This window comes from Gorilla gorilla, chromosome 14, assembly GCF_029281585.2.
Source record: "Gorilla gorilla gorilla isolate KB3781 chromosome 14, NHGRI_mGorGor1-v2.1_pri, whole genome shotgun sequence".
Classification (NCBI taxonomy): domain Eukaryota; kingdom Metazoa; phylum Chordata; class Mammalia; order Primates; family Hominidae; genus Gorilla; species Gorilla gorilla.
Genome location: NC_073238.2, coordinates 129,235,998 through 129,308,086, shown reverse-complemented (window position 1 = coordinate 129,308,086; position 72,089 = coordinate 129,235,998). Strand labels below are relative to the sequence as shown.

The following is a 72,089-nucleotide window of genomic DNA, read 5'->3' as shown; positions in this document are numbered from 1 at the left end:
TGTCAACATGGAAATATCTACACCGCTATCTGTATGAAAATGGAAATATCTACACCGCTATCTGTATGAACTTGGAAATATCTACTCAGCTATCTGCATATACATGGAAATATCTACAGAGCTTTCTCTATAAACATGGAAGTAACTACACCTCTATCTACATAAACTTGGAAATATATACTCCGCCATCTCTATCAACATGGAAATATCTACCCCGCCATCTGTAGGACCATGGAAATATCTAAACCGCCATCTGTATTAAGATGGAAATATCTTCACTGCTATCTGTATAAAGATGGAAATATCTACACCGCTATCTGTATAAACTTGGAAATATCTACACCGCTATCTCTATAAACATGGAAATATCTACACTGCTATCTGTATAAACATGGAAATATCTGCAACGCTATCAGTATAAACGTGGAAATATCTGCAGCGCTCTCTGCATAATCATGGAAATACACACACTGCTATCTTTGTAAACATGGAAATATCATCAGCACTATCTATATAAACATGGAAATAACTACACCGTGATCTCTATAAACATGTAAATATCAACAATGCTGTGTAAACATGGAAAGGTCTACACCGCTATATGTGTAAACATGGAAATATCTACACCGCTTTCTGTATAAACATGGAAATATCTACACCGCCATCTCTATAAACATGGAAATATCTACACGGCCATCTGTATAAACATGCAAATAGCTACACCTCCATCTGTATGAACATAGAAATATCCACACTGCCATCTCTATAAAGCTGAAATTATCTACACCGCTATCTGTATGAACATGGAAATGTCTAGACTGCTATCTGTATGAATATGGAAATAACTACTCCGCTATCTGCATACACATGGAAATATCTACACCGCTATCTGTATGAACATGGAAATATCTACACCGCCATCTGTATGAACATGTAAATATCTACACCGCCATCTGTATGAACATGTAAATATCTTCAACGCCATCTGTATGAACACGGAAACATCAACACCGCTAACTGTATGAACATGGAAATATCTACACCGCTATCTGTATGAACATGGAAATATCTACACTGTTTTTTGTATGAACATGGAAATATCTACACCGCTATCTGTATGAACATGGAAATATCTACACCGCTATCTGTATGAACATGGAAATATATACACCGCCATGTGTATGAACATGTAAATATCTACACCGCCATCTGTATAAACTTGGAAATATCTACTCCACCATCTGTATCAACATGGAAATATCTACACCACCATCTGTAGGAACATGGAAATATCTACACCGCCATCTATATTAAGATGGAAATATCTAGACCGCTATCTGTATAAGCATGGAAATATCTACACCGCTATCTGTATAAACTTGGAAATATCTGCAACGCTATCTGTATAAACATGGAAATATCTACAACGCTATCTGTATAAACCTGGAAATATCTTCAACGCTATCTGTATAAACATGGAAATATCTGCACCGCCATCTGTATAATCATGGAAATATCCACTCCGCTATCTGTGTAAACATGGAAATATCTTCAGCGCTATCTGTATAAACATGGAAATAACTACACCGCGATCTTATAAACATGCAAATATCTACAATCGTGTAAATATGGAAAGGTCTACACTGCTATATGTGCTAACATGGAAATATCAACACCGCTAACTGCATGAACATGGAAATATCTACACCGCCATCTGTATGAACATGGGAATATCTACACCGCTATCTGTATGAAGATGGAAATATCTACACAGCTGTCTTTATATCAATATAAATATCTACACTGCTATCTCTATAAACATGGAAATAACTACACCGCTATCTGTATAAACATGGAAATATCGACACCGCCATCTCTTTGAACATGGAAATACCTACACCACCATCTGTATAAACATGGCAATATCTACACCGCCATCTCTATGAACATAGAAATATCTACACCGCCATTTGTATGGATATGGAAACATCTACACCACCATCTGTATGAACATGGAAATATCTACCCCACCATCTGTATGAACATGGAAATATCTTCACCGCCATCTGTATGAACATGGATATATCTACACCGCCATCTGCAAGAACATGGAAATATCTACACCGCTATCTGTATGAACATGGAAATATCTACACAGCTATCTGCATATACATGGAAATATCTACACAGATTTCTCTATAAACATGGAAATATCTACACCGCTATCTGTATAAACTTGGAAATATCTACACTGGTATCTGTATAAACATGGAAATATCTACAGTGCTATCTGTATAAACATGCAAATGTCTGCACCGCTATCTGTATAAACATGGAAATATCTGCCCCTCTATCTGTATAATCATGGAGATATGCACACCGCTATCTGTGTAATTATGGAAATATGTTCACCGCTATCTGTATAAACATGCAAATAACTACACCGCTATCTCTATAAAACTATAAATATATACAACGCTATCTGTGTAAACATGGAAAGGTCTACACCACTATCTGTGTAAACATGGTAATATCTACACCGCTATCTCTATAAACATGCTAATATCTACACCAATATCTGTATAAACATGGAAATATCTACACCGCTATCTGTATGAACATGGAAATATCTACACCGCTATCGGTAGGAACATGGAAACATCTACTCCGCTATCTGTATAAACATGGAAACATCTTCACCGCTATCTGTATAAACATGGAAACATCTACGCCGCTACCTGTATAAACGCGGAAACATCTTCACCTCTATCTGTATAAACGTGGAAATATCTACACCGCTATCTGTATAAGCATGGAATTATCTACACCGCTATCTCTATAAACATGGAAATATCTACACCACCGTCTGTATAAACATGGATATAACTACACCGCTACCTGTATAAACATCGATATATCTACACCGCTACCTGTATAAACATCGAAATATCTTCACCGCTATCTGTATAAATATGGAAATATCTACACCGCTACCTGTATAAAGATGGAAATATCTACACCGCTACCTGTATAAACATGGAAATATCTACACCGCTATCTCTATAAACATGGAAATATCTACACCGCTATCTCTATTAACATGGAAATATCTACACCGCTATCTATATAAGCATGGAAATATCTACACCGCTATCTGTATAAACATGGAAATATCTACACTGCTATCTGTATAAACATGGAAATATCTACACCACTATCTCCATAAATATGGAAATATCTACACCGCTATCTGTATAAACATGGAAATATCTACACCGCTATCTCTGTAAGCATTTAAACATTTACACCGCTATCTGTGTAAACATGGAATTACCTAACCCACTATCTGTATAAACATGAAAATATCTACAACGCTCTCTCTATAAACATGTAAACATTTACACCGCTATCTGTATAAACATGGAAATATCTACACCGCTATCTGTATAAACATGGAAATATCTACTCCGCTATCTCTATAAAATGGAAATATGTACACCGCTATCTGTAAACATGGAAATAACTACACCGCTACCTGTATAAACATCGAAATATCTACACCGCTGTCTGTATAAACCTGGAAATGTCTACACCGCTATCTCTATAAACATGGAAATATCTACACCGTTGTCTGTATAAACATGGAAATATCTACACCACTATCTCTATAAACATGGAAATATCTACACTGCTGTCTCTGTAAACATTAAAACATTTACACCGCTATCTATAAACATGGAAGTATCTACACCGCTATCTGTATAAACATGGAAATATCTACTCCGATATCTCTATAAAGTGGAAATATCTACACCACTATCTGTATAAACATCTAAATATCTACACCACTACCTGTGGAAACTTGGAAACTTCTACTACGCTGTCTGTATGGACATGGAAATATGTACACTGCTGTCTGTATAAACCTGGAAATATCTACACCGCTATCTCTATAAACATGCAAATATCCACACCGCTATCTCTATAAACATGGAAATATCCACACCGCTATCTGTATAGACATGGAAATATCCACACCGTTATCTGTGTAAACATGGAAATATCTACACCGCTATCGGTATAAACATGGAAATATCTACACCGCTATCAGTATAAACATGGAAATATCTACACCACTGTCTACACCTTCTTTCTACACCTTCTATCTACACCTTCTTTCTAGGACCCACTGACTCTCTTTTAATCTGATCTTCCATTCAGACTTCCCTCCCTGGCATTGTGGAGTTTCATCTGCAAGCTACTCTCTAGACAGTATTTCTGAAAATGATGGCTTCATTCTTACAAAGTGATGTCAGACTTCTAGAGTGAATTTATTTTGGAGGTGTTTGTCAAGACCGAATTCTGCCAGGGAGCCCCCTAGAGCTCAGACTCATGTCCTCATGCAGGCATTGGAATTGGTTTGTTTTCAATGGCGTTTTACAAAACTCTGATTTTTTTTTGTTTTTGTTTTTGTTTTTTTGAGACAGAGTCTTGCTCTGTCGCCCAGACTGGAGTGCAGTGGTGCGATCTTGGCTCACTGTAACCTCCAACTCCTGGGTTCAAGCGATTTTCCTGCCTCAGCTGGGACTACAGCACACGCCACCCTGCCTGGCTAATTTTTTGTGTTTTTAGTAGAGACGGGGTTTCACTTTGTTAGCAAGGATGGTCTCGATCTCCTTACCTCGTGATCCTCCCGGCTTGGCCTCCCAAAGTGCTGGGATTACAGGTGTGAGCCACTGCGCCTAGCCTGCAAAGCTCTTTCTTAATAAAAGCTGAGACTGGTCTCAGAGAATACAACAGCAAGAAGAGAAAAATTCATCCCTGGTTCAATGACCACACAGGCAGGGATCAAGGTGGTAAGAGATGGTTGTTGGAGAGAATGTCATAGAGACCCATGTTTAACTCATTCATGTCCTCAAGTTGAACAGTGCTTTGTTGTTGGGGGCCGAATGCCTCAGGTCTCCAGGATGTGCAGTTCAGATGCCCAACACTTTCCAGACGGTAGATTAAAAGTCTCTGCTTAAATATTGAGGCTGGTGGTTCTGTTACTGAGAGCTGTACACTTAAGAGCCTCCAACACATGATTGTGGGTGTCCCACAATAAAACACTTGCTGCAATATTCAACCCCAGACTTGGCTTGAAGAGGAAGATCCCTTCTGATGGTGAGGAGGAGGATGCCGAACCATCCAAGGTCAAGGTGGAGACCCTGCATAAGCTGTGCTAGTCAATACAGGCAGGACTCCTTGCACCTCAGATAATTATCTGATTGGGACTCCATAGACCATAAGTTTAAAGAAGGTACTGCTCAAACCCAAGTGGATCATTTCTTGGGCAAAACTTAAAGACCCAATGAAGTGAAAACACCTATTATTATGCTCTGGTTATGGGAAAGAGGATATCTCCTGTTAGCATACGGCAATGGTATACCTAGCAATTCATATGCTAGTTTGTCTGGGAGCAGTCAGGAATCATGAACAGGAAGCAGAAGAGTCACCCCATTCCCTTGAATAAATGGGCTCTGATGACCCTGGAGGATGGAGCTCTAAATGAAAAAAATGGAACAGTCAGACTGGGTGCCAGATGTCAGCAGTGAGACAGATGGTGAGGCCAGGTAAAGTCAAATGCAGCACCCAACAACCTCTCTCATTCCTAATAAAAAGATAGTAAGGGCTCCTTTGAATGTCAGCTTATAAAGATTAGCCTACATCTGGCAGGCTGTCCAGAGGGGAGATTCTGGGACTCTGAGTCTGGAAAAAACATTACTGGAAACTAGGATCAGGGAAGAAGCTGTCCCCTCTCGTCATCCTCAGCCTTCATTCATGCTGCCACTGTAGAGCAGTCATATAGACTCTGAGCATGACATCCTCAGTGTTAGACAGAGCTTGTCTGGGGTCACAGCATGGTGAGAAAAGGAGCCAGAACTGGATAGAGAGGCGCTGGAGAGGACAGAGGGAGAGATGTTGGTTAACACTCAGTAAGGAGGGCTGCCCAATCCATACTTGAGCATGCGAAGCCTGGTATCACCTCATATATAGAAATATGACCCTGGGGACAGAGTTCTGAGACACAGCAGAGCAAAAAACCATGTCGTCTTTACCTCCAAGAAGAAAAGTTTAAGTGAAGTTGGAAGAGACTTTTGCAGGTACTGTGAAGAACACACTAGGGAGAAAGAGAAATAAACATTCTCTGCACTCTCTTGGAGGCTTTATTCTTCCAGATGCTTAGATTGCAAGTAATAATAACCCAGACTACATTAACAGGAAAAAGAACAATGTATTAGCTCATAGAACTGAAAGCACAGGAATAAGTGCCTGTTTCAGGCAAAATTAGATCCAAGGCCTCCAACAATGTTTTCTGGAAATTGTTGCTCTGATTCTGCTTTCCTCTTGATGTGATTTGGATGTGTGTCACTGCCCAAATCTCATTTTGAATTATAATCTCCAATGTTAGCAGTAGGGCCTGGTGGGAAGTGATTTAAATCATGGGGGCAAATTTCTCATGAATTGTTCGGCACAGTCCCCTTGGTGCTGTCCTCAAAATAGTGAGCAAGTTCTCGAGAGATCTGGCCATTTAAAAGTGAATGAAACCGAGACAGCCAAGTGTAAAGGGGTCCCCAGAGAAACTCCAAATGGCCTGCGCACTGGGAGGGGTGCACACTGGGGTGGAGCCTCGGGAAGCTGGTGCTGTTTGCAGCCGGAAGGAGCCTGGCCTCTCCTCTTCCTGGGCGGAACGTGGGATTCAGTCTGCGAGGTGGGAAGCACACTAGCAGGGTTCTGGCTTTGTAGAAGGTCCCTGTTGGGGTTTTTTTCCCTTTTGCCCAATAATTTCCATTTATTCTCACCCTTCAAAGTGTCTGCAAGCCTGATCTCTCATGGCCATGTGACAAGAACCCAGCTCTTAGGTGAACTAAGGGAAAAGTCCTACAACAAAACCTCCCTCCCCACTCTCTATCTCTCTTCCTCCTGCTCCAACTATGAGAGAAGCCTGCTCTCCTTTCACCTTCCCCCATGATTGTGCAGCCTGAAGAACCATGAGCCAATTAAACCTCTTTTCTTATAAATTATCCAGTCTTAGGTATTTATTTATAGCAATGTGAGAATGAACTAATAGACTTCTCTATTAAGCTTCATTTTCAGGCAGGCTCCCTCACCCCTTCTGGAGAACATCAGCTACTCTAGGCTTACAGTCTACAGTTTAACAATCCCAGGGAAAAAACAAGACCCTTTTTCAATATTTCCAGCAAAAGTCCAGGCATTGATACCAATTGGTACAGCTTGGTCCTGTGCCCATCACTGGTTGGGCCAATTAGTGTGCCTAGAAGGACATGTGGTCTGATACATTAAGCTCACATCATGACCTTGCCTCTGACACCTGTAGGAGGGATGAGAGCTCCTCTTTATAGGACTGAATTGAGAGTGGGAGGGCTTAGCTCTCCAGAAGAAAACAGGTGCACTGTTCCTCAAAGAAGGAGTGTTGGGAAGGTGAAACAAGTGTTCACTCACCCAGTGGCCTAGGAAGCCACTTCTGCCATAAAATTGCAATACGGGTAAATGCTGGCGCTCTGAACACTGGCAGGGTTGGGCTTGAGTCCTTATGACTTATTAGTATGAGCTCAGTGAATGATTTCACTCCTCTAGGCCTCAGGTTTCTCACTGTAAAGTGAGAATACTGCCTTCTTTGTGGGTATACTGGGAGAGTGAAATGAAACAATATTAAATATTCATTCAAAGCTAAAACTAATAGTACCTTTTCCCAACCTCCCCTAGCAGCTTCAGCTTAGATTAAACTGAAAGTAGATTTTGTCTGCTTTCTTCATAACTATTTCCCTATTCTTTATAGAAAGTAGGCATCCTTGTATACAGTTGCCATAGTGTCAACATTTGTTGAATAAATGAATGAATGATGACAAAATTAATACATTTCTGGAGAATTCCTACCTTTCAAATATCAGCTCCCAAGCCCTAGCAAACAGAATGAATTATCCCCTCCTCTGTGTCTGCTGGTATTTTTAATTAACTCCTCTTCCAGCTCTTATCAGCCAGAATGTGAACCAGGACTGTGTGTGACTCAACTCAAGCTCCTACTGCCTAGCACCCAGCCCAGTTTATGTTGCTGAATAAAAAAGATCAGCTAGTCCAAACGCCTCACTTTGCAGACGTTCTAATAGAGCCCCAGAGAGGTTAATTTGCCAGAAGCCCCACAGCTTACCGAGTGATCCATGACTTCTAGTCTATTCTTTTTTCTACTTCATACTCAGGACTCAGTTTTTTTCATGCTGCCATGAGCAATGCACACTGCCAGGAATAAAGCGAAGTTCTTGGTCCTCTAGAAAGGAAGGGGCATCTTCAGTATGAAAAGTCATCATCCTTAAAGAGTGGCATCAAGTACCAAATGCAAGTGTAAGGGTCATTCACTTGCTTCATACCACATATAAACACATTTTTAGTTTCAACATTTTTGTTTTTATTTTTGTTTTTGCAACCTTTGCTTCTTTCCAATAACTCAGGCAAGGCTCAGCCATTCCTACCTATCCTCCCCACACATGCATACCCATTTCCCAACTATGGTTGGAGGAGGCCAACAGGCCTTATTTGGGCTGGAGACTGAATGCTAAGCCCACAGCAGTGGGTTGTTAACCTCCTCACACTATGCCATCCCTTTTTCTGTCTGAAGGAAGAGGTCCCAGCAGGTACTAAGCTAGCATCTCCCCTTCCCTGACTGCTCCTAAACCCAGTTTCCCAAAATCCACGTACCCTGCCCAGTTAAATTCTATTCAAACAGAATCCACCAGAAACACATTCAAGATTATTTATGCTATTTTCCTTCCTGGAGACTATGAAAAGACATTTCTCTTATTCATTTACTAATTCGACAAACATTTTAGCAGATACCTGTACTATGTGCCAGGCACTGAGCGTACGAGAACAAATAAATGAATCATGAAGAATGTATGCAGGGCTAAGGCAACTATGTAATCCCTTAATAGTTTTTGTATCAGAATCCCCAAAGCAGAACTTTCTCATTCACCAACCTCTCCCCGCACCCCTCCCCCTACAAACACCAATATTTAACTCAAAGAGCATGTCGTTAATAGCTTTTTAATTAAGAGGAAAGTTTCTTTCAAGGTAAGCTGAATCTTTTGGCTGCAAAAAGGTGTTCTTCTTATAAAAATAAAAAAACAGCAGGTAGGTCTCTCATATTGATAGAAAGAAGGTTGATGGTGATGTATTCACTGCTTCCTTAATACCAGGAGGAAGGGATGAATCTAAACTCAAAGTACGTGGAATGTTTTGATGTGAGAAGAAAGCAAAACATGTAAGACTCCATCAAAAATCCCGTTTGGAGGAGCTCAGAGGAGCAAGACATTTCTCCAAGACTCAGGTGCACAGCTAATATATCTGAATGAATTAACTCGGCTATGCATATTTTTCTTCCTCTCTTATTCCTAATGAATTCATTCATTTTGAAAATTTAATGACCCTAACTTAGTAGTGTTAAGCCAGGCTTCTAGAATGTTCCCTAGTATTCCAAAGCTCCTTCCTTGCTAATTGTAAAAAAGTTTCCTTTTCAATTTATAAAAAGAGACATCTTGGCTTCTCATTTGTGCAAATATGTCATTTTCGAGTGAGGAAACTGAGACCCAGAGTACACAGCTAAGTAGCTCTAGATCCAAGACCCAAGCCTCTTAACTACAAATTGAGAATTACACTTAAAGAAGTCCATTCGATAACTGTATTCCTTGAAATTTACATAATAGTCTACCAATTATTAAGGGTCTATTATGTACTAGGTACTTTACATATTTTTTTCTTTTAAGCCTCAAGTAAAACCTCCAAGATAGGGGTCACTAATGGATGCTGTTTAAGTGTTTAAATAATACCATTATATAGCACTTAGGGTGTACTGAATACTTCCTACATATTATCTCCAATTTTCACAAAAACCCTGCAAAGTATCATCAACCTTGTTTTATAGATACAAGACCTGGGTCTTGGAGGGATAAAGCAACTTGCGAAGCTCACGCAGCTAGGACATGAGTAGGGCTGCATCCAGATCTCAAAGCCTGTGTGCTACCCCTGAAATGCTGCCCATGTAGGCAGCCATAGACCTATCTCAGCCCAAATAAATAGCATCAAAGACTCTTTCTCTCAGCGGGCCTATTGTACACCATAGAAACACTCCCCAGCATGAGGTAGCTAACTAGAGTGATGGTGCAACTGATAAGGTAGGTGACACTTCCAGGCAGGGCCGAGCTCTCAGCATAGTAGTGCCATGTAAGGGGACCTTGCATTATGGTTCTATCTGGGCCTTGGCTTGTCAGAGCCTGGAATTTCGCCCTAACATTTCATTTAGGGGTGGCCGGTATCCTTAAATTTTGTTTAATTTTAGCTGTATCACAAAACAACTATCATATAATGATTATAACGATGATGATGCTGATAACTACCATTTATTGAGTCCTATGTCACATGATGTGCTTTATGTACTTTGTCTCTAATTACTATGGAGATTGACTTACCCACCTAAAATGAAGCCCATTTCTCTTTCAGGACACATCCACCTGTTGAATTGTGGTGTTTAAGAGATTTTTTTTCAGAACTGTTGCAGACAGAGGTGAGTTCCTATCTCCTTCTGCAATTACCTGCTGAATATCCTTGAGTGAGAGGTCATTGCCATAAAAATAACTTGCCAAAAGTTAATTTTCCTTATGCATAAGTCGTTGCTGTAGTCTGTTCAAGCTGCTATAACAAAATGCCATGGGCAGAAATTAATTACTCATGGCCCTAGAGGCTGGAAGTGCAAAGTCAAGACACTGGCAGATTTGGAGTCTGGTGAGGGTCTGCTTCCTGGATCATAGATGGCTGTCTTTTTCTGTGTTTTCACATGGTAAAAGGGGTGAGGAATCTATCTGGGGTCTCTTTTATAAGGCCACTTGCTCTTTTAAATAAGGGTCCCACGTTGTTGCCAAGTGTACAAAAATAGCAGAAAAGCTAAAATCAAAATGTTGGACTAAGATTAGATGCAGGAAAAGATGTAGACAGGATGTAAAAAAAACAAGTATGTAGAGTCATGAATGGCTCAAAGTCAGACACAACAGCATCACAAATAACAGTCTAAACACTGGTCATCTCTGAGATGTCTTCCACAGATTAATCTCACCCATTGCATACAGATGCTTCCATTTTATCTTAACATTTCGAGGTGATTCATTTTATTTTGAGGACCTACGTGCCATTCATTTTCTTCCACAGCTGCACCAACATACACACACATGCTCAAACATTAGTCTCAACCAAAAATTATATACACAAACAGACTGAAGCTGGGGATGCAGTCAGTCAGCCAGAAGTTGTTTGGTAAATTATCTATTCATTTGGAAGAAAAACAAAGTTAGATCCCTATCTCAAGCTACTGAATGAACAAAATTAAAACTCCAAAATGTAAACATTAAAAAAAACTATAAACATACCAGAGATGATACTTCAAGTTAGAGCAGCCTAAAAAGGTGGACAAATCCTCTCCCCGCCAAAACAAATATAAAAGTATAAAGTTGTTTTGCTCACTTCAGCAGCACGTGAACTAAAATTGGAATGATACAGAGAAGATTAACATGGCCCCTGCACAAGGATGACACGCAAATTCATGAAGCATTTCATTTTTAAAAAAGTATAAAATTGTTTAAACAAGCGTTTTAGGACTGGAAATCAACCAAAAGCAAATAATAAACTAAAAAGGGTCTATTCATGAAATCTACCCAAATGTCATATAAGAACAGCAAGAGTCTGAACTTACTGATTATTTCCTTCTATCATCTCACATCTATAGACATAGATAGATGAGTAGAAATTATCCTTTCTGCAGCCAGGCGAGGTGGTTCACACCTGTAATCCCTGCACTTTGGGAGGCCGAGGCAGGTGGATCACCTGAGGTCAGGAGTTCGAGACCAGCCTGGCCAACAATGATGAAACCCCACCTCTACTAAAAATACAAAAATTAGTCGGGCATGATGGCGGGTGCCTGTAATCCCAGCTACTTGGGAGGATGAGGCAGGAGAATCACTTGAACACAAGAGGCAGAGGTTGCAGTGAGCCAAGATAGTGCCACTGCATTGTGGGCGACAAGAGCAAAACTCTACCTCAAAAAAAAGAAAGAAAGAAAGAAAAATTATCCTTTCTGAAGAACACAGAAAAAAAAGGCTGGAGAAAAATGATCAGAGCCTCAGAGACCTCTGGGACAACATCAAGCACACAAACATACATATAATAAGAGTCCTGAAGGGGAGGAGAGCAGAAAAAAGGTTAAAAAAATTTTTTTGAAGAAATAATGCCCTGAAAACCTCCCAACTATGCTGAAAAACATTAATCAGCAGGTTCAAGAAGCGCCACAAACCTAGGTAAGAAAAACACAAAGAGATTTGCACATCATAGTTAAATTGCTAAAAGCCAAAGACAATTTAAAAATCTTGAATGCAGTAAGAGAAAAATAACTCCCATGTACAGAAGAACAACAACATATTTAACAGCTGAGTTTCCATCAGAATCAATAAAGGCCAAAAGGCAGTAGAACAACATATTCAAAAGACTCAAAGAAAACAGTGTCAACCAATATGTCCAGCAAAATCCAGCATATAAACAGAACCAAAGACAAAAACCACATGATTATCTCAATAAATGCAGAAAAGGCCTTTGACAAAATTCAACAGCACTTCATGCTAAAAACGCTCAATAAATTAGGTATTGATGGGACGTATCTCAAAATAATAAGAGCTATCTATGACAAACCCACAGCCAATATCATACTGAATGGGTAAAAACTGGAAGCATTCCCTTTGAAAACTGGCACAAGACAGGGATGCCCTCTCTCACCACTCCTAGTCAACATAGTTCTGGCCAGGGCAATCAGGCAGGAGAAAGAAATAAAAGGTATTCAATTAGGAAAAGAGGAAGTCAAATTGTCCCTGTTTGCAGATGACATGATTGTATATCTAGAAAACCCCATCGTCTCAACCCAAAATCTCCTTAAGCTGATAAGCAACTTCAGCAAAGTCTCAGGATACAAAATCAATGTGCAAAAATCACAAGCATTCTTATACACCAGTAACAGACAAACAGAGAGCCAAATCATGAGTGAACTCCCATTCACAATTGCTTCAAAGAAAATAAAATACCTAGGAATCCAACTTACAAGGGATGTGAAAGGCCTCTTCAAGAAGAACTACAAACCACTGCTCAATGAAATAAAAGAGGATACAAACAAATGGAAGAACATTCCATGTTCATGGATAGGAAGAATCAACATTATGAAAATGGCCATACTGCCCAAGGTAGTTTATAGATTCAATGCCATCCCCACCAAGCTACCAATGATTTTCTTCACAGACTTGGAAAAAACTACTTTAAATTTTATATGGAACCAAAAAAGAGACTGCATTGCCAAGTCAATCCTAAGCCAGAAGAACAAAGCTGGATGCATCCCACTACCTGACTTCAAACTACACTACAAGGCTACAGTAACCAAAACAGCATGGTACCGGTACCAAAACAGAGATATAAACCAATGGAACAGAACAGAGCCCTCAGAAATAATACCACACATCTACAACTATCTGATCTTTGACAAAACCTGACAAAAACAAGAAATGGGAAAAGGATTCCCTATTCAACAAATAGTGCTGGGAAAACTGGCTAGCCTTATGTAGAAAGCTGAAACTGGATCCCTTCCTTACACCTTATACAAAAATTAATTCAAGATGGATTAAAGACTTAAATGTTAGACCTAAAACCATAAAAACCCTAGTAGAAAACCTAGGCAGTACCATTCAGGACATAGGCATAGGCAAGGACTACATGCCTAAAACACCAAAAGCAATGGCAACAAAAGCCACAATTGACAAATAGGATCTAATTAAACTAAAGAGCTTCTGCACAGCAAAAGAAACTACCATCAGAGTGAACAGGCAACCTACAGAATGGGATAAAATTTTTACAATCTACCCATCTGACAAAGTGCTAATATCCAGAATCTACAAAGAACTCAAACAAATTTACAAGAAAAAAAAACCCCATCAACAAGTCAGCAAAGGATATGAACAGACACTTCTGAAAAGAAGACATTTATGCAGCCAACAGACACATGAAAAAATGCTCATCATCACTGGCCATCAGAGAAATGCAAATCAAAACCACAATGAGACACCATCTCACACCAGTTAGAATGGCGATCATTAAAAAGTCAGGAAACAACAGGTGCTGGAGAGGATGTGGAGAAATAGGAACACTTCTACACTGTTGGTGGGAATGTAAACTAGTTCAACCATTGTGGAAGTTGGTGTGGCAATTCCTCAGGGATCTAAAACTAGAAAAACCATTTGACCCAGCCATCCCATTACTGGGTATATACCCAAAGGACTATAAATCATGCTGCTATAAAGACACATGCACACATATGTTTATTATGGCACTATTCATAATAGCAAAGACTTAGAACCAACCCAAATGTCCAACAATGATAGACTGGATGAAGAAAATGTGGCACATGTACACCATGGAATACTATGCAGCCATAAAAAATGATGAGTTCATGTCCTTTGTAGGGATATGGATGAAGCTGGAAACCATCATTCTCAGCAAACTATTGCAAGGACAAAAAACCAAACACCGCATGTTCTCACTCATAGGTGGGAATTGAACAATGAGAACACATGGACACAGGAAGGGGAACATCACACACTGGGGCCTGTTGTGGAGTGGGGGGGGAGGGATAGCATTGGGAGGTATACCTAATGTTAAATGACGAGTTAATGGGTGCAGCACACCAACATGGCACATGTATACATATGTAACAAACCTGCATGTTGTGCACATGTACCCTATAACTTAAAGTATAATAAAAAAAATATATATATATAAAGAAGCTAAAATAAATTCATTCAAAGATATACAAAAACAGGCCGGGCACAGCAGCTCACGCCTGTTATCCCAGCATTTTGGGAGGCCGAGGCGGATGGGTCACTTCAGCTCAGGAGTTTGAGATCAGCCTGGCCAACATGGTGAAACCCCATCTCTACAAAAAATACAAAAATTAGCTGGGCGTGGTGGCAGTCACCTATAGTCCCAGCTACTCTGCAGACTGAGGCACAAGAATCACTTCAACTCCGGAGGTGGAGGTTGCAGTGAGCCAAGATCGTGCCACTGCACTCCAGCCTGGGTGACAGAGCGAGATTCTGCTCAAAAGAAAGATGAACAAAAACAGAATCTGTAGCTAGCAGAACTGTCCCATGAGAAATACTAAAGGAAGACTTTCAGGTTGAAAGAAAATGGTACCAGAAAATGAATCCACAGAAAGAAATGAAGAGCAATGGAAATGATAAATATGTGGGTTAGCATAAAGGGCAGTATGAACAGGTTTTTTTCTCTTTTTTTTATATGAGTTTGTTTTAAATGTTCTGTTTAAATATATATTTATAGATTATGTAAGTTCGTATGATATATATATATACATTTATTAATATAAAATAGTTTAAAATGTTTGTTTAAATATTATATGACTGCATAAGGCAATCACTCTATCACTGTTCTGTCGGATTTATGGCATATATAAGTATAATAAATATAGCATTAATGGCTCAAAGAATGGGGAAATTGAGCTATATTAGAACAAAGTTGTTATATTTTTCAAAATTCCCAGCATTAAGCTAAAGTAGATTGTGATAAGATATATATTATAATCCCTAGAGTAACCACAAAGAAAATTAAATTTCAAAATAGTTAATAAAATAACCTAGGACTTAAAATGTCTCACACTTAAAAAAAAAAATGATGTGTTTAACACAAGAGAAGGCAGCAAAATAGGATGGGGGGAAGAAAGACATGGGACATACAAAAACAAATAGTAAAATGGCAGATGTAAATCCAAAGATATCAACAATTAAATTAAATGTAATGGATTAAACACTCCAATCAAAAGGCAGTCATTATCAACATGTACGAAAAAGCACGGTCCAATACAGTCGTGTGCTACACCATGACATTTCAGTCAATGACAGGCCGCATACAGGAGGGTGGTCCCATAGGATTATAAAGAAGCTGAAAAATTTCTGTTGCCTCGTGATGTCATATCTGTGGTAACGCTGCAGCACAAAGCATTACTTATGAGTCTCTGGTGAAGCTGGTGTAAACAAATCTACTACCAGTCATATAAAAGTATAGCCCACATAATTATAGTTGCAGTCTCTAATGCTTGATAAAGATAATAAATGACTACGCTACTGGTTTATGTATACACCGTACTATACCCTTTTTTGTTCCTATTTTAGAGTGTACACCTACTTATTTTTTTTAACTGTAGAGCAGCCTCAGGCAGGTCCTTCAGGAGATATTCCCAAAGAAATTATTGCTGTCATAGGAAGTGACAGCTCCGTCCATGTTACTGACCCTGAAGACCTTCCAGTGGGACAAGATGTGGAGGTGGGAAACAGTGATATTGATGATCCCGACCCTCCCTGTAGAGCCCTAGACTAATGTGTGTGTTTGTCTCTTCATTTTTAACAAAGAAGTTTGAAAAGTAGGAAAAAAAATTACAAATTTTAAAAATAAAAATTGAATAAGGCTATAAAGAAAGAAAATACTTTTGTACAGCTGTACAATATATGCTTTAAGCTAAGTGTTATTGCAAAAAAGTCAAAAAGTTAAAATATTAAAAAGGATAAAAGCCAAGCTTGGTGGCTCATGCCTGTAATCCCTGCACTTTGGGAGGCCGAGGTGGGCAGATCACAAGGTCAGGAGATTGAGATTATCCTGGCCAACATGGTGAAACCCCATCTCTACTAAAAATACAAAAATTAGCTGGGAGTGGCGCCACCTGCCTGTTATTCCAGCTACTCAGGAGGCTGAGGCAGGAGAATCGCTTGAACCCAGGAGGCAGAGGCTGCAGTGAGCCAAGATCACACCACTGCATTCCAGCTTGGCAACAGAGCTAGACTCTGCCTCAAAAAAATAAAAGGGTATAAATTTAAAAAGTTGTAGTATGTAATGTTATTTTATTATCGAAGAAAGAAAACCATTTTTAATAAATTAAGTGTAGCCTAAGTGTACAGTGTGTATAAAGTCTGCAGTAGGGTACAGTAATGTCCTAGGCATTCACATTCAATTACCATTCACTCACTGACTCACCCAAAGCAACTTTAGTCCTACAAGCTCCATTCATGGGAAGTGCTCTATACAGGTGTTACATTTTTTATCTTTTATATCATATTTTTACTCTATCTCTTCTATCTTTAGAAATGTTTATATACACAAATAGTCATGATTATGTTACAATTTCCTACAGTGTTGAGTACAGTAACATGCCGTACAGGTTTGTAGCCTAGGATCACTAGGTTATACCCTATAGTCTAGGTGTGTAGCAGGCTATACCATCTAGGTTTCTGGAAAGGTACATTTCTCAAAACATCCCTGTCGTTAACTGACACATGACTACATAAGCTGTCTTCAAGAAAAGCACTTTTAATTCAGACAAAAGTAGTTACAAAGTAAAAGAATGGGGAAAATATAGCTGGCTCATGCCTGTAATCCCAGCACTTTGGGAGGACCAGGTGGGCGAATCGCTTGAAGTCAGGAGTTCGAGACCAGCCTGGCCAACATGGTGAAACCCCATCTCTACTAAAAATACAAAAATTAGCTGGGCCTGGTGGTGCACACTTGTAATCTCAGCTACTCAAGAGGCAGGAGGCTGAGGCAAGAGAATCGCTTGAACGTGGGAGGCGGAGGTTGCAGTGAGCTGAGATTGCACCAGTGCACTCCAGCCTGGGTGACAGAGAGAGACTCTGTCTCAAAAAAAAAAAAAAAAAAAAGAATGGAGAAAATATATGTAAATCATACAAAATGTTACCATAAGGGAGTTGAAGTACTTATGTTAATATCAGAAAAAAAATAGAATTTAAATCAAGAAATATTGGTAGGGATAAATAGCAACAATATTTCATAATGATAAAAGTATCAAAACATCAGAAACATAAAACAATTATACAGACATAGGCATTGAATAACACATACATGCAGCAAACACTGACAGAATGGAAAGGAGAAATGGACAATTTAGCAATTGTAATTAGAAATTTTAAGTCCCTTCTCTAAGTAACTGATAGAATGGCTAGGCATAAAATGAATAAGGATATATAAATCTTGCACAACTGTCAACCAACTTTACCCAGCTAACATATAGAATGCTCCCACCCAACAGCAGGGTATACAGTCCTTTCACATCCACATGGAACATTTTCCAGGATAGAGCCTTTGCTGGATCACGAAACTAGTCTCAATAAACTTAAAAGGATTGAAGTCATCTGAAGTATGTCCTCCAACCCTGATGGAACTAAATTGAAAATTAACGACAGAAAGAAATTTGGTAAACCCTCAAACATTTGAAAAACATACTTCTAAATAACCATGGAGGCCAGGAGCGGTGGCTCATGCCTGTAATTCCAACAATTTGGGAGGCTGAGGAGGGTAGATTACCTGAGGTGAGGAGTTCGAGACCAGCCTGGCCAACATGGCGAAACCCCATATCTACTAAAAATACAAAAATTAGCCAGCATGGTGGCACGCACCTGTAGTCGCAGCTACTCAGGAACCTGAGGCAGGAGAATTACTTGAACTGGGAGGCAGAGGTTGCAGTGAGCTGAGACTGAGCCACTGCACTCCAGTCTGGAAGACAGCATGAGACTCCGTCTGTGAAACCCCGTATCTACTAAAAATACAAAAATTATCTGGCATGGTGGCACACGCCTGTAGTCACAGCTACTCAGGAGGCTGAGGCAGGAGAATCACTTGAACCTGGGAAGTGGATGCTGCAGTGAGCCGAGGTCGTGCCATTGCACTCCTGTCTGGCCAATAAGAGCAAAACACCACCCCCCCAAAATAAAATAATAAATAAATAAGTAATTTAATAACCATGGATCAAAGAAAAAAATCATAAGGTTAATTAGAAAACATTTCAAACTGAATGAAAACAAAACCACTGAAATCTCTGAGGGTAGCTAATGCAAGGCCTAAAAGAAAGTTTATAGCTTTAAATGCTTAAATTAGAAGGAAGAAAGATCTATAATCCATAATCTAATCTTTCACTTCAAAAGGTAGAAAAAGAAGGGCAAATTAAACCCAAAGTAAAGTGAAGGAAACAATAGCAATCAAAATACAAATCAATAAAATAAAAACAGTAAGGAAGAAAGTCAAAAGCTGATTATTTGAAAAGAGAAATACAGTTGATAAAATTTTCTCTAGACTGACAAAGAAAAAGAGAAATAAGACATAAATTATGAAAATCAGGAATGAAAAGGGAATGTAGCTACTGACCCTACAGAAAGGATTTTAAGAGAATACTATGAACAGCTTTATGCCAGCAAATTACACAACATAGATGAAATGTATAAATTCCTAGAAAGACAAAAATTACCAAAACTGACTCAATCAGAAATTTAAAATCTGAGGAGACTGATAACAAATAAGAAATTGAATTAGTAACTTAAAATCTTCCCACAAAAAAAAAACTCTAGGCCCAGATGACTTTACTGGTCAATTGTATCCAATATTTAAGGAAGCAATCTTGCCAATCCTATACAAACTCTTCAGAAAATCTGTGTATTTGTTTATGAGGGCTGCCATCACAAAGTACTGCACTATGTGGCTTAAACTATGGAAATTTACTGTCTCACAGTTCTAGAGGCTACAAGTCCAAGACCAAGGTGTTGGTAGGTTGGTTCCCTCCAAGGACTGTGAGGGAAGGGTCTGTCCCAGGCCTCTTTCACTGGCTTGCAGAGTCATCTTCCGCCTGTCTTCACATTCTCTCCCCTCTGTCTGTGTCTGTGTCCAAATTTCCGCTTCTTACAAGGACACCAGTCGTATTGGATTGGGACCCACCCTAAAGACCTCATTTTAACTTGATTACCTCTATAGAAACCTCATCTCCAAATAAGAGCACATTCTGAGGCACTGGCACTTAGCATTTTAACGTATACATTTGGGCAGGAGGGCACAGTTCAACCGATACCAATAGGTGAGGAGGAAATATTTCCTAACTCATTCGATGAGGCCAGTATCATTACCCAGATACCAACACAATACAAAGATATCAGAAGTAGGAAAAACTATCAACTAAAATCTCTCATAAAAATAGATGCAAAAGCTCTTTAAAAATAATACTAGCAAACTGAATACATAAACATATATTTTTAAGTACCCACCATGACAAAGTGGGAATTACCCCAGGAAAGTAAGGTTAGATTAACATCTTAAAATATATTAATATTACATACCATATTAATAGAATAAAGAATAAAAATCGCATGATTATCTCAATAGATATAGGAAAATCATTTGACAAAATCCATGATAAAATAAAAAGAACTTTCCACAAAGTAGAAAAAAGCAGAACTTCTTCAACCTTATAAAGAGCTTTTCTCAAGAAACCTGTATCTATGTGATATTTGATGGTGAAAGACTGAGATCAGAAACAAGACAAGCATGTCCATTCTTAACACTTCTATTGAAAATTTTACTGAAAGTTATAGCCAGGGATAGACTGGAAAAAAATAATAAAAGGCATCCAGACTGGGAAAAAAGAAATAAAACTGTCCTTAATCACAGAAGATGTGTGCAGAAAATCTGATGGAATCTATTTTTAAAAACCTGCTAGAACTAATGAGTAAGTTTAGGAAGGTTGCAGGATATAAAACCAATATAAAAAATCAATTGTATTTTATATGCTATCAATGAACAATCTAAAATGATATTAAGGAAAAAAATTGCACTCACAATACAATAAAAAATAATAAAACACTTGGGAAAATATCAACAAAAGAAGTGTAAGACTCATACACTGAGAATTTCGAAACAATGTTTTGTGAAGATCTAAATAAATGGAGAAATATGTTATGTTCCATGGCATTTTATTATATTTATAGCATAGTTTTATTATAGTTATAAAATCAGTTTTTTTTCTTTTTAATGGAGTTCTTTTTCAAGTTTGATTTTTTCTTTTTTCTTTTCTTTTTTTTTTGTGTGTGTGTTTGTTTGTTTGTTGAGACAGGGTTTCACTCTGTCACCTAGGCTGGAGTGCAGTGGCACGACCTCAGCTCACTGCAACCTCCACCTCCTGGGTTCAAGCCATTCTCCTACCTTAGCCTCCAGAGTAGCTGGGACTAAAGGTAGGCACCACTACGCCTGGCTAATTTTTGTATTTTTTTGTAGAGACAGGGTTTCACCATGTTGGTCAGGCTGGTCTCGAACCCCTGACCTCAAGTGATCCACCCACCTTGGCCTTCCAAAATGCTGGGATTACAGGCGTGAGCTACTATGCCTAGCCCCGAATTTGATTTTATTATACCAATATTATCTTCTCCCCTCCCACAGTTCCCCAATCACTTCTCTACACACTCTGGTCTGGCACAGTTTCAAATTTGTGGAGTTGATATCTGGGGCTCCTACTGGAAGGAGGATAAAAACAGAAGGAATTTGGCACGGGGCTCCTCCATCTTCCACACATGCGGCATTTGTTCTGAGAATGTCACCTCCCTCACAGTGCATGTCAGAATGGCACGCCAGCATGGGCCTCTGGTCTAGCACACAGAAAGGGTAAAAAGTACACATGGTGACCATTGTCACTTTGCAGATTTCCTGCCTCCCACTCACATGTCTGAGACCAGTTTTGCTACTGTTGCACCGCTAACCACAGAAGCCAGAAAGGGAAACTACTTTCTTTCTTTTTCTTCTTCTTTTTTTTTTTTTTTGAGATGAAGTCTCACTTTGTCGCCAGGCTGGAGTGCAGTGGCACGATCTCGGCTCACCGTAACCTCCAACTCCCTGGTTCAAGCTATTCTCCTGCCTCAGCCTCCCAAGTAGCTGGGATTACAGGCATGCACCACCACACCCAGCTAATTTGTGTATTTTTAGTAGAGACAGGATTTCACCATGTTGGCCAGGCTGGTCTTGATCTCCTGACTGTGTGATCCACCCGCCTTGGCCTGTCAAAGTGATGAGATTACAGGCGTGAGCCACTGCGCCCAGCCAGGGAAAATAAGTTTTCAATAGAGAATTTTCTATTAAGGAAGAGAGTGTTCTTTCAGCAAAGACAGGCTTTAGCCACACCTGTTTTTATAAGGATTTGAGGGGAGGGAAATATGCCAAGAGACAACTTCAGAAGTTTATAAAGACAAGAGCGACCTCTCCAAAACAGCTAGGAGAGTGGGTCTTTAGTGGTGAGGTCTTCATCTCTGTCTGATCTCTCTAGGCTGAAGGACAGATGTGAATTTGCTGTGAAGGGATATTCTTCTCAAGGACACTTACCGTCTGTTTCCTGGGGATAGGAAGGTAAGTCATCAGTGTCAAGAACCTTACTGGTAAAACAATAAAACAATGTATTCATTCGGATTTGTGCTCTTTAAGTGAGAGGGGTTCTAGAACAGCCTTTCTGTCTGGACCCCTCGATGGTAAACCATCCCGTGTGAGGTCTGCTCTTTACTGTGTGGACGAGGCCAGGGCTGTCATTTGACATCCGTGGCCACAGCCCGGAGTCGGCCAGCTCCGGTGCGATTGTACTTAGTACATCAGTAGTCACGAGAAAACTGGCTAAGAAAACACGGAGCTTCAACTGGAACAAAATGTTATACGTGCAACACCCATGACCGTGTGGCTGTTTTATCCCCATTGCTCCTTTCTTTTCTGCAGAAGGTTCTTTTTAAATTTTAACGTATATTTGTCCAATTGTTTGGTAATGCATTTCCATGTTTTCAGAAATAGTGAATCAAATCTGGACTGGAACAACACTCCCTCACTTACCTCCTGCACCCAGAGCCTGCCTCGCTGTGGGAATGCCCCATCCTTGGTGTCTTAAAATTTGCAGAGCGTCTTTACTTGTACATGAGACATGTACATATACAGAGCAAAAATTCTACATGACCTCACTTACGTGTGGACTCTAAAAATGTCACACTCACAGAAGTGGAGAGTAGAATGATGGTTACCAGAGGCTGGAGGGAGGGGCGGGCAGGGAAAGGGGAGAGGTTGGTCAATGGGTACAAAGTTATCATCAGTTAGAAGGATTAAGTTCTGGTGCTCTATTGTACCGCGTGATGACTATAGATAATACTAATGTATTGTGTATTTGAAAAGACCTGAAGGAGAGGATTTTCAATATTCTCACCACAAAGAAATGGTAACTATCGGAGGTGATGGATATGCTAATTAGCCTGGTTGCATCATTCCCCAGTGTATATGTGTATCAAAGCATCACACTGTATCCCATAAATACATGCAATTATTTTTTAATTAATTTTTTTTAAAAACTTAGGCCAGGCTTGGTGGCTCATGCCTGTAATCCCAGCACTTTGGGAGGCTGAGGAGGGGGGATCATTTGAGGTCAGGAGTTTGAAACCAGCCTGACCAACACAGGGAAACCCCCTCTGTACTAAAAATACAAAAATCAGCCAGGTGTGGTGGCATGTGCCTGTAATCCTAGCTACTCAGGAGGCTGAGGCAGGAGAATCACTTGAACCCAGGAGGCAGAGGTTTCAGTGAGCCGAGATCACACCACTGTACTCCAGCTTGAGCGACAGAGCGCAGGCTCTGTCTCAAAAAAAAAAAAAAAACCTAAAAACTTCAAAAATAAATGTGTATCTTATTGTCCCAAATGTTTCACACACCAAAAAACCATTCTGTTCTAAACCTTGTTTTTCTTTTCATTGAACAATAATTTTTGGAGAGCTTTCCAAAGCAGCACATACAGAAATTCATTTTTTGTAGCCCTATAGTATTTTATCTTTGCACAATTTATTTCAAAGCCTCTATTGAGGGACACGTGGACTGTTTACAATGCTTTACTATTATTAAAAAAAAAAGAATGCTGCAGTGAATTACCTTACACATATATCTTTTGCGTTGTATCTATGGAATAAATTCCTAGAAATAGAATTGGGAGAGATATACATTTGCAATAAATATCACCAGACTGTCCTTTGTAGGCTTTGGCTTATCACTTTATAACATAAAAATTTTTATAAGATATATCCTTACCTCATACCGTATAAAAAAATTAACTCAAAATGAAACAAAAGCCTACATGTAAGAGAATACACAGGGATAAATCCTGATGATCTCAGATTTGGCAATGGGTTCTTTGTTCTGAGAATCCTGACTCCCTCACAGTGTGTGTCAGAAGCTCAAGCAACAAGAGAAAAACATAGATGAAATGAATTTCAACAAAATTTTAAACTTTTGTGCATTGAAGAACTCTATCAAAAAAGTGAAATGACAACCCACAGAATGAGAGAATGAGTTTGCCAACTGTATATATCTGTTCAGGGTCTGTCTAATATTGTCCTGTGATGTCCCAGATTTTTTTTTTTTTGAGATGGGGTCTCGCTCTGTTGCCCAGGCGGGAGTGCAGTGGCACGATCTCAGCTCACTGAAACCTCCGCCTCCCATGTTCAAGCCATTCTCCCACCTCAGCCCCCCAATTAGCTGGGATTACAGGCACACGCCACCACACCTGGCTAATTTCTGTATGTTTAGTAGAGATGGGGTTTCACCATTTTGACCAGGCTGGTCTCAAACTCCTGACCTCAAGTGATTTGATCTCAAGTGATCTGCCCGCCTTGGCCTCCCAAAGTGCTGGGATTACATGCGTGAGCCACTGTGCCTGGCCTTAAATTCTTTATGTCTATTTGGCATCTAGTAACTGCAAGGCCAGCAGACAAGTGTTTGCCTCTCTCCTTCAAGAAGGGGCATTCCCCTCCAAGGATGGGGCATTCCCACACTGAGGCAAGGCTGGGTGCAGGAGGCAAGTGAGGGAGACTTGTTCCCGTCCACGTTTGATTCACTGTTTCCAAAAACATGGAAATGCATTATCAAACAATTGTACAAATATACATCAAGTTGCCTGGAATTCTCCTTTCTTGTGCAGACAGGCTGATCCAAGTCTGTGCCTCCACCTACCTTCTATATAACTCTCACACACCAAACCAATACTTCCCTTATCCTAAATCATCCCAAGGCCAGGTTCCAGGCAACTAGAGACCACCCCCTATAGCCCAGGCTCACCCATGTTATTCAAAGTAGCCAGTCCTAAACTGATGGCCCGGCCCTGCCTTGCCTTTCCTGCAGAAACTCCAGTAAGGGCTATGGCCCATGCCTTCTCACTCATCTTTTGCCTCTTGACCATCCTAACTCTTTCGCTGTGGCCCTGCGTGTTGTGGCATGTCCCCTCCTCTCAGGAACTGTAAGAAAACTCTTCTTTCAGTAACATTGGCCTCTCCACATCATCATTCAGTCACCTCCATAAACTAAAATCCTGCCGTTACAATTGAGACAAGTATCCATAATATATAAAGAATAGTCACAACTCAACAATAAAAACACAACCCAAATCAAACATGAGCAAAGATCTTGAACAGACAGTTCTCCAAGGAGGATATACAAATGGCCAGCAAGCCCAGGAAAAAGATGCCCAACATCATTAATCATCAGGGAAATGCAAACCAAAACCACCATGATGCGAACAATATGAATGTCATGAAGGCCGCTGAGCTGTATAATTAAAAATGCCTCAAATAGGCCAGGTACAGTGGTTCACACCTGTAATTCCCGCTCTTTTGGAGGCCAAAGTGAAAGGATTCCTTGAGCCCAGGAGTTCAAGACCAGCCTGGGCAACATGGGGAGAACTCAGCTCTACAAAAATAAAAAATTAGCTGGGTGTAGTGGTACACGCCAGTAGTCCCAGCTATTCGGAAGGCTGAGGTGGGAGGATCACTTGAGCCTGGGAGGTTGAGGCTGCAGTGAGCTGTGACTGCACCACTGCACTCCAGCCTGGGCAAGAGTGAGACTTTGTCTCACAACAACAACAACAACAGGCTAAAATTATAACTTTTATGTGCTGCATATTTTACCACAGTAAGAAAAAAATAATTAAAGCATTGTGTTAGTCAGGGTTCTCCAGAGAAATAGAACCAGTAGAATTTGTTTGCTTGTTTATAAACTATTGATTGGCTCATCTAGAACCAGAAATACCATTTGACCCAGCAATCCCATTACTGGGTATACTATAAATCATTTTACTATAAAGACACATGCACACGTGTGTTTACTGCAGCCCTATTTACAATAGTAAAGACTCGGAATCAACCCAAATGCCCATCAATGACAGACTGGATAAAGAAAATGTGAGACATATATATCATGGAATACTATGCAGCCATGAAAAAGAATGAGTTCATGTCTTTGGAGGGTCATGGATAAAGCTGGAAACCATCATTCTCAGCAAACTAACATAGGAACAAAAAACTAAACACCACATGTCTCACTCATGAGTGGGAGTTGAACAATAAGAACACATGGACACAGGGAGGGGAACATCACACACCAGGGCCTATTGGGGGTGGGGGGAAAGGGGAGGGAGAGCATTAGGAGAAATACCTAATGCATGTGGGGCTTAAAACCTAGATGACAGGTTGATAGGTGCAGCAAACCACCGTGGCACATGTATACCTACGTAGCAAACCTGCATGTTCTATGCATATATCCCAGAATTTAAGTAAAATTAAATTAAATTAAATTAAATTAAAGAGATATTGATTGGATCACATCATTCTGGAGGCTAAGTCCCGCTGCGAACCACCTGTGAACTGGACCCCCAGGAAAGCCTGTGGTGTCCCAAAGTCCAAGAGGTGGAGAATCAATAGTGTAGATTCTAGTCCAGGTCTTAAGGCCTGAGAACCAGGAGTGGTGAGGGCTGGAGAAGATTGATGTCCCACCTCAGTAGTCAAGCAGAGTTAATTCAACCTTCCTCTGCCTTCTTGTTTTATTCAGGCCCTCGGTAGATTGATAATGCCCACCCATGTTGACCATCTTCTTTACTCAGTCCAACCATTCAAATGCTAATCTTTTCTGGGAACACCCTCACAAACACACCAGAAATAAGGTTTAACCGACCAGCTGGGTATCCCATCACCCAGTCAAGTTGACACATAAGAGTAACTATATCAAGCATAGACCATAAAAACGAAACCAAAACATCACAGTGATACACCACTTCGACTTACGAGTAAGGCTGTGTGAAAACAAGAAAGCCCCTAAAAAACAGAGCATAACAAATGTTGAGGATGTGGAGAAACTGAGACACTCATACATTGCTGGTGGAAAGGAAAAATGGTGCAGCCACTGTAGAACAGCTGGGCAGTTCCTCAAGACATTAAATACTGAGTTACCATTCGATCCAGCAATTCTACTCCCAGGTATATATCCAGGAGAAATAAAAACGTGTCCACACAAAAACCTGAACACGAACATTCGCAGCAGCACTATTCATAATAGCCAAAAGGTGGAAACAACCCGAACACCCAACAACTAATGAATAGATCAACAAAATGTAGTTTGTCCACACAATGGAGTATTATTTGGTCATAAAAATAGGCCAGGCGCGGTGGCTCATGCCTGTAATCCCAGCACTTTGGGAGGCTGAGGCGGGTGGATCACTTGAGGTCAGCAGTTCAAGACCAGCCTGGCCAAATGGGGAAACCCCGTCTCTACTAAAAATACAAAAATTAGCTGGGCGTGGTGGCGCATGCCTGTAATCTCAGCTACTCAGGAGGCTGAGGCAGAAGAATCGCTTGAACCTGGGAGGTGGAGGTTGCAGTGAGCCGAGATCAAGCCACTGCACCCCAGCCTGGGCGACAGAGCGAGACTCTATCTCAAAAACAAACAAACAAACAAAACCCGTAAGATTCCAACCTTTTGGGCTCAGCAATTACACTCCCAGAAGTCATGCCTCAAATGCACTTTTCTGTCTTCTAGGTCTTTTCTCCTCTCTGTCCTAATCTCCTCTCCATGCCTCTAGTGATGCCAATAAATGGGTAATAATTCCCTTAAACTCCGTGGAATTAATTTCTTTTTGACTACAGGAATTCACAGTTCAAAACAAAATAACCCCAGATTCCTTAATAAATAGAAACCTTAAAGTTCCTTCTAAAAAGATTCACAGCTATAAAAGTAATAAATGAATCGCCCAAAATACTGCACTGTGGGTCGGGTTAATAATCCTACTGGACAGGAGCTGGCATGACTCAGTTTGGGCGGCCGAGCCCAGACATCAGCATACGTGCTACTGTAGTGCCCTCTTCTGGCCGAATACAAAATCAAATTTATGTGGCCGCTTTTAGTCAAGTTTTCCATAGCTGCTTACAGGCACTGAGTTTCCTGCGACTTCCTGTTTATTGCCTCTGCTCTCCTCAAGTTCTCAGCTTTTTCTTGCATCAGCTAGGCTTGCCTCCTCCTCCTCAGGGAAGATCAAGATCCCCTGACATTCCTAATCTCAGCTCCCAAGATTTGCCCCTTCCATTACCCTGTTTCCTGGCTGTTTGCACCATAGCCTCCCACCTTGAGTAAGTCTAGTTCCATCTGTTCTCTCTTATCTATCTGCCTCCGTACTGGCCATTTACCATGTGCCAACATTGCATCTGGGCCTCTGCACTCACGACCTACCTGTCGTTCCCTCACTCACTGCCCCATCTCACCTACACTTGCCTGAGCACTCTCCGTTGATTCCTTGATCCGGGTTTTATAAAATGAGGTCTGTGGACAATCTACATTCTCTCCACCTGGCTGCTTGCTACCGGGCAGATTCCTGAGCTCCCTGAATCAGACCTTCTGGAATCCTGGAACCCGCATTTATAATAAATACCCTAAATAATTTTTATGTACATGCACACACATACACACAAACACACACACAACATAAAAACCACCCTGGGCTGGGCACAGTGGCTCACGCCTGTAATCCCAGCACTTTGGGAGGCCGAGGCGGGTGGATCATGAGGTAAGGGGATCGAGAACATCCTGGCTAACACGATGAAACCCCGTCTCTACTAAAATACAAAAAATTAGCCGGGCGTGGTGGCGGGCACCTGTGGTCCCAGCTACTCGGGAGGCTGAGGCAGGAGAATGGCGTGAACCCGGGAGGCGGAGCTTGAAGTGAGCCGAGATAGCGCCACTGCATTCCAGCCTGGGTGACAGAGCGAGACTCTGTCTCAAACAACAACAACAACAACAACAACAACAACAACAAACACCCTGATGTTTTTGTTTGTTTGTTTTACTAAGCCATATTATCTTGTCCAGAAACTTGCCATGGCTCCAAGCCATCTAAAGATTTAAATGCAAAAGACTCAGATTGGCTTTCAAGGCTTTTGGTAAATTGTTTTATATATTTTTTGTCCTTTCCTGTAAGAGGATTATATTTCCCCTTTCCCAGGGATGGCAGGCATGGCCAGGTGACTTGCTTTGGCCAATGAAACGTGAACAGCTGTAACATATGCCACAGTCAAGCGGACACTACGAAAACCATTGAACAGTTCTCCCATATTTTCTTTCCCTTGGCCAGAATTGATGATAACCCAGATCGAAGCTGCTTCTGCAGCCTGACCCCAGAACAAAGGAGCCATGGAGCAGAGCTACAGATACCCACAAGGGAAATGTGATGTAAGAGAGAAATAACCTTGTAGTATTGCTGTGATTTGGAGAGTCCTTTGTTACTGCAGTTTAACTGCCTAAGCCGACTGATACACAGTATTTCACAATTTGCTTTTCTAACTCTATTTCCCATTATTCCCTAACACTTATTCCAACTCCTGCCAGACTGAACTACTTGCTTTTCCCCAAAGATCAACAAATTTCTCCAACTCGATGCAGTTATTTGCTTCCTATCTCCTGCCTGCCAACAATACCTCTCAAAGTTTAATTTCAACCTTCAAGTTCATCTCAAGCGCTACTTTCTCTGTGCAGGGGTGTCTGATCTTTTGGCTTTCTGGGCCACACATAAGATACACTAACACTAATGATGACTGGTGAGCTAAAAAAAAAAAAAAAAACAAAAAATCTCATAATGTCTACAGAGAGTTTATGAATTTGTGTTGGCCCACATGCAGCCTGCGGTACACAAGCTAGACAAGCTTGGTAAAAAGCCCTTCCCCATTCCTTTGATGCCAACTACTGTAAACTATGTTTATTGTTTTGACATATTTTCTTATCACCTCCGCCAAGAAAAAAATCATAAACTCCTTGACATTAAAGACTATCTTATTGGCCAAGTGCAGTCTCTCACACCTGTAATCCCAGCACTTTGGGAGGCCGAGACAGGCGGGATCACTTGAACTCAGGAGTTCGAGACCAGCCTGGCCAACATGGTGAAACTATGTCTACTAAAAATACAAAAATTAGCCAAGAATGGTAATGTGCTTCTGTAATCTAAGCTACTTGGGAGGCTGAAGCAGGAGAATCACTTGAAACCCAGGAAGCGGAGGTTGCAGTGAGCCGAGATCACACCACTGCACTCCAGCCTGGGAGACAGAGCAAAAAAAAAAGACTATCTTACTCACCACTGTATTCCTTGAAACTTTGCAAATAGTAGGTATCCACTCGAATATTTATCAAATTAGCACATTCAATTAGAGAACTGCTGTTTAATATGTTTATGATTTTTTTACAGGAAGATTTTAAAGAACATTTAACATACTCATTGGGGAAGCAAAATTAACATGCAAGAAGAATTAAAAATCATAGTAAATAGCAAAGATTCCTACTGAGTAAAATATGGGCCAGGCACGGTGGCTCACATCTGTAATCCTAGCACTTTGGGAAGCCAAGGCAGGCAGATTGCTTGAGGCCAGGAGTTCGAGACCAGCCTAGGCAAAATAGCAAGACCTCATCGCTACTAAAAATCAAAAAACTTAGCCAGGCTTGTTGGTGTGCACCTGTAGTCCCAGCAACTTGAGAGGCTGAGGTGGGAGAATCACTTGAGCCCTAGTAGTGGAGGTTGCAATGAGCCAAGATCATGCCACTGTACTCCAGCCTGGGTGACAGAGCAAGACCCCATCTCAAAAAAATAAATAAATAAAAATAAAGTATAACTCAAAGTTTAATGAATCTCTTTCTCTCTCTCTCTGTAAAAATAAGCATGTCTTGACCTTCATCTCTCTCCCTGGATATACTCAACAGATCTTAAAGTAAAACTTCACCAAAGGGAAACAATGTGTCACACGACTCATGAGTTACGACCCCTATTGTTACAGTCCATATGCTAAAAGCAAGGATTTTTCTAATTATGGAACAAATTAGCTTATGTAAATTCTTAGGCGTAGGAAAAATGTATTTCCCTGCTTTTGATTAAAAGCCAACAAAATATAATTCCAATTTTAAAACAAATCCCCTTACCAAACCCTAACAGCAAAGTGCTGCCCCTACAAACCTCACAGCAAATAGTCCTTATTCTCAGTGACTAGCAGCTGCCTCTTTTCTCACTCCTCTCCAGCTTCAATTAACCTAATGCCGTCTGAGACATTTTGGCAGTAATTGCAAAGCTTCTTCTGGTTTGGGAATCTAATTTAATTAGATTGGCGAGATTTGATTTTAGATGTTTCTCCTCAATGCCAATTCAAAACTTAATACTTACTTTGCTTTTGTTTCCTGGTAATAACTGGTTTACGGCCCTGAGAAGAAAAATTGGGGCCAATAAAACAAGCTGGATTAGCCTGGTTCTTCACTGACTCCATAATCGGCCTACCATTTGTGCAAAGTCCACTCCAGGAGAAAAATGCTTTGAAGGTAGGACTCTAACATCCTAATGTGTCCGGACTCAGTGGGTTCTTGGTCTCACTGACTTCCAGAATGAAGCCGTGGCCCCTCGCGGTGAGTGTTGCAGTTCTTCAAGGCGGCATGTCCGGAGTTTCTTCCTTCTGGTGGGGTTCGTGGTCTCGCCGGCTCAGGAGTGAAGCTGCGGACCTTCGCGGTGAGTGTTGCAGCTCTTAAGGCGGCGCGTCTGGAGTTGTTCATTCCTCCTGGTGGGTTCGTGCTCCCCCTGGCTTTAGGAGTGAAGCTACCGACCTTCACCGTGAGTGTTAGAGCTCATAAAGGCAGTGTGGACCCAAAGAGTGAGCAGCAGCAAGATTTATTGCAAAAAGCGAAAGAACAAAGCTTCCACAGCTTGGTAAGGGAACCCCGGCGGGTTGCCACTGCTGGCTCCCGCAGCCTGCTTTTATTCTCTTATCTGGCCCCACCCACATCCTGCTGATTGGTCCATTTTACAGAGAGCCGATGGTCTGTTTTGACAGGGCACTGATTGGTGCGTTTACAATCCCTGAGCTAGACACAAAGGTTCTCCATGTCCCCACTAGATTGGCCAGATACAGAGTGTGGATTGGTGCATTCACACACCCTGAGCTAGACACAGGGTGCTGATTGGTGTGTTTACGAACCTTGAGCTAGATACAGAGTGCCGATTGCTGTATTTACAATCCTTTAGCTAGACATAAAAGCTCTCCAAGTCCCCACCAGAGTCAGGAACACAGCTGGCTTCACCCAGCGGATCCCGCACAGGGGCCACAGGTGGAGCTGCCCGCCAGTCCCGTGCCCTGCGCCCGCACTCCTCAGCCCTTGGGTAGTTGATGGGACTGGGCACCGTGGAGCAGGGGGCGCTCTGGCCACACAGGAGCCCACGGAGCTGGGAAGGCTCAGGCATGGCGGGCTGCAGGTTCCAAGCCCTGCCCCGCGGGGAGGCAGCTAAGGCCCGGCGAGAAATCGAGCGCAGCGCCGGTGGGCCGGCACTGCTGGGGGACCCAGCACACCCTCCGCAGCCGCTGGCCCGGGTGCTAAGCCCCTCATTGCCCAGGGCCGGCAGGGCCCGCCGAGCCCACACCCACCCAGAACTCGCGCTGGCCCGCAAGCACCGCGCGCAGCCCCTGTTCCCACCCTCGCCTCTCCCTCCACACCTCCCCGCAAGCTGGGGGAGCCGCCTCCAGCCTCGGCCAGCCCAGGAAGGGGCTCCCACAGTGAAGCAGCAGGCTGAAGGGCTCCTCAAGTGCCATCAAACTGGGAACCCAGGCAGAGGAGGCGGGGAGAGTGAGCGAGGGCTGTGACAGCTGCCAGCACGTTGTGACCTCTCACTAATCCAAAGACTGAAGATTAATTGTTGGCCAATATTGCTTCCTTTGTGGATCCATATCAGTCTAGTGTTCTCTATACTGACAGTCAGAAAATGTGAATTTTGTCAGCAGCCTAGATGTTAAGAAACATGGGGCATATAAGGGTGGTCAGGTAATTTAATGTCTAAACTATGACACTTTTGAAACTGAAAGGGGCACTATTCATGATTGTCCTAGGACAGCAGGTAGAAACTAGGACTGTCCTAGGCAAACCCGCACACCTCGTCACCCTAGAGACCCTTGAAAAATGATGCTGTGGGCCGGGCGTGGTGGCTCACGCCTATAATCCCAGCACTTTGGGAAGCCAAGGAGGGCGGATCACGAGTTCAAGAGATCAAGACCATCCTGACCAACATGGTGAAACCCCGTCTCTACTAAAAATACAAAATTTAGCTGGGTGTGGTGGCGTGCGCCTGTAGTCCCAGCTACTCGGGAGGCTGAGGCAGAAGAATCACTTGAGCCCAGGAGGTAGAGGTTGCAGTGAGCCGAGATCTCACCACTGCACTCCAGCTTGGGCGACAGAGCAAGACTCCATCTAAAAAAAAAAAATGCTGTGATTAGTGAACTGATTTTAAATGTTTATCTCTAAAGGTTAGGATTGACAAATGACTAAGTGACTTTTCAAAATAATTAGTAGATGAAGAAAGAAGTTATAAGTAGCCAAGTAGTCAGATCAAGGCTTTAAGAACACTATCTCCTTAAGATTCTATTTTCAGTCTTTCAAGAAAAAAATTTAAGAAATTATTTTTACTCTTTCCCAAAGCTTCTATGAATACACTATCCTGAATGCTTTCATTCTTATCTTTTGTCACTGAAAAATATTTTTCATATTTTATATATGTTTGGTTTTAAAGAGGCAATAATGTTCTTCACATTTCCCTTTAGCTCAGCTTGGGAGAAGAAAAAGGGAAAGGGGAGTAAGTAGAGGAGGGAAGGGATTCGAAATACTAGTCCAGGGCAGGTACTTTCCCCTAATTCCACTTTCTGGAGTGGACTCGACATGGATAAAGGTGATCTTGGTTCCAGAATATTTCTTGTACTGTGACATCTTCGCAGGCTGTGATTCTACTGTTGAAAGTAAGTGTTGTCCATACAATATGGTCCCCAGTGCAAATGTGCCAATTCTGAGCCTGCTTGACCTGAGGTCTGCGGCTCTGCTCTAAGTCAGGGGAGTCGACACCAGAGGGATACCACCAAGCTCCAAGCTCCTGTGCCAGCTGGCTTCCAGTCAGCTCCTGCCACTGGGAGTCAATGGCAAAAAGCAAAGCAAAGCGAGAGTATTTCTTTCCCTCCTTCTTTGCCTCCAGCTGCAGCACCCTGAAGGCCCCTGTGCTCTGCTGCGGGGGTTGTGCTTCCTCTGGGTGACCCTGGCCTTGAGCTTTATGACGGCTTCCTCCCTCCACCCCACCATCCTAGGGATAGCATTGGCTTTCTGCTGTTGCTAATTTCTATTCCAATTTTGGAGGAAAAGTTCAATGGAAGGGACTTATCATGAGATGGAATGTAGATCTCTTATTCAGGACCCTCCCAAGGGCAATTTGATTATTCAAAAATTTCACCTTTTGGCTTTAGACCTTAACATGCATAAGATGCAACTCAGTGTGTTTAATGTTTGGTCTCCAAAGCTGAGTGATGTGCTCCACAAGAAGACCTACTTTATCAAATACCCGAGACACATCTTAGAGACTAAGGTGTGAAAGAATGAATAAGTGAAAATGTTTTAATAAAAGGAAACTAGAAATCAAATATTTGTATAAGGACAGATTTGAGGTTTTTCTGTACTTTTAATGAGCTAGAAAATGCATACTATAAATAGAATATACAAATGATTTTACACAAATGAAGCATTAAAAATCACAAATCTTATATTTGGTTATCCACAGTCTATAAAATAATGTTCCCAAATTATATACTTTAAAATACACAATGTTTCAAGTTGCAGACAAAACCAGGGTAGTTTTGGCCCTAAATCATAGCTAACATAAGTAGGAATTATAATTAATTTTATAATTGTGTTTAAATTTTAAATACTCTAGAATCTGAAAATATTAAATAGATGGAGGGATCAAATTATCAAGTTTTTTAACAAAATTGAGGTAAAAATCTGCATTAAATTACACCAAGAAAAACATTTCTAAAACATTGTTTCCATAACTCATTATAAATATTTCATCTTCCGAAAGTACTCTTTGATTACCTCTGGACTTCTGGGTCTGGTAATTAAGTTAACTTAATATTTGCACATAGCTACTGATTACTCAATACAGGCCTATCAGATAAAACTAAAATGCTGCAACTTAATCAGAATGATGCAATCTTGTCTTATATAAATATACAAATCACAGTATGCTGACACTAGATAACTTCAGCTTTATTTGCCAAAGGGGATTTAGAATATACTACAAAATTGTATATAAAATAACCCTTTACAAGGATTTACTAGGATGACTGCAAAGAAAGGCAAATTAAATATACCTGGTCCCATACAAGAATTGTTGCCTAACCTCATATACTAATTTGAATATGAAGACTCACTTTTTATTTCTTATTTTTTTGAAACAGGGTCTCGCTCTGTCACCCAGGCTGGAGTGCAGTGATGTGATCTCAGCTCACTGCAACCTCTGCCTCTTGGGTTCAAGCGATTCTCCTACCTCAGCCTCACAAGTAGCTGGGACTACAGGCGTGCACCACCATGCCTGGCTAATTTTTTGTATTTTTAGTAGAGAAGGGGTTTCTCCATGTTGGTCACACTGGTTTTGAACTCCTAATCTCAGGTGATCCACCAGCCTCGGACTCCCAAAGTGCTGGGATTACAGGTGTGAGCCACCGCACCTGGCCTGAATATAAAGACTCATTTTAAATTATACTAGTTGAACCTTTATACTACAATGTATCCTGACACTCATTTTTTTAAACCATTATCAGATATTTCATGTTCTACTAGTAAAGGGAATTCGCATTTTCAATGTCCTGTCTGCATTCCTCCTAGCCTCTCTCTGCTCGGGTTTTGGAAAATAGATCTTTCAAATGCAATTGCAGTATCCAAGGAAATTCCTCCCACCCATGCCACCAGTGCTCATCCTGTGGGCACCCCACAGTCAGCAGTTTAAGACCATTCTGGATGAATGCAAATGCTTGATTCAATTTTCCCAAATCCCAATCAACTAGCTACAGTTTTTATTGTATGCAATCTTCCCAACATTGCAGTAAAGCAGTCTAGATGGCTGGGGAAAGGTAAAAGAACCCTGGTTGTGATTATTTTTTTCTAACAAAATGGAATTAAAAGATGAGAAAACCTCGTAGTATTTTAGTCTGGTACTTTTAGCATCCCCAACTTTTAAGATTATAAATTCACAATAGTGAACACCCTAGTGACAACTTTTAAATAAAATACTGGATAGCTGGGCGCAGTGGCTCACACCCGTAATCCCAGCACTTTGGGAGGCCAGGCGTGTAGATCACTTGAGGTCAAGAGTTCAAGACCAACCTGGCCAACACGGTAAAACCTCGTCTCTACTATAAATACAAAAAATTAGCTGGGCGTGGTGGTGCATGTCTGTAATCCCAGCTATTCGGGAGGCTGAGGCAGAAGAATCACTTGAACACAGGAGGCAGAGGTTAGAGTGAGCCGAGATCATGCCACTGCACTTCAGCCTGGGCAATGGAGCAAGACTCTGTCTCAAAAAAAATAAAAAATAAAAAATAAAGTACTGCATAATTACATGCTATAGTAAATTAATCATACGCTCACAATTTTCGCTTGGATTTGTTTTGCAACTGATTTGATGCTGTCTGAAAATCAAGATCAAGCAGGTGATGAAAACTATACCTTTTGAGCATGCATTAGGTAACCAGGGGGCAACATAGTAGGGACTAATAAGGCCAGCAACTCAGGAAAATTAGCCTATTCATCTGACATATTCGGCCTCCATAAAACTGCCATGGATTCCAACTGTACTCAAACATAATACAACTTCTTCAATGCTGCTTTATAAATCTGACTGAAAACTTTTAAGGAGTCAAGATGCTGAACACCCTAACAAAAGCAAAAACAAAATTACGGCCTATGTGGCGTCACTGTTGTCACCACTCTTTACAAAGCACTAAGTACACACAGGTGTTTGGCATTGTCTCTGGAACTACAAAATTAAACTTTTAGAATCACAGCATTTTACACCTGAGAGGAATCTTAAAAGATACTGAATTTCGCTCCTCACTTTATAGCTGAGAAGTGAGGGAAGGACTGACCATGGGAGTCAGCATTTTTCAAGCATCCAGGCACGTTGGGCCTGGTATTTCAATTAGAGTTTCTCATTCTCACAGTCTCAGGCAGGTTGCATTAACCTCCACTTCACAGCTAAGTAAATGCGGATCTACCAGATTGAATAATCTCCCCCAAATAAATTCACTAATGAGGAACAGAAGGAATCCAACGTCAGAGTTAGTGCTCTTCTCAGAGTAATAATCTGCAAAGTGTGGTCCTGGGTCCAGCAGCTGGGGCATTACCTGGACGCTTGTTAGAAAGGCAAATTACCAGGCCCACCATCCCCACCGCCAGACCTACTGAATCAGAAACTCTAGGGTGGCACCCAGCAATCAAGTTTTTGGTTTTGTTTTTTTAATAGACAGGGTCTCACTTTGCTGCCCAGGCTGGACTGCAGTGGCCCAATAATAACTCACTGCAGCCTCGAAATCCTGGGTTCAAGTGATCCTCCTGCCTCAGACTCCCAAGCAGCTCAGACTACAGGTATGCACTACCATGCCTGTTTGATTTTTGTTTTTGTTTTTGTAGAGACAGGGGTCTTGCTGTATTGGCCAGCCTGATCTTGAACTCCTGGGCTCACGAGATCCTCCTGCCTCCGTCTCCCAAAGCACTGGAATTACAGGCATGAGCCTGTGTTCTCCCCTCTCTTCCAATAATGTGTATTCAACAAGGCCTTCAGGTGATGCTGATGCTGTCTGAAAGCCACTGCTCTCCAGCATGTGGTCTCTGAAACTTTACTTAGGAGTATGCATATTAAAATATATATATAACTTAACACTATGCTACTACAAAGGGCAAAATAATTCACTTTATTGTACTTTATTTTAGAATAATTAAGACAAGGATAGGCTTCAATGAAATTTTGCTTTGATGTTACATGGTCTGACTGACACTGGATTTCTTCATAAGAAAAATAAATGTGAAAGCTATTCCAAGTAAGCAAATGGTGGCAAAAACAATCTAAAGAATTGGTTTTAGCCAGGCATGGTGGCTCATGCCTGTAATCCCAGCACTTTGGGAGGCCAGGGCGGGCAGATTACTTGAGCTCAGGAGTTCAAGAGCAGCCTGGCCAACATGGTGAAACCCCATCTCTACTAAAAACACAAAAATTAGGCAATATAGCAAGACCCCATCTCTACCAAAAATACAAAAAAACTAATCAGGAATGGGGGCACATGCCAGTAGTCCCAGCTACTCAGGAGACTGAGGTGGGAGGATGGCTTGAGCTTGGGAGGTTGCAGTGAGCCAAGATCCTGCCACTGCACTCCAGCCTGGGTGACACAGTGAGACCCCATCTCAAAAAAAAAAAGAATTTCATCTCATGTCAAAAATAAGACTCTTGGACAGAAATCTTCTGCCTGCCTTCCAAGGACCCACTGAAATTAATGGAAACTCTCACATGACTGACTTTATTATTAAATACTTGCTGTAATCACAACTAGGCATAGGAAAATCAAGTAGAGAAATACTGAATGCCTAGCATACAACGATCTAAGTGAAAGTTAATAAAAGTAGCTCTTCAGAAAGACATCTCATGTAAAATTAAATTTAAAACTAAAAATTTCATGAAGTGACCTGTTAAGAGTTTCAATTTAGAAGCTTTACTTTTCTAATTTTAAAATATCATGAATGAAATGGTGTCTTCATCTAGGTGCTTCTCCATCAAAATCCCTAGCTCAAAAATAAAAATCATGTTTGTGTCACCCCAGATTCAAAATGCTGTTATTGGAAATATTACCATTTCACATGAACATTCCAGCAAACATGCATATAGAGGGTACTCATTACTTTTGGTTGGTAATTTTTCCTTAAATATATTTCAATGATTTGTTTGACATTTTCATAGTTAACGTATACTGAATACAGAAAATTTTGTAGGAAAACACTATTTTTTAAATGTAGTAACATTAAAATATTAAAATATCTCGTTTATTAAAGGCTCTTAAGATTTAAAGAAAAATTTCCTGTGCACATACAATGTACCTATGAAATACTGTATTATTAGTTATTGTACAGGCAAATGAGGCTGTTACTATAAAAAAATGTGGTGTCTAAAAATTGCAAGTCTATGTGAAAAATGAACCTCAATTTATCTAAATGGGATTTGGGGGACACGGCAGACTACTAAAATAGAACTCAGACTTCAAATTCTGTAAAGTGAACATCTCATTAATGCCACTTCACCATTTAAAAAAGTCAGCACGGCCGGGCGCGGTGGCTCACGCCTGTAATCCCAGCACTTTGGGAGGCCGAGGTGGGCGGATCACGAGGTCAGGAGATCGAGACCACGGTGAAACCCCATCTCTACTAAAAATACAAAAAATTAGCTGGGCGCAGTGGCGGGCGCCTGTAGTCCCAGCTACTCGGGAGGCTGAGGCAGGAGAATGGCTTGAACCCGGGAGGCGGAGCTTGCAGTGAGCCGAGATCGCGCCACTGCACTCCAGCCTGGGCGACAGAGCGAGACTCCGTCTCAAAAAAAAAAAAAAAAAAAAAAAAAAAAAAAAAAAAGTCAGCACACAATGTTAGCTATGTAAGTTTATCTGCAGATGTTACAGGTAATTATTTCTGTTAACTCCTCCTAAAATATTATTTAGTAATAAAGAATATTTCAAAAGGAGAGTAGGTAGAAATGAAGCAAGATCATAACTATAATTACTTAATATGAAAATGACATTTCATTTATTTGCTAATATGTGGAAAAAAACATTTTCTAATTAATTCCTCCTTTATCCTTCTTTAAAAACATTTTATTTCTTCAACCAGCACACTGAGGATTAGTGCTATGGGTATTACCACAGTGCCCTATGAAAAAACTTGGTTTCCAGAGGAGTCATACCTTGCATACCTTGGAGTCATACCCCAAATTGGCTCTGTATGATTGATTTTACAGTGGGCACTAAAATTCTTCTGAAACAAGGCTGTGTACCTTTGAGAACATTCACATTTAACCTTGTGAGCCCACTTCTACAAGAACAATGAACTTATTTGTCAGCTGCCAGGGGGAAAACCAGCTTAATGTAAAGAATTAATTAAATCAGGTTGACAGAAGCCAATATCTCAATGTTTTTAAATTAAAATTTATTTAAAGGAATAAGTATGGGTGCATTACATAAACCTAATGGTTCTTCTAAGCTTCAAAAAGTACTCATTTCAAAAGTATTCACTTTTTTTTTTCTTGAGACGGAGTCTCGCTGTCGCCCAGGCTGGAGTGCGGTGGCCTGATCTCGGCTCACTGCCAGCTCCATCTCCTGGGTTCACGCCATTCTCTCGCCTCAGCCTCCCGAGCAGCTGGGACTACAGGCGCCCGCCACATTGCCCAGCTAATTCTTTGTATTTTTAGTAGAGACGGGGTTTCACTGTGTTAACCAGGATGGTCTCGATCTCCTGACCTCGTGATCCGCCCGCCTCGGCCTCCCAAAGTGCTGGGACTACAGGCGTGAGCCACCGCGCCCGGCCCAAAAGCATTTACTGTTAAGGCTGCCTCATTTTTCAGCTTTGTTGTAGTTGAGATTCTGATGTTCACCTAACAAAGTCCCTGACAAAACAGACTTCCTTCAATCCAGGTCATAATTTGAAACGTTATACAATAATGAGATTTAAGTGATGAATGGAAAGAAAAGTAGGAGACTGAAAAGATATCAGAAATTTCTATTTGTTTTTAGATTCAGAAAAATATAATTACAGGCCAACATGGGTCTGACAGAGAGGAAGGACGTCAGCAGTTACTTGAATGTAACCCCTTCCCAGCATTTCCAAAGACCTGCAATGTGCTCATTGTGATCCAAGGGCCTTGTTACCTAGTTTCTAGGTGATCTACAGAATTGAAACAACCCAGCACAACTTTATTTCTTGAGAAGATGAACCCTTAACTATGAAGGTGCAGAAAGGAAGTCTTCAACTGCTCACTCACCATGGCTACAGTATTCAAATGCAACAATCATTCAGATAAATAAAACCTGTGAGAAAAAGCCAACAGGTGGGCATGCAAAGCGGCAGTGATTCATACTTTCAGTCAACCAATTGAACAGTGGTGCTTCCTTCTAAAGAAGTTGTTCATTGATTTCTGTTTTTTAAGAAACAGAAAAGCAGCAGTATAATGAAAGAAGATTGGCTGAAGGTCTATGCAGCCTGTTAACTACGGCTTAGTACTTCCAGAATCCTGAGGAACAACACATGACCTGTGTGATGATAAGAGCACAGAACACATGAACAACCAAAAGATTCTAAGCTCAGCCTCTTTCCCTATAGTATTTACAGAATAATTTTAAATTTCAGTTTCACCTCCACTACTTCAACGATTTTACCCTGTAAATTGCTGAAGGTCTTTGTGAACTGTCGAACAGCAAAAACAAAAAGTAGAGGTATCTAGATTATAAACTTCAACCAAAAGTAGTCCTTGAGTAATTAAAATGTTACTTCATTATGTTCTTTTTAAAAGAAAATTCCTCAGAAGTCCACATTCTTTACATGTCTTCACCCTGTTGAGCTAAACAGGTCAAAAGTATAATAAACTCAACATTATTTTTAACTTGCATTATTGGTGGTGCCAAATGAGAAAAGAGCTGTTTTTGCCACTTTGGGCTGGATGATTAAAAAAAAAAAAGAGAGAGCTGTTTGTATTTTAAATTTAATATCATAAACAATTTTTAAAGGTAATATAATATAGAAGTTCTCAGAATGAAACAAAAGGAAGGCTAGACTTCATTTTAGACTCATGGTAACACCAAAGCAATTTTAAGAATGTGAATAGGAAGCTAAACACTGCAAAGAGAATTCTTAAAAATCAGATTAGTTAAGAAATTTTGAAGAGAACTAAACTCTTCACACAGAAAACTTGAAAAGAATATTGATTAATCAAAAGCCTGTGAATCCTGGGACATACGTTTACTGATATCTATGGTGAATAGAGTCCAGGAGCAGTTGCATAATAAGTACATGTAAGGCCTAAGTTTAAGAATTGCAATTAGGAGTATTTTACATTTAATTTATAATCTTAGTAGACGAAAAGTTCTGATGTGATTTTAAAAACAGAATCCCTTCTCGCCTTACTTACTTGGTACTTTAACCATTACAAATTTATTCAGGAAAACTAAAATTATTTAAAGAAGAGACATCTAGTTCTAGAGTAATCTGGCACATTCGTATGTGAAAAAAATTAGAAATCACTTGATACATCTACAATACACAAATACACGTATAAACATTGTATTTTAATAATATTCTTTGTCACTTCAATTTAAATCATTCCATTATGAAAATTTCTTAATTGAAGGGAGACTATTTCTTCAAAACTCTAAATTAAACAGAGCTTTATCAATTAAGTTTACAGCAATATAGCCTTTAGAAATAAATATTTCTTCATTTTATAATAATACTTCCCCTTTAAAAATTTGCCACGGTTTGTCACAGATTTAAAATACAAGGCACCTAATGCTATAAAAGAATAATACAGTAAATGTACTGTAAGTGAACCAGATATTTTCTCAAATACTTATTCTTTTTAAAGTCCCATGAAATTTGCACAAACATGCTTGTTGCATAAATTAAACATTTTTTGTGTAGTTAATTTGCAATATTCTACAAAACCCAAAAATATAATCCACACTTATTACAGGTAGCTTATTTTAGCATTTTACCTGTCAGAAATACTGGTCTATGAACACTTAAGTGATTTCTTGAAAACATTTTCATAATATATTCCAGCATTTAACATGTGAAAATAAAGTCCCAGAACATTAGGATTTATTCCTTCATTAGTTCAAATGATTTCAACAGCTGAATTCCTTGAGATGTGTAAGGCAGGTTGGTCCTTTGGATGGACTGTAGACTGAAACTTCCTATAACTGTAGTGATATGTACACAGCTACATAGCAAAGTGCTTCATTATGAAAATGAAGAAAACAGGTATGAGAAAAATATATTTTAGAGTTTCAAAGAACTGAAACTGTTATTTTTCAGACTAGGCACTGAAACATTTTTTCTACAAAAACTTGCCAGAGATTGTCTCTTCGCTGTATAGTTCCATTATCAAGCTAAAAACAGAAACCACAGAAATGTGATTAGATTATAATTTCACAGTTTTAGTTTTCTATAGTTTACATTTTAAAAAGCAAATTATCTTAAAATTGAAATACCTATTTTCACTGTATACATACTTAATAACTGGATACTCAAATTTGGAGTACTAAGAACTTATGAATGTGACTTCTATAGCAATGTCAAAAGCTGACATCAACACTAAAGACTGTGTATTAGCAGTTAGTTGTACTCCTGGTATATTCCACCATTACTCCTGCAAAGACAAAGACACCTGCCCAGTCTATTCTACTCTATTGCAATCCATCCTCTCTAGTCTTCACTCTCTTCTTTACACAGCTCTCACTTCTAAAAATACTGAAACCTTGCTGGATATGGGTAGGTTTAAGTGTGAGTATGAGAACAAAGCACAGCATACCCAAGAAAAATAATGCATAAATTACAGCATTAAAAACCTTTCAAGAATACAAAGTCCTCACTTAATGTCATAGGTTCTAGGAAACTGACTTTAGGTCCCCGAATAACATTTTTTCGTTCAGTGTTGTTATGTTATAATGTTGATGCAAAAAAAAAAAGTTTTGCTGTAATTTTGCGTAAAGTCACAGTTTATAAGAACCTACTGATGATGTTAAGTGAGGACTTACTGTAATTGTGTTTACGTTTTTTTAAATTTAAAGATGGCACATAAACATATATTTAGTTCCACTTGTTCTCCAAAACCTCACTAAAAAGGAAACAAAGGGTTAAAAAAATATATTTTTTAACAGAAATAAGGTCTCACTATGTTGCCCAGGCTAGTCTCAAACTCCTGAGCTCAAGTGATCCTCCCTCCTTGGCCTCCCAAAATGCTAGGATTACAGGCATGAGTTACTATGCCCAGCCTGGAATTTTTTTCTTAAAAGGAATAAACCACATGGACAAAAAGAAAAGTAGAGAGATGAGAAAATAACAGCCAACTCTTGGTTAGCAATGGAAAAACAGGACCAGATATCTCTGTAAGGAGGGGTGAAGAAACAACTAAAAACAAGAAGACTGGTATAATGTCTATAGAAAAAGCAGACAGACACTCAGATGCCCTCTCTTACTTTTCACAGTTGGCCAAGTGCCTTTTCTCTATCCCAGGAGAAGACTTTAAGGTTTACTCTCCAAAAAGGGTAGTAACAGAGAATCTCTGGATAAGGGAAATACCAGGACGAATCCTACATAGCTCAGTTATAAGTAACAATTTTTTAGTGACAACAATATAAACACTGACTACAGATCTATCCAAAATTATGCAATAACTATACAGGGATGATGAGGAGGCCGAACTGATATGGAGACAGGAGGCACATGAGGTGGGAGCAGAGGAGGAGTAAACTTGAAAATAATCTGTCCTCATTGATCTTAGTGGGAAAGTCAGCTGAAGATGCCTAAAACCGAGAACTCATGAAACACAAGTCATAAGCGTGATACTTAGGGAGACAAGAAGGAAAATACCAAAAGAATCAGCTAAGAGTTTAATTTCCTCAGAGTGGGAAGAAAATGAAAGCAGGATGAGCAGGGCAGGGAAGGGCAGGGGTAACTGCCTTGTACAAAAAGTCTTGGAGAACTAGAGCTTAAACCATGTGCAGGTATAAACCAGATTTAAAAACAGCACACTAAAGAAAAACAGAAAACCAGGACCATTAGCTGTAGGTTAGAAGCAAGTTTACCATGAGGATAACGAAACTTAATCTTCAAGCTTAATATAAGTGTTAACAACTGACAGGAGTTGTACAATGTTCTAGATAGGGAGGGAAAACTCAGTAGCAATCAAGAAACATTTCAATATAAATTGCCTAAAGATGTCTTAGAAAAACTAGAAAAATTCTAGTAGTTTATTGTGATCTTTCATTCTAAATAATCACTTTTGTACCTGCAAAATCTGTATGTTACATTTAATTCAAGCTTTCATTCAGCAAAATATTAAATGTCATGTACTCTATCATCGAAGACATATAAAAGACACTATTTCTTAAAATGTAAAAAATGGAAAAATATTCCAGAAGCATTGTTAAATGACAAAGCAATGTCAGAGAATGAGGATAAACACTGTGCCAGTTATGTAAAACACACACATAAAGACTAGTATTTTCCAACCAGTATATTGTACCCAAGGATATTACATTTTTCTTTTATCATCAGAGAAAAAATATTTTTCTAAAGCATATTATTAAATAAAATGACCCTTAGCATGAATAAAAATGAGTTAAAACTTTCTGATCATTTGAGTCAGGCACTATTATACATACTTTATATTTACCAAGTATTTACTATTTTAACACCCTCATAAGGGAGGTTCTACTGTAATCCCATTTCACAAATAAGAAAGCCGGAGCATCAAGAGATTAAGAACCTTGCATAGGGCCACACAGCTAGTATGTGGAGAAGACGGAACTGGAGTCCAGGCTTTAGCCCCTTTAGCCTCTAAGGCTGTATTGCCTTTCAAACAACTAATTATAGAAAATCAACCCTTTGAATATGACACAGATAAGAACCTTATTCAATACTAAACCCAGCTCACATACAAACCTGGGCTACAGACAACAGACAGCTAGCTAGCTCCATCCTCCTGAGAAACACTGTGCATAGAGATGAGACTCTCACACTGTTCGCTGTCTTCTGGAACTCTTAAGAAAAAAAAAAGCAATAATTAAGGAAAGCTTTAGAGCTGAAAAGGAACCTCAAACCTTATTTATTCCATTGGCTGAAGCTATGTGGACAGGATGCAAGTCAGTGGCAGAACCAACACTAGGATAAAATTTCCCAAGAACTTGTCCCAAGTTAGCGTTTTTTGTTTTTGTTTTTTAAATAAGAGATAGGGTCTCACTTTTTGTTTTTTAAATAAGAGACAGGGTATCACTTTGTCACCCAGGCTAAAGTGTAGTGGTGCTATTATAGTTCACTGCAGCTTTGAATTCCTGGGCTCAAGTGATCCTCCTACCTCAGCCTCCCAAGTAGCTTGGAACTACAGGTATATGCCATCGTGTCTGGGTAATTTTTTTTTAAATTTTCTTAGAGACAGGGTCTTGATATGTTGCCCAGGCTGGTCTTGAGCTCCAGAGTCACTGGAACCAAGTTCTTTTTATAGCAAAATGTAAAAAGCTTTCATTCTTAAAAAGAAAGAAATTGGAAAGAAAAACTGAGGCAATACTATTCTATCATGAATTATGTTCAAACCAATAAAAGTTTTCTATATTTAAGTTTGTTACGGCAAAACAGTAAACTTTTTGGTATTACCTGTGAATCATATTTTTTTTTAAAAAATGTAGTTACTAGGCAGGCAAATCACTTGTGGTCGGGAATTCAAGGCCAGCCTGGCCAACACGGTGAAACCTGCCTCTATTAAAAATACAAAAATTAGCTGGGCATGGTGGTGCATGCCTGTGATCCCAGCTACTCAGGAGGTTGAGGCAGGAGAATCACTTGAACCCAGGAGGCAGAGGTTGCAGTGAGCTGAGATCGTGCCATTGCACTCCAGGCTGGGCTACAGAGCAAGACTCTGTCAAGAAAGAGAAAAAAAGAAGAAAGAGAAGAAAGAGAAGAAAGAAAGAGGGAAAGAAAAGGAAAGAAAAAGAGAGAGAAAGAAAAAGAAAGAAGGAAAGAAAGAAAGAAGAAAGAAAGAAAGAGAAAGAATCTTATTACCCAAAAGATCTAAACAAATTATTTTCATCTGCCGTAACATATAAGTTATCATCTTTCAATAATTCCTCACAAAATCTCTAAAAGCTAGGCCAGCATGATGCAATTCTCAGTTATCTAGCAAACACTATTTTTAAAAATGTGTATTGGGACTAAACGTACCTCTGAATTCGATGTTTTCTGCATATAAAAGCAAATATTCTTCTGATTCCCACCATCACAGGATCCCAATTATTATAATGGCATAGGAGAGTTACAATAAAAAATGAAAAAAAATACAGCGATAGCTCCTGCAAAAAATAACCAAGAAAACTGCACCTAAAAATAAAAGATAGAGGAAAAAGCACACCCACAATTATCATTAAGGCAATTTTCCCCTTCAGTGTAAGTTTTCTATTTGTGAAAACTAGCAGGAATAAGAACAATGGGAAGACAAAATTAAACACTGACAATGTATTAAGTGTATTATTATTAAATAAGAATTCAAGACTTCAACTTACTATTCCATGTACCTAAATTACCAACAACAATAGTTCTTGCTTGGAAAATAGGCTAAAGGAAAGCCAAGAAAGCATACTTTCCATTTATAGGCATTGTACACTTAGAGTAGAGATATACAGTATGAAACTTTGCTCCTGCACACCATGTTGCTCATTTCTTCTTCACTGTTTGCTGCCTAGTCTCAAGTGGGTCTCTCTCCCTCAGTTTCTGAAGTCATCTTCAAAAAATGTATATTTTCGTAAAAAGTTATAGTTGTAGTATGCTGTGTATGCTACAGTCCTTATGACAGTACCAAAAACAAATTAAGTGCAAATTTGACACTCAAAACTCGCTTTTCTAGTAATAAATGAAAAAAGCTCAAAATGAAATAATGACCAAATAAAATAAAGAAAAAAAATAGAAATATTTTTACTAAGGAATGTTAGCCAGAGAAGACAAGCAACAAGACAAGCCTCATCAGTGATGTCAACAAGTCTGATCCTCCAATCCATCATTTATCAGGGTTGTCAAGAAAATAAAAAATATCTGTAAGTAGGGTGGAGGTATTAAAATCAAAAAGAAAAAAAAATAAGAAAAACAAATATATAAATAAAAAGAAAATAAAAAATAATGAGATGCCATCCAAAACAAAACTCATTCTTCCCTTTCACTAGTTCACTTTTACCATCTAGACTCAGCTAAAGATCAGAAACGATTGTCAAAGAAGCCTACACTGATCAACCACTGAGACTTAAGTGTAACACACAGGAGGTTTGCTTTAAAAATAATGATGAAAATAGTAACTTCTATCTATAAAATAGGGAAGGAAAACTGTGTTTGCCCTCTTTGAGAATTAAAAAAAAAAAAAAAAGGGCATGGAATCATAGGTAAGACTCCCTCTGGTGGAAAACATATACTATTCCATTTCATAGCACCATTAGTCAGAGTAAACGAGTTTTGTGAGCATAATGTCTTTTATGAGGGAACTCACAATGCATAACACAAGAATAATAACTGACAATTTTTAACATGCATGCCCTATTTCTATGGTATTCATATACAATGACTGAGTCAGCCTAAGAACACCCCGGAAAGAATAGTCATTAAACTGAAAAGCCTTCATTTAGTTATGAACTTACCAATATATTTTAACATATTCCTGGAATATTTGCCAGAATGACTAATAATCAGGAAAAACCATGCTGCATTTAAATTATCCAAGATCAGAAAAGGTATTAAGAAGTTATAAATAATACGATTAAAAATGTAGATATAGTTGATAGAATTATTTCATGAATATTCAACTAAAAACCTTATTTCATAACTGAATTAAAGCAAACTTAACAAAGATAGATAAAGCCCTAGAAGACTTTAGAAGGCAAGTTCACTTTCTACAATGTAGCTGTTTATATGTTGTCTCATAATAAAAAACTTCTAATTTGATTTCCAACAAGCTAAGACAAAAGAAATGAAGCCATTTATTACAACAAAGAAAATTACCTATGTAAACAAAAATTTTTTTTCTAATTCCTAAATATATCTGAATATCAAATAGAATATGATCAAGGATGCTTTCTATTATATAAAATGATTATAAATAGATTTAAATAACAAATTTGTTTCAAGCACAATGTTAATAAATGCTAACATTTCAGAAGCTATATATAAATACAGTTAGCTAATTAAACCTAAAAACCCTAGAAAAGTAGATTTCTCTTATCATGTTTGTGTTACAGTTCTGGACACACACTGCTGCTTTTTCCAGATGGAATCTCCCTAACCTCAATCCTGACACCAACACACAGCCTGCTCCTTTAACTGACTGCCCAGTTCTAGATATGAAGACAATCAAGAACACCAAATCTTTTCTTGATTGTCTTCATATCCACAACTGGGCAATCAGTTAAAGTTTGGTTATGTTTTTATAATTAATTGCATGTGCATACATTTCCCCGTTTTGTCTTTACCCTAAAATGCTTTATTAAACAAATTATAACCATTATTGTTTGTAATGATAATTATGAAATGACTAATCATTTAATACAATTAGGTCCCCTGTGACTATTTTCTTAAAAATTCCTGAACATTAAGCTGCAATTTTTTTCAATCTACGAAAGCTTTTGTTTTTAAAATATCAGTACAATAAAGATGATTTACACAGTAGTCTACCAAAATCCTCTAACAAGTAGCACCTTCCCAGTTTCACAACCAGTTTGGTTCATATTCAGGATTATGACCTGAAGATGAGGAAGGGCCTAGATATTACTTAAATCTATAAAAGAATGATGTGTAATAATGTGCAATGTTAGTGTTATACAGAATATCCACATTCTTTGAAAATGCAAGTTATGTAAGATAATTAATTCTCAATTAAGGAAAGAATCTCAGTTCTTTAACCATGACAAATAAGAATTTACTGACCATAAAACAAAGTTAAATATCAGTAAAGAATTATTTTATAAATAAAGAGGATATACAGCACTAAGCATATTTTGCTTTTATCTTTTTTTTTTTTTTTTGAGATGGAGTCTTGTTCTGTTGCCCAGGCTGGAGCGCAGTGGCATGATCTTGGCTCACTGCAACCTCCGCCTCCCGGGTTCAAGTGATTCTCCTGCCTCAGCCTCCCAAGTAGCTGGGATTACAGGTGCCTGCCATCACACTCAGCTAATTTTTGTATTGTTAGTAGAGACGGGGTTTCACCATGCTGGCCAGGCTGGTCTCGAACTCCTAACCTCAAGTGATCTGCCTGCCTCGGCCTCCCAAGTGCTGGGATTACAGGCGTGAGCCACTCTGCCTGGCTAAGACCTAGAGAAAAATAGGTTTAAAATTTTGATTATTGCTTGTACACATTATAAGCCTTTGGGCCTTGAAGTATTTCCCTCTTCAAATTATATTAGACTAAAACACACATACACACACACACACACACACACACATACACTTCTGTGACTTAGTAGTTGCAGTTAAAAGTTAAATGCCTACAAATACTGAACTGTGTGATAAATGGCTATGCTCCATCTTTCAGTGCTGGGCAACAGCATAGCTCTGTTCTTCCTGCTACACTCAGGAGCACTGAATAAACTCTTCCCTTCTAGGCTGCTGGCAGCAACATCCCAGATTCTCTTTTCTGTGGTGTTAGCATTGCCAATATTTATCACGAGAATCCCCACATCCATACTAGGCCTTCAGAGAAAAGGGATGGGATACCCACTCTGCTGAGTCCAGAGAGAGATGGCTAACTTTTACTGCAAACAGCATGATTCCTGTGCTGCTCATTCAGCACAGTGTGAAGGAGCCTGTGACAGGGTTTATCGCAGAAACTAAAATGCTTGTATGATAAAATGTGACTTACCAAAGAACATCTGGAACAGAATCAGCTCAAAAACTGGAGAACTACATATGAAGATGATGCCCTTAACTTAGAAATTTAGGGAAAAAATGGAAAAGCTAAAAATGGAAATTATCTATTTCTTTGGTACTTTCTATATTTCTATGTAGTAAAGCACCTTGGGAGAGAAAGCATCAAGTATTATTTATGTTTGTATCCTTATAATTTAATCACATCTCAACTTTCATTAGGTTTGTTTTAATAACACACCTAAAATCTCTATGAATAATAAATAGTTTCCTTACCTTTTGCATACACATGTCAGCTATTATGGACAGAGGTATTGTAAGGCTTAGTGCAAGTGTGCCTATCAATGATGAGGTAAGAAAGCAGCCCCTAAAAAAAAGAAAATATACATTTCTATATTTAAAAAATTAAACAACCAAAGAAAAACACTGAACAAAGACTTTCTATCCTATAATATAGGCCTGTGAGATCAGGAGCAAAGATAAGAGGCTAGGATGGATTGAAACATAAAATATAATAAAGTTATTAAGATGATTCTCAAAGTTTTTCTTCAAATATTAAAAATACAAATATATAAGTATAAAAAGCTCAAAATATTTTATGCTATTTTCAAGATCTGTTTGCAGATATTATTCAACTTTGGGTGTATAGCTTATATTTCATTAATTTTTTTAAAAAACTGTTGAACAGTTATTACAGTTTTGTGATGATTTGTAGATAACAAAGAAAACAGCATTATTAACATTGCAGGACAATACTTCACACATAGACTTTAAGGAAGTGATAAGCCAACATGTGATTCTGTCACCAAGCAAAAATATCTCACCTTCATGAACACTAAAATCATGTGTTACTCTTTTGATTTGGCTTGGCATAAAAAAAGAAAGACTTGAATATTCTTAAAAAATATTTTCTTGTTGTTTTCCATTTTTCTAACAATTGTCCTAACCAAAAGCTAAGTAAGCTCTTTATTTTCACCTTGAATTATCAATGTGGGTATGAAATTTTGAAATATCTATCTGCATACAATTTTGTTGAATTGAAAGAAAATATTACACCCAATGGAGACAGATGAGCCATTTATAAAGACTGATAATTTGGGCATATAAGGAGAAAATGAATTATAAGCCAAGATAAAACCATAATGTATATCGTTAGGACTACAGATCCATGGAAGTTATAGGCAAGTAAAATCTAGCTCAGTATATGTCAGAATTAATAATGCTGTCCTGCAATAAAAGGGGCTATCTCTCAATAAAGTGTCACTAGAAGTAATGAACAGAGGCTGAACAACGAGTCCTTATTGATGAGGTAAAGGAAACAAGTACTTGTGGTTCCCACTACTTAGCTGCTCTGTGAAAAGAGCATTCGGGGTCAAATACAGCATATGTTCTTGGATGTTTATCATGCAGAGTACTATAATAAAAAACCTGGGAGGTAGAATTATAAAGCCTGTTTTACTTAATCCAGCTGTTAAGGTGGATCCAATTTAGCTAAAGGCTAAAGCCTTTTGTCATCTGTTAATAGTTAAGGTTAAAAAAATCGAGTACCTAAAATGTACATAACTAAAGATGAAAAAATTAATGAGCAAATGGATTATGATTTTAAAGAATTTTAGATCAGCAAAGGAGTTTAGATAAGAACATAAATTACTACAATACAAAGTAAATCTTTAAGTATTACACAAAAGAGAGTGATATGGGGGATACCAAGAAAATAGGTATTTCTTAACTGGGCAGGGAGACACAGCACTATAGGCAGAGCATTAAGGAAGACTCCACAAAAAAGTCTATTTCTGTTGCAGTCTTTTGCAAGGGAAAACTAGTTAACAGTTTCAATGGGTATGTAATAAAATTCATTTTATTCACTTATGTTTTATTCATTCTATTCATTTCAAATTTCTATTAAATAAAAATAGGACTAAGTATAAAGCTCTGTTATTTGAAAGGTCTCTCAAACTCCATACATGATACTGTCTTCAAACTATTTTAAGTTTATTATCGCATATCAGTATATTGGATATACAGCATATCAAAGTATGTTAACATCTCAAATCAATCACAGTTTAAGGTTTACATATCTGGCTCACCCATATGAAAGGTCCTGAAAATAAATAAAACAAGAACACCTATGAACAAGCAAACAGATATTCCAAAGCCTCTTAAATAAGCACCATCTCCTGGATTCTCAACTAGAACTCATGCACTCATACTTGGCATACATACCTCATATGTTTGGATATCCATTAGATAATGACTACTTTCATTTGCATAATACTCCACTTTCTAAAACATTTTTACAGATTTACACCATTCATATTCATTCTTTCATTCAACAAGTATTTATTGAGCTCCTTCTGTGGACAAGGTACTACTCTAGAACGGGCACACAGAAGTTAAAAAACAAAGTCCCTGCTCTAGTGGAGTTAAAGTATTCAGTTGTATGTGTGTTGCAGAATGGGGTGCACAGGAAGGGCCACCAGGAAACAGACAAATATAAACGCTTAAAATATCCAAAAATTAATCAACTGATAATAATTGGAGAATAAACAATACATACCACAACCACAGGAACTCTGAGAGTACTGTTCCAATAAGGCCATTAATGATAATGCACATTAATACTACTTTATTGGGAAACTCGAAGTCCTCAAATCCAGTATAATGAAGTAAAAAGAAACCTGGCCATAAGAGCAGCAGATAAAACAAACCTACAAAACCTGAACATGTATAAAAGAGACAAGAGTTAAAATTGATTTATTTCTATTTTCCAAGCTTATTAACTCTAAAATCAAAATTAGATTTTGCACAAAAGCACTCTGGGAGGTTTCCTTAGCTAAAACTTCTGTTGGTTTGTTTTTAAGTCAGTCCTGTGAATAGCTCAACACCATTAAAAAAAAAACTGTCTGAAGCAACTGGTGATCACTCAGTTCAACTATCCACATTGTATGGGAGCAACTACTATGGAATAAACCACTTAGGACAACTCAACAAGAAGGGTTGTTAACCTTAGCTACTGATAATATAGTGCCCTAGAACTTAAAAGAAATAACTGGTACGTATGTGTTTGTGTACTCAGCCTAAATTAATTTTGAGGAATTAGATGGTTTGCTCTCTGATTCAATTATTTATGTCCAAAACACTTGTGCTTTGCGAGCAATAATGGAAGAAGGTTCCAAAGGAGATAAAACTCTTGGTTCCTGCATTCCCAGACCTCTAACTAGTTAGTGAGAAAGTATGTACACACAAAGAGCTATTCAACGTATGAGCAAAGTACCACTGACTAGTTATTAAGGAAAGCCATCCCACATAGTGGTTAAGTGTGTGCTCGGCAGTCTGACTGCCTGGGTCCAATCCCAGCTCTATATATCACTCAATAGTAGTGCAAGCCTTATACCTCTTTAAGCCTCAGTTTTCCAATCTATAAGCATAAAATAACATTTAATAATATTTAATTAGGTTTCTGGGAAGATTAGACAAAACACATAAAATATAGCATAGTATCTGGCACATGGTAAGCACTTAATAAAAGTTAGCTAATATTATTATAGAAATTAAGTTTATATATGACTATATACATGTAAAAGTAAAGAAAGAAAAAAGATTACAATTCTATAATAAATTTTGTTGTACTTCCTATACAGTTTATGTCACAAATTTGCTATATGATTTATGTAACTATACAGCTTTCTTAAAAGAAAATTAAATTACAGTAGATATATAATTGATACTTACTATGTCACCTAAATAATAAACCAGTCATTAGGATGCCTAGTTAAATCTTAACAGGGCAGGAGCACCCACTCTCTGTCTGTTGCTAAAGACTCACAGCCACCCCACTTCTGTGAAGGGGGGCAAATAAGTCTGCCTTTCCCAGCAAGTTCCCACCCTCCACTCCACCCCATCTTCTGCAGCTCATGACTAACTGATGGAGGCTTTACGAGGCCAGCCGTCACGACTCAAGGCCCAGACATATTAGCTGCTCTCCCTCTGCTCCCCGCCTCAGTACCTGCAATGAATTGGGCCAAACCTCAGTTATACTTGTGCGCCACACTGTTCTTTCCCCTTCTCTATCTTGCTTCCTTCACGCAAGTTTTTCCTTCAGTGAACTCCCCACAAAAAATCACCCCACAAATTCCCCATCTCATATCCTGTTTTAGGGAGCCCAACTATTATGGTTTGGTTCTGTGTCCCCACCCAAATCTCATCGTGACTTGTAATCCCCACGTGTCAGGGAGGGACCTGGTGGGAAGTGACTGGATCATGGGGGTGGTTTCCCCCATGCTGTTCCCATCATAGTGAGTTCTTACAAGATTTGATGGTTTTAAAGTGTTTGGCAGTTCCCCCTTCTCAAGTTCTCTCTCTCTTGCCAGTGTGTAAAACATGCCTTGCTTCCCCTTCACCTTACGTCATGATTGTAAGTTTCCTGAGGCCTCCCCAGCCATGCAGAACTGTGAGTCAATTAAACCTCTTTTGTTTATAAATTACCCAGTCTCAGGTAGTTCTTTATAGCAGTGTGAAAACAGACTAATACACCAACTTACATCTACTGATTAAAAAAACAACAACAAAAGAACACATATACAGCAAGGACACATGACCTAAAATGCTTAAATAACATTACAAAGTTGTTTTAATGAAACACCAAAATGTGGCATTACCAAGATCTAAATCTATTTTCTAGTCCCTGAAGTGCTGAGTCTATGAAATCCCACATAAATTAACATCCTTTGACCTAGAGACAAAAGTCCCAATGACCCCATCTATTCCCTCGACTGCCCAGAATCTGGCGCCACATGCCTTTCTGTTCTTCTTCCACAAAGCGAAGTTCCAGCACAATCATTCAGATCTACTCACTGCTCCCTGTTAAGCCTCTGCTCACACTCCCTTGCCTGAAGAGCCCCCAACATCCCAATCCTAACTTCTCCAAATCCTGTCTATTCTAAAGCCCAGGGCAGATCAATATTGCTTTACATATCACATCACATATGAACAGGACCAACACAAGCCACATGTCTATATGCACTCTCCCTAATATGAGTAAATTAAGCAATTTGTCTTGCAAGTTGTCAATGTATAAATTTTTTAAAAGTACCACTGACCCAACCACCTACCTATAACACTAAAAAAAACTAGCATTTTATTCCATTCCAAATAAAATTTTCTATGACTCTCAAATAAAATATCATTAAAATTATCTTTTCTTTTTTAAGCGACAGCATCTTACTCTGTTACCCAGGCTAGAGTGCAGAGACACAATCATAGCTCACTGCAGACTCGAACTCCTGGACTCAAGTGATTCTCCTGCCTCAGCCTCTCATGCAGCTGGGATTACAAACACATGTAACCAAACCTGGCTATTATGCTATATTTCTTGAATTCTACATTTAAAAAGAATTTAAGCAATCATTCAGCCTCATGGCTTTTCAAACATTTTATTTTTGTTAGTCTTTAGGTACAAGTATTTAATCTATTTTTAGTTTTAAAATAGTTTTAAAATAGTCTTTTTTTAAAAAAAATTAAATAGAAATGCAGTCTCCCTATGTTGCCCAGGCTGATCTTGAATCCCTGGCTTCAAGCAGTCCTCCTGCCTCAGCCTCTCAAAGTGCTGGGATCACAGGCGTGAGCCACAATGCCCAGCCATAAGAAAAATCTTTACTATAAATTAAATTCTAATGCAAAATGCTCAACAAAGTAGAGCTGTTCCACAGGTGAAGCAGCAAAGGAGTCCAAGAACTAGACCCCTGCATGCAACTGTATTTCCTTCCAACCATCCCAGAAGCCTACCTATTCCCTAAATCACAGTTTAGAGGCCATTCATCTAGTCCAATTTCCTCATATTTCAGATGCCTGTGAGATAAATAAAGTTACAACTGCTGGATTCCAGGTCTCCTGACTCCTTGTAAGCTGCACTTTGAACTCTTATCACGGAGCTTCTTTATCTATTTATATTCAGATATCTTTTGAAAGATTATCTTGTCAATGTGTTCCTCTTCTGCAGTCCTACAGATATCGCAAGTTCTTTCCTGAACTGATATCAGGCAAAGGAAAATTTATAAACCATATCCAGAAACTATAATTGGGTAATTTGAGAATGAATCTATGTTATAAAAGTGTCTGTGTCTTAAAGATAAAATGCAAATGAAAAGCATTTAAATGGCCCACAATTTTTAATGTACATAAGTACATAGACTGCGACAGCATTAAACATATAATTCGGGGGCAGTCTCCCCAGTCCTTTGCTAACTATTCAAAAATGGCAAAATGTAAAATACAGCAGGTAAACTCTCACATGCTTATAAGAGCATAAATCTGTCCTATCAGTGAGATAAATATCTGACTTGCAGTCTGAAGACATCAATTTGAAAAAAGTGTTAGGAGTTTCTTTCTGTCTCACACTGAGGAGATGGGCACTCCCTCATAGGTGCACAACTATGCAGGATAAAGTAAGGAAAACATTGGGACTGGCCTTCATAATCTTTAAATGGTTTTAAAGAATCATACGGAAGAAAAAAAAAGGCTTCCCTATTCCCTCCAAAAAACAAAAGCAAAACCCTGTGTTAATCATTTAGAGTAAATAGCCTCCCAAGTTACATATATTCTTACCAAAGAACATTGGAATATCCAACTTGTCTTCTCTATCTACTTTTCTCTTAATCATAACAATATAGACAGCATAGAGCATGGCTCCAGCAAGAGACCAAATGGAACCTGTAAAAATGGACGTGATTTAAAGCAATCACTCATTAGCTCATTCAATATACGCTTAAAATCCAATAATGTGTCAGATAATATTGCAAGAATACACAAAAGTGAAAAGATATATAATGATATAAATCACCTTTATATTGATATAAAGATATATAATGAAAAGGTATAGCCTACCCCATCCAAGTCTTCTAGGAGTACAGGAAGGAGTTTAATGTGTTAACAAATAAATGCAAAAGCATTCACCTCAATGATCCGACCAAAACCTATACATATTATAATAATACAACTCCAAAGTAACACTTTGTTTTTAATTTAGAAATGCATGTTTCTTATTTTACCCTACATAAACAATCTTGACACCTGGCATTTTCCAACTTAACAAATGTTTTTTTCCATCACTAAGCTGTTGCTTTTATTGTCTTCCTTACCCCCATATACCATTCTTAATATGTATTGCACTACCACTCCCATCTTAAAGGCTCTGTTAAAGTTCCATTTCTTCCACAAAGCATCCTCTTTCTAATCGGCTGTATTTCTGTCCTGTCTTCTGTTTTAGACAATACTTACTATTGTCAAGTATGGTATTAGTTTAATCCCTAGTAGCTTCATTTTATAAATCTCATATTGTTCCAAATCAAGAACTCCTTGAAAACTGCAAACACATAATTTATACTTTTTAATGTTCCGAAATAGCTAACATAATACAGATCTCACAGTACATGAATAATAAATACTGATTCTCTTTATTAACTCTCAAAAACATTTAAACTTTTCCAAACAGCTAAATAATGTTCTGCCAAGTGGTCATATTCAATACTTTAATCAATTATTCAAAAGACAAATGTTTTATTACATTTTTTTATTATTTTCAAACTTTTTTTAAAGCTAAGGAAAAGCCTGTCAACAAAATCTTGCATACACATGCACATACCAAATACATACATTTTTTTATATACACAAAGCTGCTCTGGGTGAGAAAGAGGTGAGGAGGTTCAAAGCACAGCTCACTGGGTAGTAGCTAGGAATAATTCAGAAAGCATTGTTCTATTCAATAAACCTCAAATATCTAAAGAAGTATTCAAAGAGAAATAATTAATCTAGGTTTATTTTTTATTATGAGGTCTCACTATGCCGCCCAGGCTGGTATTGAACTCCTGGCCTCAAGCGATCCTCCCACCTTGGCCTCCCAAAGCACTGGGATAACAGGCATGAGTCACCATGCTCAGCCCGGCTAGGTTCTGATTACTTTCGTTTTTGTTAAGTCTAAGCAATGGATCAAAATCTAAGTGTTCACCATAGCAGTAACTATGAATCAAAAATCAAGAGTAAATGACAATATTCGTGGGTGAAGATATGACAGCAACAGGAAATTTGTATAGCCTCAAAGTATCCCCCACAAGATGCTTATTACTTACAGTGGGAAATATTAGTAACTTTACACTGGAGTAGGGTGGTTAATTTTAACCACCTTAAAATTAACATTACCAGCAACAGGACAAATCAATATCATGTGCCTTTTGGTAGAATGCACTGATCAGGAAACAATATCACTTCCATTATATTCTTACCAAAAATGCACAACCTCAATTTAACCAAAGAAAATGTCAGACAAATGCAAATTGAGGAACATTCTACAAACCAACTAGGTGGTACCCTACAAAAGTGTCAAGGTCATAAAAGACAAGAAGACTGAGGAACACTTCTGCATTTAAAGGAAACTAAGGAAACACGACAATTAAATGCAATAAATGATCCTGGATCAGAAAAAGAACATTAGTGGAAAAAATGGCAAAATTTGAAAAGGCTTTATAGATAACAGTGTCATAATCAACGTTAATTTCTGATTTTTATAACTGTATAATATTTATGTAAGTTGTTAACATTTGAAAAATCTGGGTGAAGGCTATGAGAATTCACTAAACTATTTACGCATTTTTTTATGTTATTTCCAAAGGAAAAGTTCAAAAAAAAAACACCCTGCTAGTGCCTACCCTTCGTACGTTCATCTGTGCACATGAGCACGCACATGTAACTTTCTTGTTTACTCTAACAGAGAGAATCCAGAGTCAAGTACTTACCTATTGTATCTCTTCCAGCAGATTTTTCAGACCCTGACAGGTTTACCAGTACAACACCTCCAATGCTATGAGAATAACAGTCATTAATGATGAGCTAAAGAATTCTGAAAAGGCTAATCATAAAGATAAAAATTATTTATAAGTGATCAAGACTAATCTCAACTTTGGGTAAAACTATCAAATAATTTAGCAATTTCAATAATAATATCTAACAATATCAATATAATATAGTGTTATATTTGTATTAACTCATTTAATCCTCACAAAATGTACAATATTATACCTTATAAGGAAGTCTTATTACTGCCATTCCCATTTTACATGTGAAAGCTAATACACAAAGAGGTAAGGTAACTTGACCAAGATCACATAGCCGAGACTGAAATACAGGCAGTTTTACTCCAGAGTCCAGTGCTTTTATGTGCTATGCTATCCACTGTCTTTCAGTTAAGAATGAATTAACCAACTTGTCATCCCTTTCCAATCTTTCTTTTGGATTATACAAATATATCAAACCCATATAAATCCACCAATGGTACTACTCTGGCTTATTGGTAAAATCTAAATTAACAGTAAAACTATCCTTACGTGCTTAAACAATTTCACTAATCTCATGATTTTAGTGGATAAAAATAAGACTGAATTAAGGATGTAGAGATATCAGAGGTCATTCATAAACTCAGTTGTTATTTTCTGGGCATCTAATATGGGCAAAGCACTGGGTTACAGAAGTGAACAATACAGATGTGGTTCCTGTCCTCAGGGAACTCTTTACATTGTCTATTTCTATGAATCTTGTAAATTGTAACACGTTTTCAAGTAGATGAGATATTGCTAATTAAAAAAAAAAATTAGCCTAATTCTCTCACCCTGATGAGAAAGACCAGTGTGGCAGTGGGAGAGGAAGATGAAAGAAAATATGTATTCCCTTACGGAAAGATGTCATCAGAACTCAAGTGTAGTCCTTACACTAAATATGCAAACCCTTCAATTAAATCATCACAATTTTCTGTAATAATCACTGTTCATATTCAGATTCAGCTATTATTTATTGAGTATCCACAATATATTAGAAACCAGGGATTTTGTTTCCATTTAAATGATGATGATTATGATAATGGCTAAATATAGCGAGCACCTCCTGTTGTGTATCAGACATTGTTCCAAGCACTTTAGAACTTCTACTCATTTAATACTCATAATAATCCTATGAGAGAAATCCTATTATTATCCCCAATATACAGATGAGAAAATTGGCACAGAAATGTAAGGAACTTGTTCAAGATCTCAAAACTAGTAATGATGGAGATGGGATTGGATTCCAAGTTGTTTGGCTTGAGGCCACACTCTTGTCTCTCAATTGATGAAATGAGATTTCTTTGCTTAGATTCCCTTCAAGATAGTTGCTATGTAAAATTCTTTTTATAGCCTCAGAAATTGAATCTCTTAGTAAAATGCCAATTCAAAACAAAATATTAAACAATGTTTAATACATAATTCTTAAGAACATATACTTACTCAAAAAATTTCTAAGTAACACTTTGTTTAAAAGGTACAGATAGTAAATATTTTAGGCTTCTGGGCCACATGGTATTGCAATTCAGCTCTGCTTCTGTAGTGCTAAAATGGCCATAGACAATTTGCAAATAGATGAGAGTGGCTGTGTTCTAATACAATCTGATTTACAAAACCAGCAGCTGACCCAACATAGTTTGCCAACCTCTGTTCGTCTACCTACTTTAATGAGAAGAAGTAATGTACTCTGTCAAAATACTTACAAGTTCAATATTTTATATCCATTTCCTTCTTTATCAAGTCTTTATTAAGATACCACGAAGAAAAGTTATAAATTAGCACATATTTTAAATAAAGTTAAATAAAACCTCATTTACTTCTCCAATACAAACATATTTCCCTAATGCAAAAATTTGCTCGGCTTAAAACATTAGTAAACCATGTAAAAGAATAAATCCCTAGTGGCCATAAAGTCTAAATGATAAATTAGTTGGATCAACCAGCTGCCCATCGGAGCAACCGTGGTTAATTTACCCTTATAACTAAAAAAGAAAAACATTTAATATTAAGAGCTACCAGTCTTCTATGATTGCCCAATACCAGACACTTCATAGCTATTACCACTAAACTTTAAAACAAGGCTGCAAGGTAAAATAGATAATATCATTTTCTCAACTAGGAAACCCTTTCAGAGTTTAAGGAAACTGCCCCAGGGCAAACAGCAGAGCTCTTATTCAATCTCAGCTTTGATAACCAAGAAACACTACTCTCCATCAAATCATCCGGCTACCTTCTCTGATTTTGTTTCATAAAATAAGTTTTATTAAACCAACACATCTTTTTTCAATACTGTCTATGGGCAAAGCCCTATGCTAGGTCTTTGATGACACAAATATAAAACAAGGCTATGGCCTTCAAGGGTTTACAAACCAGTAGGGAAGACAAGACAAACATACACAAAGTTAAATTAAAATATTTAAGTATAGTTATCAGCAACACTCATATTATGCAGTAGTGCAAAACTGCCAAATGAATTATACAGAAAATAACTGAAACATCACCTGAGGCTTAGACAATTAGAGAAAACTGAATGTTAGCTTTCTAAGAGAAGTAGAAAAAGGAGAAATAAAAATCAAAACAAAGAGGGGAAATTGCCTTAAGAAAAAGAAATAGAAACTTGGGAGATTATGAGGATTAAGCTGCCACATTAAGTGTGAACGTCAGTCCAATACTTGATGAGTCTGCAGACACATGAATGGGAACCAAAGCAGCCTTGGGGTTTTCCCTCTGGTTACCCTACCCAGGAAGGTTTAGAAACCTAGTGCAGGATGTGACAGGGCTAAGTAGCATCATGTCCACTTAAAGCCTTCTTTTATCCACATCTTTCTTTGCTCTTACAATACAAACTACCCTGGTGCCACTATCAGAAATTGTAATATTGTATTTTTAAGCAGAGTAAACTAGCTATCACACTATATGCTTACCTTAAAATTACAGCTAATAGTTTAGAAAGGGTAAATCTATCTCCACTGTTACTTGGAAATACTGCAGCAAGGATTAAGGTAAAAAGTCCTATGAGGAGAAAATAATTTAAAAATGGTACATGAGTTTAAATACTGTCAACATTTTTACTACCAACTTCATTGTTTAAATAAGCAAATTATATACCTACCTTTCAGATTATTTTTGTCACTCTTAACTAAGAAAATGACTGCAGTTAAGTAATGACTAGACTTAAATGTTTAAAGTTCATGCATAAAATAGCCTCCAAACTAAACCATGTTTATTTCAACAGTACAGATCAAGTACAGTCCTATTTATTTTAAACTAATAGGAAACTTAAATCTTATTCAGAGTAACATGCTGACTTCATCATAATCAAGCCTGTGTCCCTAAAGTTATTTTTATAGCTTTAAAAATACTTTTGTCTTCCAGATTTGAAAGGTGATTCAATCTTAAAAATAAAACACCTATCATAGGGCAAATTATAGTTCTGAAATAAGCAATTACATTTTAGCCAAAGGGTCTAGAAAAAGATCTCTGGAAAGGATGTGTGAAGGGAAAGGCAACTACAATACAAAAGGCCAGCCTATAAAACTGTAATATGTTGTTATATAAAAAATATTGTAAAGTATTTGAAGGAACATAAATAGCACAGGCTAAGGCATGAAACTACAGTCATGCTTAACAACAGGGATAAATACAGAGAAAATGTGTGTCGTTAGGCAATGTCATCCTTGTGCCACCATCATAGAGCATACTCACACAAACCTAAATGGTATAGCCTACTACACAGCTAGGCTATATGCTATAAGCCTATTGCTTGTAGGCTACCAACTTGTATGGCATGCTACTGTATTGAATACTGTAGGCAACTGTAACACAATGGTAAGTATTTGTGTATCCAAACATATTTAAACATAGAAAAGGTACAGTAAAAATACAGTATTATAATCTTATGGGACCACCATCGTATATGCAGTCTGTTGTAGACTGAAACATCATATGCAGCACCTGACTGTATACAGATTAAAAGGCAGTTATAATAGACTAATGTATATTAGAACTAATGTAAGAAGCTACAACAAGATTAAAATGTTGTACATGTACACATATATATACCAGAAATACATACACTGATTTATAATGCAGATTTTTAAAGACAAATTTCTTACCGGAAGTTGAAGATAAAATATTAACTATAGCAACTTGTGTGTCTGAAAGTGCTTCTTGATATGACAAATTTGCCAAAAACCACTAAAGAAAAAGAAAACCAAAGTGAACCCTAATGAAAGACATGTTTACATCTGTCATTACAATTCAGAATTCCCTTTTTTGTTCTCCTCCTAAATACCGTTCTCACAAGATGTTTTAAAAGCTGCTTTGTATTGAAAAAATCACAGGCTCCCAAAAAAGACAAACATTTATAATCAAACCTAAGACCATGCTACCCAATTGCCCTTAAAATTTAACAATAGTTGGTTAACAATTAGCATTCAGGTTTTTTTTTATGAGTAAAATCAAGTATCAAATCAATTTAAAAATTTGCTTTATCTAGGCTGCGTGTAGTGGCTCATGCCTGTAATCCCAGTACTTTGGGAGACTGAGGTGGGTGGATTGCTTGAGCCCAGAAAGACCAGCCTGGGCAACACAGTGAAACCCCATTTCTACAAAAAAAATACAAAAATTAGCCAGGCATGGTAGTGCACACCTGTAATCCCAGCTACTCAGGAGGCTGAGGTGGGAGGATTACTTGAGCCTGGGAGGTTGAGGCTGCAGTGAGGCATAACTGCCTCACTGCACTTCAGCCTAGGTGACAGAGAGACCATTTCTCAAAAAAAAAAAATTGCTTTATCTAAGTACTGCTGACACTCTGTTAAGTTTATCTAAATCATATTTAAATTTGAGAAAATTCTCCAACATTAGAATATATACAGATGAATACAGCATAATGAGAAATCTATTAAACCAGATGATGTGCATGGATATGGATGGACCTAGCTAGCTAGCTGGATTGAAAAATAAAAGGCTATATTCACTCTGGAAATTTAGAAATGTCCTATGAAAATGATAATTTATTGATTAATTGTGATTGCTTTTCTGAATCTCAGTTTGGAGACACAACCCAAAGAGTTCTCATAACTTTGGATACAGTGAAGGAAGTTTTCCAGCTATCAGGACTTTTTTAAAAAAATTCTTTCTTCTCTTCCACTTATCTAGGTTAGGATGGAGAATAAGAAATAATACTTTTTTTGATGAAGGTTGGCAGGATGTGTGTGTGTCCAAAGTTCAGTAATTTTCACTGATAATTCATCCATTTTTTTGTGGATAACACTTTTTTACTATCTGAAACAATGCTACTATGAATATCTTAATTCTAGTACACACCTGCCACCTGGTGCATAAGTACATGAGTGTCACCAAAGCGTATACTAAGAGGTAGATTGCTGGGTCAAGCAAACTAAACTAATGGCTGGTTTTTGGTGTCTCTGTTACTTACACTGGTTGACTCGAAGAGTTATTCCACCAAAGGACTTATCTCTATTAAGAGAAGGACATCTCTCGATCTCTCTCAGAGCTTGTGGCTGAGTAGTTTTACACTAGTATTTACATTGCAAAGAAGTAGTAGAGACACATGATTGTAGAGCACTACCAGAACGCAGCAGATGGCTGAGAGCCTAGTAGTCTCCATTCAGTCCATACTGTACTCAAGGCTGAAGCCAGAATGAAACTGTGGCAACGTGGTTCTGATTCCATCTGCAATCCTTTGATTTCCTAGATAATTTCACATGCCTATCTAGATAGGTCTCGAACTCCTGACCTCAGGTAGTCGACCCACCTCAGCCTCCCACAGTGCTGAGATTACAGGCATGAGCCACCACGACCTGCTAGGAGTTCACGCTTTAGTTGGGGAAAATATACAATAAGCAAGCCAATTTTTAAAAAGAGAACTGCAATTAGAGTTAAATGCTACAAAGACAATCTCACAGGAAGATGGGATGTAGAATGATAAGGCTCTCAGAATAGTAAGAGAAACTATTGCTTCTTACGATGTTTGTCTTTCTTTGTATCAGTGCTCAGCTGAGTCTGCAGTGCTTCAGAGGCAGCTTTCATTTTATAAAAATCTATGATTTCTCCTTCTAGTTGTTTTTCTCTTCCTCGAGCTTCCTTATCTCCTCCTGTTGAATCATTTTAAGATGCTCGAATTTGTCCTGCAGCTGTGAAACCAATGTGCAGTTGTGACACCAAAGCAGTGTGGCTGAACACCCAAAAGAATATGCTTTTTTCTGATTATCAAACAAACCCAAATCATCACAGTAGAGCACGATCTTAATAACAATCTCAAAAACTCAGGAGTAAACACTCAGATATGGAATTTTTCTTTTCTTCTTTTTTCCTTTTATAAGATGGAGTCTCACTCTGTTGCCCAGGCTGGAGTGCACTGGTGCGATCTCAGCTCACTGCAACCTCCATCTCCCAGTTCAAGTGATTCTCCTGCCTCAGCCTCTTGAGTAGCTGGGACTACAGGCATGCAACACCACTACAGGCGTGTGCCACCACACCTGGCTAATTTTTGTATTTTTAGTAGAGATGGGGTTTTGCCATGTTGGCCAGGCTGATCTCGAACTCCTGACCTCAGGTGATCCTCCCGCTTTGGCCTCCCAAAGACTTTTTTTTTTTTTAAATATAGAGACAAGTTCTCAGTACGTTGCCCAGGCTGGTCTCAAACTCCTAAGCTCAAGTGATCCTCCCACCTCAGCTTCCCAAAGTGCTGGGACTGACTGGATGCAGTGGCTCATGCTTGTAAACTCAGCACTTTGGGAGGCCAAGGTGGGAGGATCTCTTGAGCCCAGGAGTTCAAGACCAGACTGGGTGATATAACACAATAGTAAACTTCAACAGGAGAGAGAATCTGTAAACTTGAATATAGATCTTCTGAAATTATCCAGTCAGAGGACAAAGAAAAAAAGAATAAAAAAGAGAAAAGAAGGCTGGGTGTGGAGGCTCAAGCCTGTAATCCCAACACTTTGGGAGGCCGAGGCAGGCAGATTAAGAGGTCAGGAGTTCAAGACCAGCCTGTCCAACATGACAAAGCCCCATCTCTACTAAAAATACAAAAATTATCCGGGTGTGGTGGCACACACCTGTAGTCCCAGCTACTTGGGAGGCTGAGGCAGGAGAATCGCTTGAACCCAGGAGGCGGAGGTTGGAGTGCAATGTGAGCCGAGACCACACATTACACTCCAGCCTGGGTGACAGAGCGTGACTCTGTCTCAAAAAAAAAAAAAAGAAAAAAAAAGAGACAGAGAAAAGAAAGCCAACAAGACACCATTAGGCAAACCATTGTCAGGTTATGGGAGTTTGAGAAGGAAAGTAGAGAAAGGAGAAGAAAGCTTATTTAAAGAATGGCTGAAAACTGCCTAAATCATGGGAAAGATATACACATCTAAATCCATGAAGCTTAAAGATTCCTAAAGAGGTTCAAACCAAATAGATACTCACCAAGTCACAATATAATCAAATAGTCAAAAGTTAAAGAAACTTTGCAGGTCAGGACAGAATCGAATAATACATTCAAAGTGCTGAAAGAAAAAAACTGCCAGCAACTAATACTATGTCTGACAAAGCTGTCCTTCAGAAAGAAAAAAGAAATAACGTGTTTCCTCGACAAACAAAGCTGAGGGCATTCAGGACCACTAGGTCTACCTTAAAAAAATGCTTAATGGAGTTTTTCAAGTAAAAATGAATGAAGTTGGGAGCGGTGGCTCATGCCTGTAATCCCATTTTGGGAGGCTGAGGTGGGTGGATCACCTGAGGTCGGGAGGTCAAGACCAGCCTGGCCAACAAGGCAAAACCCCACCTCCAGTAAAAATACAAAAAATTAGCCAGGTATGAAGGCCACTGAGATCATGCCACTGCACTCCAGCCTGGGTGACAAGAGTGAAACTACATTTCAAAAGCAAAAAACAAAACAAACAAAAAAAACAAAACTTGAGGCCTGGCTTTCTGCTCCTCTCCAACCTCCCCTTCTCTGGGCCCAAGCCACCTTGGCTGAGGAGGGGGCGAGGAGGTGTGAGCCCCTGCCAGGAACCCCCTGCCCGGACCAAGTACTCGGCCCCCAGGCCTGCGTTCAGTGAGGCCTCCCATGGCGTCAGCATGTTCGTGTGGAGGAATGTGGAAGGTCACTCTGCGGCCGTGTTCCCCTGGTACTCCATCCCCTTCCTCACCCCTCCCTGCAGTCACACGAGGCCCAGCAACCTGCCAGTCACTCAGTGGCCTCCAACCAGAGAAAACAACCTGCCAAGTTGGCAGCTGTTTCTCATGAGCGTCCACCAGGTGGGACAGGGAGTGTTGACCCTGGGCGGCCCCCTGGAGCCACCTGCCCTGAAAGCCCAGGGCCCACAACCCCACACACTTTGGGGGTGGTGGAACCTGGTAAAAGCTCACCTCCCACCATGGAGGAGGAGCCCTGGGCCCCTCAGGGGAGTCCCTGCTAAACAGTGAGACAGAGAATGACCATGATGATGCTTTCCTCTCCATCATGTCTCCTGACACCCAGTTGCCTCTACCACTCAGATGATGTCAGGCCCAGTCCCTCAGTGCCCTGTGCAAGGAACAGGACTCATCTTCTGAGGATGGACGCAGCCCCAACAAAGGACCACATCCGGTGGCCCATGAGTGGCGGTCATGATCTTCAGCAACCGGCACCAGGCCCTGGCGGGGCGCACCAGGGTCACCCCAACCAGGATAACCAGACCGTCAGCCAGATGCTGAGTGAGCGGTGGTACACCCTGGGGCCCAATGAGATGCAGAAATAGGACCTGGCCTTCCAGGTGAAGGTGGCCCACTTGCAACAAGGACCGAAAGAAATCCAGCTCAGAGGCCAAGCCCACAAGCCAGGGGCTAGCAGGAGTGTAACAAGGGCTCGTGGGAGCGGAGCATATCAGAGATGGGCACTGTCACTGCCACTGCCCCTGGGGTGTCCTCTGAACTCCTGTCAGTTGCAGCCCAAACACTCCAGAGCTTGGATACCAAGAAGCAGCTTCTGTGGGGCAGAACGGCTGCACACAGTCAGGGAACCTGGCTCAGCCTGGCCCAAGCCTTCTCCCACAGCGGGGTACACAGCCTGGACGGCAGGGAAATAGACCATCAGGCACTACGGGAACTGACACATGTGGTGTCTGGCACTGCATCACACTCTGGCCCAAAGCCTTCTACTCAGTATGGAGCTCCAGGCCACTTTGGAGCCCCTGGTGAGGGAGGTGACCAGTGGGCAGCCCTGCTGCTGCCCACCTGAGCTGCTCATTCCCAGAACATGGCCAGTGAGGACATAGTGAGTGACGAGGAGCACACGGTCATCCATGAGGAGGAAGGGGTGATGATGTCATTGCTGATGATGGCTTTAGCACCACTGACACCGATCTCAAGTTCAAGGAGTGGGTGACCGACTGAGAGTGGGGACAACTCTGGGGAGGAGCCAGAGGGCAACAAGGGCTTTGGTAGGAAGGTATTTGCACCTGTCATTCCTTCCTCCTTTACTCCTGCCGCCCCTTGCTGGATCCTGAGCCCCCAGGGTCCCCCGATCCACCTGCAGCTTTTGGCAAAGTCTATGGTCCCACCCTGTCCTCCTCCTACACATACTCGGATGCTTCCTCCTCAACCTTGGCACCCACCTCCTTCTTACTGGGCCCAGGAGCCTTCAAAGCCCAGGAGTCTGGTCAAGGCAGCAGAGTGGGCCCCCTACGGCCCCTATCCCTGGGGATGGGGGCCCAGGGATGCCTTCCAAGGTGACCTGTTTCCTCCCAATGGATCCTGCCAACTTCTGGTGCAAGAGACCTGAAAGTGTGGGTGACCTGGAGCTACCAGGCTCCTCAGTCATCAGGGTCCCTCCCAACACTAAGGCTTTCCTAGGCAGGAGCTGAGCTGAGCCACCCGGGGGGCAGAGCCTGAAGAGAAACTGACTGGGCTTTTGGGGTCGGGGCAGAGGGAACCCCACGGACATGGATCCCACACTGGAGGACCCCACCACGCCCAAATGCAAGATGAGAAGATGCTCCAGCTGCAGTCTAAAGCCCGACACCCCCAAGTGTGCCATGTGTGATGGGGACAGCTTCCTCTTTGCCTGTACAGGTGGAGAAGCCGAGGACAGGCTCAGGGAACCGGAGACCGAGAAGGCGCTGTCCTCTTCACTGCACGTGCCCTGGACCAGTGCCAGCCCTGATCATGCAGCTCTTCCAGGCCCACTGCTTCTTCCTGTCCACTAGGCCACAGCCGCCCTCCAGGCCCACTATGCACACATCTTCCCCTCCAAGGTTTGTTCTGCCCCTGCCCTGACTCCCAGCCCTGTGGGGGTCCTGACCGCACCTCACCTGGCTCAGACTCTTGACGCTGCCCTGGCTGCCCCACCACTGCCTCTGCCCGAGAGTCACGTGAGGCTGAGAGTAGGGGCAGGGGCAGCAGTGGTGCCAGTTGGAGGGCGGTCCAGTGGGAGGAGCCTCAGCCTCGCGGGCTGCTCCATGGGACTGATGACTGCATGATCTTCTGGGCACCTCACGGATCTTCAACTGCAGGAGAAACGGATGCTGTTGGTGGGTGCAGGGCCGCTGGGAGCTGCTGCATGGTTCCCAGAGGCTGGACTGGGGCAGGTGCCAACTGAAGCTGCTGGGGCAGCATGGGCAGGATGTTCTGCACACAAACCTTGGAGATGATGTGTGCATAGCGGGTCCACTGCTGCTGCCCCTGCCCTGACTCCCAGCCCTGCCTGACCCCACCTCAACCTGCTCAGGCTCTGGCGCAACCCTGGCTGCCCTGTCACTGCCTCTGCCCCAGAGTTGGGTCCTTGACAGCCTGGTTGGAAGGGGACACCCCAGCCCTGCCTCAACACCTGGGGGTCTCCTTAACTACCACAGGCAGGTGGGCAACCCCAAAGATCCCAGGACTCACAGTACCCCCTGAGAACATGGAAAGTATGTGGGGGTAGCAATGGAGGGCAGGATGGTTATCTTCTCCCAGGTAAAGCCATTTAATCCTTTCAGTTTGGGATGGAGTAAGGCCTGCCTTTTTTTTTTTTTTTTTTTTTTTTTTTGAGACCGAGTCTTGCTCTGTCACCCAGGCTGGAGTGCAGTGGTGCGATCTTGGCTCACTGCAACCTCTTCCCGCCGGGTTCACGCCATTCTCCTGCCTCAGCCTTCCGGGTAGCTAGGATTACAGGTGCACACTACCACGTCCGGCTAATTTTTGTATTTTTAGTACAGACGGGGCTTCATCATCTCGGCCAGGCTGATTTCGATCTCCTGACATCGTAATCTGCCTGCCTCCCCCTCCCAAAGTGCTGGGATTACAGGCATGAGCCATCACGCCTGGCCAAGGCCTGCTCCTCTTATCTATACCCCCTACCCCTGCAGCTGTGCCGGGGGAAAGCTGGGCAGTTTCCCTCCTCCGAGCCCCTGTACATACCATGAATTGTGGGACCTTCAGAGCTTTTCACTTTTCGGAAAATAGCTCCTGCTGGGGCTACAAGATGGAGTGTGAAGAGGGCCTTGGGCCACAGGGAGGCGCCTGTGGACTAGGGGGAGTTCATGCACCCCTTCTTTCCCCAGAGGGGCTGGACTCAGGTGAGTATGGGGGTGGGGGCTCCTGCACTTCGACACAGGCAGCGGGAGGGTTTTCTCCCCATTCCCTCTGCACTCCCAACTTGAGCTATACTTTTTAAGAAAGTGATTCACCCTGCCTTTGCCCCCTTCCCCAGAACAGAACACGTTGATCATGGGCGATATTTTTCATTGTGCCAAAAAGTTGCCATGACCGTCATTAAACCTGTTTAACACCAAATAATAAGGAAAATAAAATAAAAAATTCAGGCATGGTGCAGAAACTCACTCCAAATAAATTACCTACCAAAATATATAATGGTGGAAATATTCCAAAATTCAATATTTTGGGATTTATACACAAAAGATAAACAAATTAGAGGCCAAGAGGCTGCCGGAAGGGAAAAACGGGGCCTGGAAAGGCCGTTGTGAGGAATGAGCTGGGCCTAAAGAGGCCACTGGCAGGCAGTAGCTGGACCTGCCGAAGTGGCCGAAAGGCAGGAGCTTTGGACTGGGGAGGCCGCAGTGAGGCGAGAGCTAGCTGGGCGTGGAGAGTCCGCTGTGAGGCCGAGGCCGAGGCCGGGCCCGTGCAGGCCTTCGAGAGGCAGGAGGCCGGGCCTGCAAAGGCCGAATGGAGATCAAGTTCTGCGCCTGAAGAGGCCGCCAAAAGTCAAAAGCGGGGCCTGGGAAGGCCGCCGAGAGCCATGAGCTGGGCTGGGCCGAAAGAGGCCACTGGGAGGCAGGAGGAGCTGGGCCTGGAGAGGCTGACTCGAGGAAGTTTTGCACCTGGAGAGGCCGCCGAGAGGACGGAGCTGGGCCCGGGGAGGCCGACTTGCTGCTCTTCCAGGCCCAATTCCAGGCCGACTTGATGACGACT

At 40.0% G+C, this 72,089-nt stretch overlaps 1 non-coding gene and 2 pseudogenes across 1 annotated transcript; 2 read left to right on the top strand and 1 right to left on the bottom strand.

Annotated features, from left to right (window-relative positions):
- The first annotated feature begins 11,557 nt into the window (after positions 1-11,557).
- On the top strand, positions 11,558-11,664 carry LOC129528159 (U6 spliceosomal RNA). The gene has a single exon (XR_008673388.2). It is a non-coding gene; the product is annotated as a U6 spliceosomal RNA (small nuclear RNA).
- Positions 11,665-42,642: 30,978 nt separating this feature from the next.
- On the bottom strand, positions 42,643-65,313 carry LOC129526229 (solute carrier family 35 member F5-like; annotated as a pseudogene).
- A 2,438-nt stretch (positions 65,314-67,751) lies between these two features.
- LOC129526228 (protein capicua homolog) lies at positions 67,752-69,544 on the top strand (annotated as a pseudogene).
- Positions 69,545-72,089: the final 2,545 nt, after the last annotated feature.